This window comes from Xyrauchen texanus, chromosome 11, assembly GCF_025860055.1.
Source record: "Xyrauchen texanus isolate HMW12.3.18 chromosome 11, RBS_HiC_50CHRs, whole genome shotgun sequence".
Lineage (NCBI taxonomy): Eukaryota > Metazoa > Chordata > Actinopteri > Cypriniformes > Catostomidae > Xyrauchen > Xyrauchen texanus.
This window is the reverse complement of record NC_068286.1, coordinates 29,283,639-29,355,727: the sequence shown is the minus strand read 5'-3', so window position 1 is coordinate 29,355,727 and position 72,089 is coordinate 29,283,639. Positions and strand designations below refer to the sequence as shown.

General features: G+C 39.6%; 2 protein-coding genes across 2 annotated transcripts; one reads left to right on the top strand and one right to left on the bottom strand.

Annotated features, from left to right (window-relative positions):
• The first annotated feature begins 38,887 nt into the window (after positions 1–38,887).
• urp2 (urotensin II-related peptide) lies at positions 38,888–50,728 on the top strand. Its single transcript, XM_052137118.1, has 5 exons — positions 38,888–39,011; positions 40,564–41,121; positions 41,264–41,304; positions 41,747–41,903; positions 50,697–50,728. Exons 1-5 carry the CDS (start codon positions 38,888–38,890, stop codon positions 50,726–50,728), a joined length of 912 nt encoding a protein of 303 aa, XP_051993078.1.
• Positions 50,729–51,521: 793 nt separating this feature from the next.
• Positions 51,522–68,480, bottom strand: LOC127651379 (chloride intracellular channel protein 4-like). Its single transcript, XM_052137158.1, has 6 exons — positions 68,313–68,480; positions 67,408–67,517; positions 67,038–67,163; positions 65,610–65,716; positions 65,313–65,494; positions 51,522–52,442 (listed from the first exon to the last, which is right to left on the bottom strand). Exons 1-6 carry the CDS (start codon positions 68,376–68,378, stop codon positions 52,281–52,283), a joined length of 753 nt encoding a protein of 250 aa, XP_051993118.1. The 5' UTR covers positions 68,379–68,480; the 3' UTR covers positions 51,522–52,280.
• Positions 68,481–72,089: the final 3,609 nt, after the last annotated feature.

The following is a 72,089-nucleotide window of genomic DNA, read 5'->3' as shown; positions in this document are numbered from 1 at the left end:
CATACCTGCAAATGGGGGCCCGGTGCTGTAGAACCAGTGGCGCAGGTATCGGATCTCAGCGCTGGTCACATGACACCGCGCTGTATGCAGTAATGTATACTTTAATTATGGCTTCAGTGGAAGCAGTGCGGCTCAGGTGTCCGGTGACTTTGGGAATGTGTCAGTGGTCTGAGATAGAGAGCCGATGTCAGCTGTGAGGAGTGTTTGTGTGTGGATTAAATATTATGGACATATCTACAGTCATCGATTTTGGAGGAAGTCTTTTTTCTTTTCTTTTCTTTTGGAAAAAGTGCATTGAACTACCAAAGTCATGTACCATGGTAACAACATAGTTCCTCACAGTTGCAAAAATTCCGTAGATTATTTTCATTGTATACTTTCCATGACATTGTATGTGGTGGGTACTTTTTTATGAAGGGAAATGTTAATTATTTAGATTGTCACACCCTATTACAGATAGTCACACCCCCAACAGACATCATTGTTTGAGTCATGTTGATGTGTCGGGCTAGACGTGTTGCTCAAAACTAACGGGAATACTTATAGCACCACAGAAACACAGTGAAAACCATTTTTGAGAAAATCAACCTACGAATGGCTTACTTAGCAACCTGGTCTCATGGTGAAAGCGTGACATTTTTGTGAAACTTGTTATACGTGTCTCCAGGTACAATTACCTGCAGTATCCAGGTGAAATGAACACTAGATGCACTACAACAACAACAACTAGAAAAATTTTATTCACTTTCACTTAAATCAAGAATTGAATGGCTGAATAAATACTCTTCAACAACTTCCTTGCGGGTGCCAGATTATCCAGATGAAAATTTTGCTTGGGCCAAAGTTTTTCCATATTCATCTTAGCTAGTACTTTCATCTTAAGTAACATGTTTCTTAAAAAAAAAAACACCCTTAATATGGTGCATTCATTCATACTAAAATAGTCACAGGGTATACTGTATATTGAATTATTTTATTTTAAGGTCTGGCCATTAATTCCTTCATAAGATCTGGCTGAAGAACAAGTATGACTTATAAAGTACTCTTAACTGACAAATAAATTTTACTTTGGAAAAAAATAAAATAATAACATAATCATTTAAACATTTTAGGGCTATTATTTGCAAATTGAGAATTGAGAAACATTTAGATCTTCTAAAGCCCTCACACAATATCATTCCATTTTCTGTAGAAAGTATTCAGTATATTGTGAATTTGCACACAAAGCCAGTGCAGGAGCCAGATCTTTGTGCAGATAATCATTAGTAAAAGAAGAACAAACTGAGTTGATTTTGTTCGTGATTGAGAGTGCTGACTCACGGGTTCAGTTTTCATTATCGACTTCTCTTTTGTTGCCTAAGATGTGCATATCTTCCAACAACATTACTGTAACAACTGCAGTGATCATTTTTTATATCTGTAGATTTGACCACACTCCACACAACTAAGCAGTTTTTATAAATACATTTGATTAAAAAGATGTTATAATATGTTTATACCTAAAAGGTGCAATCCATGTTTAGCGAAGTACTATACTATAGCCAGAATTTTAAAACATGAATGGTTAGGTTTAGGTGTTGATTTGTTATACATGTCTTTTTTAAACGTCTCATTTATATTTTAATACACTATTGGTTAAGATCAGGCAAAAGTTTTATGTTAGGTAGGTATGCTTTAAAAATAATCATCTAAAATTAACCTTAAAATCTGGTCTGAATACAACACCATTTTACTAGCTTTTGGCGCCCCCCAAGCTGCACAATGCACTGGAAAACTGCAGCCAAACGTGTTATACAACATGACAATTTTGAATTGCAAAAATGTTGTCATGTTCAGGTAAATTTCATGAGACCAGGCTGATACTTATAGTTGTCACTGCATTTTAAGCTGGGATAGGAAAAAAATATTTTAACAAAAATGTAACATGCTTCAGCTTTAAATATGTCCAATATACATGGCTTTACCAAGGTACTTTTTGTTTGCATAAAAAAAAAAACAGGATCTAAAAAGAGAGAAAGAGGCCAAAAGACTTAAAGAGAAAAAAGAGAAAGGGCATGATCATTTTCTCTTTTTTTGTGTGTGCCTGTAATCTGTTTTAAAGCTGATTAAATATTTAGTGTGCCGAGGGAGTTTGCTCGCCGTGCAATAATGATTGATGGGTGGATGGGAGTGCAGAAGTTAGCACTAAAATACATGGGATCCGTTTACGGTCCTTATCAATGTCACACCCATTAGTATCTGCTAATACTAGTAACCAATCACGCACTCTGTCTTCTTCAATTTCCTTTAGGACACGTCCTCACAATCTCAGCCAATGGAAATGCTTATCACTGTCCTCTTCTATCTCATCCTGTTCTTTCAATCTTCTCTTCCTCTGTTACTCTCCCCTCTCATCTCCTCTTTGAACTGTCAAGCTTCAGTCTCAGTTGAAAGACAGTTTTCTGTCACATTGTGGTCTCTTTGAGGTTTATACTGTGGTATTACTAGAGCTGTAAGCTGTCATCCTGTGTTATTGAGTGAAAATTATTTCTAGTTGACATAAAGGTGAATGTATCAAGTGTAAGATTTGTAGTAAATAATGTAATTGCACTAATGGTTTCTCTAACAGTGGTTTTGTAGTTTGGTTTCAAACACATACGTAGTCGTAAATTAGGATACGAAACTAAAGTTCCAAATTCATATTTTTGTTATAGATGTTGGATAAACAAGTCAACGCAATAGAACTACACTGGCATACATAGTTAAGGCAAAAGTCAGCCACTTCATGAAGGCAGATTAAAACTGAAACACAGAAATATGTTTTCAGGGCAAGGATATTTTTCATAAATATCAGGTTGGGGCAAGTTATCACAATTTATTGTGGCTAGAATTGTCACATGTGTTTATTAAATTACAATTTCTTTTGGCCAAAACAATGTTTTGGTATATTTGCTGCTTATGACTTGTTTTGTTCAATAGATATTTAAAATATAAAATATAAATGAAAAGTATTAGCTTGCTTACTATTCACAAATACTGTATATTATATATTTTTTAATTAATTACAATTATTAAATATTTAATTTAAGATGTACAGAATATTTTTAATATAATTTACAATACTATATTTTAAATACAATTATATATAATAATAACAATATTATACACATTAACAATAATTACCTTTAATATATTTTCTGTTTCATTGTTTTACTATTTAAATTTAGGTGAAAAGCCTAAAATAGGCTGTAATGGTCAGTAATAATAGTCTGTAATGCTAATTTAATTAATTACCTTTTAAAATGAATTCATCTCTTCATAATAAAAACAATGTTAAACAGAGTAAATAAGTGTCAACTATTTAAATATGAAGAAATGTAATGATACAAAATCAATTTAATTTTTAAATACATATAATGTATTATTGTAAACATAATATATTGTAAATAATATTACATATTAAATATTAATAACATAAAGTATTATTCATCCAAATAATAATTACTCTGAAATGCACAAATTAAAAGTCATTAAAGTGTATACTAATAACTGTGTATTATTTCTCATCATAACATACTAGTATCTTCTACTGTAACTCAAAAACTTTTGTCTTTCAGCCCTCACTGTGTCACCTCTCCTCTGTGGCACAGCAGCAGGGTGGCATCAAAGCAGCATATATTGGCTCTCGTCCACACTCTGTCAGCGTGGGTGGCCGGTTGCTCCTGTGGTTTGAGGTTTCAGAAGTTTTCAAACCTTCTCTGAACCACACTGGCCTCTGGTGAGCCGCAGCGTCCACGAGGTGTAGAGTGACAGCAGGCGGGTGGCCCGTAGTCACCCAGAATTAAATATACTGAAACACAAACAAATCAGCTTCACACTGCTCATTAACATGTACAAACAGAAAATGGATTGGAAAAAAATACCAGAGAAAATGTATTCTGTGTCTGTAAGCTATAGTTGGTCTTTGCATTACACAGCAATACAGTACAGTATATACACCCACACAACAGCCACAAAATTAAAACCACCTGCCTAATATTGTGTAGGTCCCCCTTGTGCCGCCAAAATAGCACCAACCCACATTTCAAAATAGCATTCTGCGTGGTTATCTGAGTTACAGTAGATTTTGTCAGTTCAAATCAGTCTAGCCATTCTCTGTTGACCTCTCTCATCAACAAGGCATTTCCATCCACAGAACTGCCACTCACTGAATGTTTTTTAGTTTTTGGCACCATTCTGAGTAAATTCTAGAAACTTTTGTGTGTGAAAATCCCAGGAGATCAGCAGTTACATAAATACTCAGACCAGCTAATCTGGCACCAACAATCATCCATGCGATTATCTAGTCAGCCAATCATGTGGTAGCAGTGCAGAAAATCATGTAGATACGGGTCAGGGGCATCAGTTAATGTTAACATCAACATCAAAAAAATCGAATTTCAGTGATTTGGACCGTGGCATGATTGTTGGTGCCAGATGGGCTGGTTTGAGTATTTCTCAACCCCTAGCTCCGCCACTGGATGGCAGCCGATTCGTTTTACGCTTTTTGCTCTTGAATTACGTACATCACTTTAAGTGTGACTGCATTACTCAAGGCCAGCTAGAAGGCCTCGTATGGACATATACTAAAAATCACACGCACACACCAAGAAAAAATAAATCAATTTGATTGTTTGATGAATCTGATTATCTGACATTATTGTGCATTAATTTGCACTGTTGAGGGATTCTGAAGGCCTGAGGGGGTGAAGCTCAAACTCACCCGCTGCTTGGCTAAGGAGCATGGCTTGTAAGCATCAAGAAATAAATTCTGACTGGATAAACTTTTCGTTTTTCTCTATTTGTTTGTAGATTAATTAAGAGTAAAAAGTGTTTAATAAATACATGGGCAAAAATGTGATTGATAATGAAAGGATGAAAAATATTTATTTATTTGACATGTTAAGCCAGCAGAGAAGGCTTTGCTGGCCCTAAGAATTCACCACTGTGATAGTACAGTTATAATATCAGATGGTAGGCAAGGCAAGGCAAGGCAAGTTTATTTATATAGCACATTTCATACACAATGGTAATTTAAAGTGCTTTACATAGAAGAGATTAAAATAAGAATAAAAAAATAAGAATAATTGAAACAGTTTAGTATAAAATAAAATACAGTACAAACAGTCGGACACACAGTGGCACAGTGCTCATTCAGTAAATGCACAGCTAAACAGATGTGTTTTGAGGCTGGATTTGAATGTGACTACTGTAGGAGCACATCTGATCTCTTCTGGAAGCTGGTTCCAGCTGCGGCTGGCATAAAAGCTAAAAGCAGACTCTCCTTGCTTAGAGTGAACCGTTGGTATTTCTAGCTGATGTGATCCTAATGATCTGAGTGATCTGTTGGGTTTATATTCAGTGAGCATATCTGCAATATACTGAGGTCCTAGCCCATTGAGTGATTTATATACCAGTAATAATACTTTAAATCAATCCTAAATGTAACTGGGAGCCAGTGTAAAGACCTGAGGACTGGTGTGATATGTTCATATTTTCTGGTTCTGCTCAGAATCCTGGCAGCAGTGTTCTGTATGAGCTGCAACTGTCTTATGGTCTTTTTGGGAAGGCCAGTGAGGAGTCCATTACAATAATCCACCCTGCTGGTGATGAAAGCATGCACAAGTTTCTCTAGGTCTTGACTGGAAACAAAGCATCTAATTCTTGCAATATTTTTCAGATGATAGTATGCTGATTTAGTTATTGCTTTGACATGACTACTGAAACTAAGGTCTGACTGCAGAGACACACCAAGATTCCTGACTTGATTTTTAGTTGTTTGACCCCTAAGCGTCAAGGTATGCATTCACCTTGAGAACGTCATCTTTGTTTCCAAACACAATGACTTCAGTTTTGTCTTTGTTTAACTGAAGAAAGTTTTGGCGCATCCAACTGTTAACTTCATCAATGCATTGGCACAGGGAGTCAATGGGGCTGTAATCGTTAGGTGATAGGGCTAAGTAGATCTGTGTGTCGTCTGCATAGCTGTGGTAAGCAATTTGGTTCTTTCTCATTATTTGGCTCATTGGGAGCATATACAGGTTGAACAGGAGTGGCGCAAGAATTGAGCCTTGAGGGACTCTGCATGTCATGGACGTCCACTCAGACTTATGGTCTCCTATACTCACATAATAACCTCTCCCTTCTAAGTATGACCTGAACCATTTTAGAACCATCCCAGAAAGCCCCACCCAGTTTTCCAGCCTGTCAAGAAGTATGTTGTGATCAACAGTGTCAAATGCAGCACTGAGGTCGAGTAGTACCAGTACTGATAATTTGCCTGTATCAGTATTTAAGCGAATATCGTTTATTATCTTTATGAGCGCTGTCTCTGTGCTGTGATGCGATCGGAAACCAGATTGAAAATTGTCAAAGTATCCATTTGAGTTCAAGAATTTGTTCAGCTGATTGAAGACAACTTTTTCAATGATCTTGCCTATGAATGGAAGATTTGAGATCGGTCTATAGTTGCTTAATATGGTCTTATCCAGATTGCTCTTTTTCAAGAGGGGCTTGACAACTGCAGTTTTCAGGGAGTTTGGAACACTCCCAGAGAGAAGTGAGGAGTTTATCACTTCTAGGAGATCTGCTTTTAAACAGTTGAACACACTTTTGAAAAAAGATGTGGGAAGTGCATCAAGGGCGCAGGTTGATGTTTTAAGGTGCTGTACGGTTTCTTCCAAAATTTTGCCATCAAATTCTTTGAAATCAGACATAGTAACTACTTTCTCAGGCTGTGGTTTGATTTGTCTGACCCCAGCACAACTCAAGGATGTGCTGATCACCTTTCTGATATTATTGATTTTTTCAGAGAAGAAAGAAGCAAACTCATTGCACTTGCTGTCTGAGAGCAATTCACTGGGAATCTGGCTTGGGGGGTTTGTCAGTCTCTCTACAGTCGCAAAAAGAGTGTGTGTGTTGTTTAAGTTGCTGTTTATAATATTCGAGAAGAAAGTCTGTTTAGCTTTGCCTAGTTCCATATTAAAAGCATGGATGCTGTCTTTGTAGATGTTATAATGGTAGTTCTATGGAACTTTAATATTATATACCATGGTATTGACTGATTACCATGTTCTTGGACCATGGCATTAAAATGTATTTTAAGGTATTCAAAGAAGAAAAGTAATCCAACAGACTTAAATCATTTAAAAATAATTTATATTGACATTTGGTCATGGGCCTTGATTCGTCAAACCAACAAATAAATAAAAGCACAAACAAAATCACAATCTTACACACACACACACACACACACACACACACACACACACACACACACACACACACACACACACACACACACACGCTCACCTAAAAATTCTTAGGTCGTGCCCTTATTGTGTTGCATGGCTTTGGTTTCATCCTGACAAGTGGTAATTGATTCCGCTGTAGGTTGCGCCAGCGGTAAGTGAGGGTGAGCGCTCAAGTTTCACTGTAAACAAATCACTCTTTTCTGCGGCCTGACCTTCCCTTCCCTCCTCTCCCTCTCTCTCGACTTCATCTCCTCTCTGTTCACATGGCTCCTTCCTCTTCATTATGGGATTTAGGTGCTGAACTTAGGTGCAAATAATGGCCAGAATGTATTAATATTATGCTTGTTAATATTAATGTAAGTCTTTAAGTACACTGACAAAAAAAAAATTATGTGTTGGATTTGTTTAAATTATATACAGTATTCAGCATTTTTACATCACACTTTTTAAGTAAATTCAACTTATGGTGATTTTAAGTCAGTATAACTACATAAACTATGATATACATAAATGTAGGCTCAGTTTAATCAACTTTATTAACTTAAGAACGTACGTCACGTGAATAAGATTTAACAAATAATAGCATGTTGTCTCAAAGTAAAATTTATATAATTATTCAATTTAGGATTACTTCACCAAAAATGAAAATTCTCTCATTATTCACATACCCTGATGCCATCCCAGGTATGTATGATTGTCTAAGATTTTTTAGATCTTAAATATCTATGAAGTTGAATTATGGTCTGAGGACAGGTGATTTTAGGGGTTGCTAATGATAATGTAATGTCATACTTGTGCTCACATAAAGTGAAAATAACATAAAATAACATTTGTGTTAGGAACATTTCTGATTAATTTCAAAAACTTTATATTGCTATTTTAAAATTAATGGTAGGTTAAAAAAAAAACTCAAGGATAAGTGATTTGCATCACTTGTATCCATATTGTCTGTTTTAAGTAACATATACCATCAAAGCAAATGACAATATAGAGATATTTTGCATTCTGTTTGACAGAACTTTATAGTTTTGAAATATAAATTTGTCCAAACCTCATATAATTTCATAGTGAATCAAAAAACATTGGACATTGGACATTTACCTGTGTATATTACTAGAACCCATGTGTTTATATGTTCAGTAGCCTACAATACAGTATAACAGAGACATAATTTAATGAAACTTCCTGAAAATAGGTTATATGCTAAATATTAACATTAGTTTCTTGTTATCTTCTCCAACAAATTTATCAAACGCAAGATATCACGCTAAATGATATCCAATTCTGCCCTCTAGTGAATGATTCTGGAAATGTAGAGTTACAAAGAGAGGAGCTACAGTATATGCATAGCCCAACTGCAACATACTGTACTGCATCTTCATCGTCACGTATTTACACACCATTTCACACAAGCAGAAGTAAACAATCATTCTACTGCTGAAGGAACAAACGCAATAAACACTAAGACAATACACACAATGTGCATAATGTCAAAGACAAAACTTATTCACATGACACAACACTAGTTGAAGTTTCACAAAATTACCTTTCAAAAGAGCCTACTGTGACAATACCATGGTACAGTGATTATATCAGATAGTAATACCATGATACTTTGATATGGACAACCTACCAAAGTGCTGAATTATTACCATATTCATGTACCAAATTATTTACAGAGACTTAAATTTTTTATTGTACTTTTAACACATTACAAGGCATTACAACTAATCACACAAGACATAATGACAAGCACATACACACACACACACACAATGAAAGAATATAATTGACTGATACTTCAAAGAATACAATGGTACTACCATAGTACATGACTAACTTAAATAGTTCAGTTGTTACTTTTGTGAACTGTAAACAGTACAGTCGTGGCTAAAAGTATTGGCAGTGACATACATTTTTGTGTTTCGCAATTTTTTCTGCTTCAGTTTTTGTGGTGTCGATTCACATTGTTTCTAGATTATTGTGCATAGTGATCAGATACATTTTAAATAATTGAAAAAACTTAATTGGCAAAAAAAATTAGCTTTATCACAAAACCCAGATTTCACAGTTTTTTGTCCCTGGCACAAAATTAACAGCTAACATAATTTCAATAATCAGCAGCACCTGGGAAAGTGTGAACGAGTACTAGTCAGGTTAAATCACTCTATCATTCTGATTGGATTATAAGAGCAGACTGATTGCTATAAAAGGAGGAGAAAGTACTTCCAATCATTGTGTTCTTGTTAGCAATGGTTACCTCTATAGAAAGATGTACAGCCATCATCGATTTGCATAAAAATTGCCTCACATACAAGGAAATTGCTGCAAAGAATATTGCTCCTGAAAGAAACATTTACTGGATCATCAAGAACTTCAAGGAGAGTGGTTCAACTGCAGTGAAGAAATGCTTCAGGATGTCCAGAGTGTCCAGCAAGCGCCAGGACCGTCTCCTCCTCAGGAGTCAGCTATGGAATCATGTCACCACCAGTGCAGAGCTTGCTCAATATTGGCAGCAGGTTGGTGGAGTGCATCTGCATGCACAGTGAGGCGAAGACTTTTGGACAATGGCCTGGTGTCAAGAAGAGCAACAAAGAAGCCACTTCTCTCCAAGAAAAACATCAAGGACAGATTGAAATTCTGAAGGAAGTACAAGGATTGGACTGCAGAAGACTGGTGCAAAGTTATTTTCTATGATGAAGCCCCCTTCCAACTGTTTGGGACATATGGAAAATCGTTAGTCTGGAGAAGAAAAGGTGAACACTACCATGAGTCCTGTGTCGTGCCAACAGTGAAGCATCCTGAGATCATCCGTGTGTGGTTGCTTTTCATCCAAGGGAGTGGGCTCTCTCACACTTCTGTCCAAAAACACTGCTATGAATAAAGAATGGTATCAAAACGTCCTGCAGCTTCTCCCAACAATCCAGGAGCAATTTGTTGATAATCTGTGCATTTTCTAGCATGTTGGAGCACCATGTCCCAAGGCAACAGTAATAATGAAGTGGCTCGGAGATCATTACTTTGAAATTTTGGATCCATGGCCAGGAATAAGTCTGCTAGAGCGGTGCCATGGGACAATGCCCAAGAAGCCGCAACACCTCTGGTAGAATGGGCTTTAACTTTAATGGCCCGCAGAATATTTTCTTCCATGAATATATGAAGATGCTATATATCAAAATAAAGATCTGGGCCTCTGCTTTTAGGCAAAAAAAAGCAGAGGCCCAGAAAACGATTTTATTTTATCTTCATTTGTTCTTTTTTTATTGCGAATTGTACAGAGGTAGGTTTTGTCAAAAACAACATTTCAGACAAAAAGCTGAGAAAAAGGCATGTTTATGTCTGATATTTTGAGCTTCTCATACTCCACTTCTTCATGTTTGAGACGATCGCAGTCTGTTTCTTTGATCAAAGAGTTGCGTACTCTTTCAAAACATGTGCAGGGGTCTTCCTTACCGTATAACACCTAAAACACGGAAACACGGAAAATTCTGTGTTTGGCGGGGAAGCGTTTTTTCATAAAACATGGAAAATTCCGTGTTTGGCGGGGAAAGAGATAGTGATGGCATCGACGACCCAGTGGGCAATCCTCTATTTGGAGACAGCGCTTCCCTTCCGCTGTCCACCGAAGCAGACAAAGAGCTGCTTGGAGCTTCTAAAGCTCTGTGTGCGATCCAAGTATATGCGAAGAGCGCGAATCGGACACAGCAACGCCAAGGCTGGGTCTGCCTCCTCCTGGGGCAGCGCTTGCAGGTTCACCACCTGATCCCTGAAAGGGGTCGTGGGAACCTTGGGCACGTAGCCCGTCGGGGTCTCAGGATTACATGAGAGTAAGCCGGACCAAATTCTAGGCACAGTTCGCTGACAGAGAACGCCTGCAGGTCCCCTACCCTCTTGATGGAGGTGAGCGCCGTCAGCAGCGCGGTCTTCAGAGAGAGCGCCTTTAGCTCTGCTGACTCAAGGGGCTTGAAGGGAGCTCCCTGAAGTCCCCGAAGGACCACGGAGAGGTCCCACGAGGCTTGACCTGGGGGGTTTAACCTCTTCAGGCCTCTCAGGAACCTGATGATCAAATCATGCTTCCCTAAATACTTACTGTCCACTGCATCTTGATGTGCCGATATGGCGGCTACATACACTTTCAAGGTAGAGGGGGACAACCGTCAGGGGCAACCTTTTAGTGTGTTTTATATATATATATATATATTACATTTATGCATTTTATCCAAAGCGACTTACAATGCAATTATTACAGGGACAATCACCCCGGAGCAACCTGGAGTTAAGTACCTTGCTCAAGGACACAATGGTGGTGGCTGTGGGGATCAAACCAGCGACCTTCTGATTAACAGGTATGTGCTTTAGCCCACTCCCCGTCACGCCACCACCACTCCTCATATATATGTATATAGGTAGGTATATATAAATATATATATAAACGAAGTTATTCACTCCGTGATCTTTTTCTGCTGCTGAAGCTGGGGTGTGTGTTCAGCACAACGTAGTGTGCGAGGGGGAGAACCGCTGGAAAGCGCTGTAGATCCAACAGCGTGTAGAGATGAATGGAGGAGGCAGAGGAATTCAGCTCTGTGACTTGCTCGCTCGGCTCCGAAGATATCTGATGTGTGTTTGCAGCGTCACTCCTTTTATACCGTATGTCCGGGGGAGTGGCATGCAAATTCCGCACGGCAATTTCCATTGGCCTTTTCTCAAGATCAGAGATGTCTGGGCTCCGCAGGAGCGACCCCTAGTGTCAACTCATCGACACAATGTCAAGTGAGTGGCAGATAGGGAACTGTTAATTTCACATCAAAATGAATGTCCTATTGCCGAACTTCAGATCCAAAACATTGGTTTTAAGTTCGATATTCGTTGTATATTCCCCTATAGCGAGTTAGGAACCGTCTGAAAATTCCACACACTGAAATTCACAAAAAAAAAAAAAAAAAAAGAAAATATTTTCTCATTCTAAAGATTGTAGTAACTTCCCAGAGGATAGACAGACCTACTATAGGTGAGATTATTACAGTATTATCAATTATATGAGCACAATAATCAATTATTTAAGACAAGTATTCACATATTTTCTCATTCTAAAGGTGTACTACTGGATTTATTAGGTGAGGTTATTACAGTATGATCAATTATATTTGTACAGTAATCAATTATTTTAGGGAATAATAAAATATTTAAAATTCACCAAAAGTTTATTTTCTCATTTTAAAGGTTGTAGTAACTTCCCCTTTTTTTCAAATGTAAGTACTGGAAAACCCTTGAAAATAGCTGTTTTAACCAAGAGGTGCTTAAATAGTTCTTAAATTATAGAAAATCTTAAAATACGTTGATTAAATCATTTAATTATGGAAGCTCATAGAGGCCTTGCGTTATTATAATTTTTTTGTCTCGTTTTCTCGTGAACTCGACATAACAAAGGTTGTTTTCTCTTCATCAGAACTTAATTTTCTCGTGATCTCGGCATAACAAAAATTCGTTTTCTCGTGATCATGACTTAATTTTTTTCGTGATCTCGACATAACAAAAAGTTGTTTTCAATAAGGCTATCTGGTGGCAACAGCTAATCCTTGGCAGAAAAGTAAAATGTATAAAGTAATATGTAAATGTAATGTTATGTTAATTCATTACTTTGGTTATAAAATATTCACCTGCCCTATCCAAGAGTCTTCTAAACAGTCACGTTTCACATAGGCTAAATCAAACATATTAATAAATACCAGCATGTCACACACACTTAATAAACACTTTTTCATCAATATATTAAGACTCGCTTTCTTCTGCACTCAACAAGGGTCAAGAAGCACATCTGTGCTTTCCGTGAAGTACCATCATTACTACAATATGCGCGCAAAATAAATCGTGGCTGGCTTGACCGCAGTCATGCAGACATCCCGGTCCCTCAAGTTGGCTGGCAATGAAATTGACCAAACGTTCAGGGTCACTGTATTGTCTACGACAAAGGTGTAGACGTGATAGTCTTCTTCTAAGGTGTCTGACACTAATCTGGAAGTTGTCAATGACTGAGAGACAGACAGCTATTTCAGCTTGAGTGAGTCCTTGATCAAAGTAATGACGTATTCGGTCATCCATTATGCAACAGTGCGTTTAACTCTTGCCACCAGATAGCCTTATTGAAAATTAAGTCATGATCACGAGAAAACAACTTTTTGTTATGCCGAGATCACGAAAAAATTAAGACATAATCACGAGAAAACAACCTTTGTTATGTCGAGATAACGAGAAAACGAGACAAAAAAAATAATAAGGCAAGGCCTCTTTGAGCTTCTGTATTACGGAGCCCCCAAAGTGACCTGTGCAACAACAACAAAAAACACAGAGACTTTTGCTCGCACACGAGAAAGTATGGAACGCCAGGCAGTTCAAATATACGCAACTTTTAACACGTAGACAACGTCAACAACACGTTGTTAAAGGGTAACTAAACCCTAAACCAACTTTTTTTAGTTAATGATCTGTAAGCATGGGGCTTTATTAGTACTGGTCATTGATTCAAGTAATTTTTTTGACATTTGTGTATAAAGTGTTTTAATTCTACAATATATGGTGTAAAAACGTCTGAGTGCTGCCCTCTTCAGCCAATAGGAAAATTCAACTGGAGTAGCCACCGTTCAACCAACGGTGGCTACTGCAGTTGAATTTTCCTATTGGCTGTTGCGGTACTTCGTGACGTAAGCGGTGACAGCTGACGTAAGCAGGTTCCAGCTCACCACGCCAGATTCATGTACATGTCGTCTTGCGACCGTGTGAGGAATAATAATAACATAGAGTCTGACAGCAGCTGTCAATTAATCCGTCACTACGAGTCTCAGGTCGCCCCCGCTCAGCCCCGCACTCGGTTCGTTCCCTCTATCCCCGCCGGGGTCTGCCCACTTTTCCAGCATTTTCAAATATTTCTAGTGGGTGGAGTCAGACTCTGAGCAGGTGTTTAGTTACCCTTTAACGCGTTGTCTACGTGTTGATTTCATGTGATTCTGAGCCATTTGGCCACTTGTCCAGTTTGAAGGGGTGGGTGTTGTACTTTTCCATTGGCTGCTGAGTAGTAGGGTTAAACCATTTCTGTAAGCCTGGGGGGTTTGCCTGCCACTATTTAACATACTAAGGATCCTCTAATTTCTTGGTGCTTTTCTTTCTTGTGTGTAGCCTATAAAAATTTAATATTTTGATTGCAGTTTTAAGACTTAAAATAAATTGTAAAGTTATACATTATTTTCATAAAGATAAATTGCTTCCTTTTGCTCCACTACTGCCTCTTTTGATAAAAAAAAAAAACAAAAAACAAAAAACACACATTAGTGGATATTCTTGCTTTTTACACCATTCATGAATCTTTAGTTTTATATCATTACATCAACAATTGTGTGGCTGCAAAGTTACAACCGTGGTACTCACTAAATTTTGGTTTAGGATACAGACCATTGTAATAAATATGTATTTGGAAAACATGAAACTACTTTTTGAACATGTTTATTGAATGTAGGTTATGACCAGCAGGGGGGCATACTAGACTAGCCTATACCTTTAATCCCAATGAAATTGTAAAATAATGACAATGACCTGATTTTAACCAGGTGCTTGGGGTGGGAAACCCTGTTAACAATTTAAGATCGACTTCGTCTTAATTGATATATCATAAAGCAACAAGAATGCACAGTGTGAATACTGCTGAAGCTGCCTACTTAGCCATTTCATAGACAGAAAATGTCACAATCTGCATCTGACTCTACATCAAAAACACCCACAGAGTTAGACAATCATGAGAAAGGTTTTTTTATTTCATAAACATAACATTTTAAAGATACCCCATCAATTGCCCATCACCCAGTCATTGGCCCATGGATTTATAAAGAAATCCAATAAAACAACCAGAATAAATAACCAGAGATCAATGAAGATCTTCCTGACAAAATCTCAACAAAAATATATCATTATATCCTTCATAAACATAACATTTATTGCAGGGCAATACTGTGTTCATATTGTTAGGTCCAGACCCTGAAAATCACATCCCATAACCCTACAGCCATCCCATATGCCGTAGAGGGCTCAGTTGCAGGATTTAGCAAATTTTCTGATGTGTAGAGGACATGGTATGATATAAAGTCTGGAATTTCCCCACAATAGCGTATTGCAGCAGTGCATTTCAAGAAAGATGGATTTGCTTGAGAGGTGAAAGTAGAGAAGACATGGGCTTTGAACTCAACCTACTGTTAGGATGTCTGTACAGGTAACTGTTTACATGGTGCAGAAAGGCATTCAATAAATTAAACAAAAATACAAAGAAATATCATACTGAGATGATTATGACTGCAACAGATAGCAAAGAGAACGTGACAAGCGCTTTGTCTTCTCGCCGTGTTTGATGTAGGCGAGGAGAACCGAGGGATGACCGGTAGGTGTCTCAGAAGGACGATCTCTCCTGTTTGCGGCATCCATGGAGAGGGTGGATATTCTGATGGGGTCTGGCTGCTGCTGTCCTCTCCGTTTAAACTCTTCCTACACACTGGGAATGCTGTGTGGCCATAGAACAGAATATAGATTACATTAGCTTTGGGCAGTTTTCTCACAAGAGTTTTAACAAGTGGACTCCTTATTTTAGTCCTATTTCACACGATGCTCAGGCTGTTCTTTGACCATTGTCTGGTAAGTCAAATATACCTCAGCTGGTATAGTAGGGCGACTTCAGCATGTGTGATCTAATTCTGCATTTAGCATCTAATAATATATAGTTGATTGTAATTTGACATTCCTTTAAGGCAATTCTAAAGGTAAAGCTGGCACAATTCTATATAAGAGCTTATTGTTCTGTGCCATTAACCTCCATTCCTCTCCAAAAACTATTAACACATTAATTAGCCACATATTTGCACTGGGCAACACCGTTCCTTACAATAGGAAATGTTTATTTTGAGTCAACCTCACATAAATGTTTCTACCAGGTAGCCAAAGCATGTTCTAAATTCCTTTAGGTCATAATACCTGAATGAGCACTGTGAATAAAATATAAAGTATTAAATGTCATTAAGGATCTGTTTTGTGAGTTTATTTTACAAAAGCTCAACTCTTTGTTATGACTCACCATTTCCAGCCATGGTACTATACATTCTGAATGAAAGAAGTGGGTACAGGGTAGCTGTCTGACTGGATCTCCCACTGCGAAGTTCTCTGTGCACTGGACATTCCATACAGCAGTTTACAGGAGAAAAATAAATGTTTATCAATACCCCTGTGGTTAGTATGGGTGGGGGGGGAAATAAGTAAATAAATCGATACTTGGATGCATTGCGATGCAGAAGTGGATGATTCTGAATCGAATCACAAATCGATTTCCTAAATATTAATTAGTAACTTAATGTTGACAGAACAAAAGAGGCAGAACTCCGAAGCGCAGCACCAGACAGTTGGTGGCGTGCACATAACATAAACCAGTGTTCCCCCTATTCGGCACATCGCTGCTTCTGAATTATGACTGCCACTACAAAAATTTCACACGGTTATTATCAAAGTGCAACTAACAGACTGAATATATAAAAAAAAAACAACTAATGATTTTCACTCGCATACTGTGTGAGCACAGTAACATTGAACAATTGGCTAGCTCCCTCTCATTCTTCAAAGGACACCTATGTGACAGGCAGCAGAAAATGACTGTGAAAGCAAGAGGAGCAGAGGAAAATATGAGCAATAAGTTGTCAGTGTGGCAGTAAATGTACAGTGTAGGTCAGAGTGTCCCCCAAACATCTCCCCTGGGCTGCAGACTCGGGTCTGAATACTGAAATGGAAAGCTAACAGTACATCTTTGGCTACTAGTTCAAGTTTGTTTATTGTCATTAATCAATATACGGAGTACATAAATTAACGAAATCTTGTTTTTAGCACCATGGACCTTGAGAAACAACATCACAATAATCAACTTTCAAGACTCCACACAACACAACTACACTAGATGAGACAAAAAAAAAAAAAAAAGGTGGAGTGAACATGGTGTGGTTGGAGCATTGCAAAGTGCATAGTTCAACATGTATCTGCATCTACACTAATAATACCAGCATCAGCAGCCAAAGGAGTCACTAATAATGCTAGGTAACATTAGCTACATTTATAGGACGTAAAGTTAATAAGCTCCTTACTTTTGTCTCTAAACCTAGAGTTTCTCCCACCTGCAATCAGACACTTGCTGTCAGTTTAGTCAATTTGTCTTGCAGCCCAGTCACATTTCATACTGACAATGTAACTACATTGCAGTTCACAGGTGTAGGTGTGTTTTTGTCAAAGAAATTAAAAGGTGGCAGGGACATAAAGTTTGAGTTGAGTTCTATCAAGTTTGGTTTACCTGTGTTATCACGGCATCTAACCCTCCCTTTCCCCAGGGGATTCATTATCCCCTGGATTAGAGTGCAGCCCTGAGAGAGACACAGACACCACAAGTTAATTAGAAATAATGCTTACACGGACACTAGACCTTACTCTGTGAAGCTATTATAATGTTATCTTCCCTTTATTGTACAGCAGTCTCTTTGCCGAGACACAGAGAAATATACAATGGTTGATGTAATCACCAAAAATAAGAACGGTTAGGATTGTAAGAGCATAAATGCCACTGTTATTATAAATGGGAGTATGCGAGGCGGAGGAGAAAGCCAAGAGGATGGTAAAGACTGAAGCTGAACTGGTCAATTACAGCAGGCGAGCGGTCTGGTCTACTGTTGCCTTTTGGACCAGTATCTCCTCTAGCTGACACGGAGAGACTAACTGGTCCCTCCGGCGGGAGAGAGATACAAAGAAACAACAAGGGAACAATACAGTGGCATGGACAAAAAAAATACTGTTCCAAAATGTCAATTACACTTTGGAGTGTATCTATGGCTAGACTACCAGTTGGTCCTGCCAGAGTGTCCACATCCTAGAGTTGTTGCATCAGTGCATGTCTTGGACTGAAGTTAGCGGGACGGTTACTCTTTCTTGCCAATTCAGAGCAGGAACTGCAACAGCAGTGTTGGATCCAAAAATCTCTGCCATGGCTGTGAGTGGTTATGTTTGCCCCTGAAGACATCCTTGGACAAATATCTGATATGGTGTGTGGTGGCCAACAGTGCCACCAACAGTGCAAGCCATGGATGTTCCATTGTTCCCTGAAAACTTCCAGGCCCCGGTTAATCTGTTGCAGGTAAACATAATGTAGTGCCCACAAGTGCAGCTCATTGGTACAGTCAATGATTCTATCATTTTCAAGGAAGGTGAAAAGCTGGTGGTACACATTAGTCATACCTCTCCAGAGGTCTCCCCAAAGCCTCTAAATCCGCTGGTTATGGACACTTCTGCCCCCGGATGGCACTTCCTCTTTCTAATCCATGGTAAATGTTCATGAACAAGCAAACAGCATTGTTTTCTCCCCCATGGTCACACCTTATTCGAGATGGTACCCCATACCTAGCAGTGGCTTGAACAAACTGGTCAAACACTGTGCTAGTTCTGTTATTATCTGAAGCCTGCAAAAACACAACCAGCCTGCTGAAGCCACAGATTCCGCCATGGATCACTATTCTCCATAAAAAAATGAAACAAGAAGCTGTTATTTGTATTCTGTGTTAAGATTACATTAATACATTCAAGGTACTATGCTTAAACCTGCCAAAAATAAAGGGGTGCAGTCAAAGTGCAATTTTGTACATAATGCAGTGTTTTCCACAGAATGACAGCGTAACTGTGGCACGCAGGCCGGGGGGGGTGGGGGTTGGTGGCAGTCGATATTGTCTAGTAGCTACATATAGTGTGCTAACCTCAGCCACCCAGCTGTAGGATATTCTTAACATAACTATCCTTATTAACTAGGCTCCGTACATGCTTGCTAATAATTTAACTGAAGGTGGGTCTCAGAAATTGACAGCAATGTGTTGGACAAATTTGTGCAGCCGTGTTCATGATACCAACGTTAACCATTCAACTTCGGATTGATTCACTAATCTTCTCTGCGTGGAAAAGCCGGCAACAAACCTTCCTCCAGCGCATGATCATGTTTTGATTCAGACTGCACAAAGAGGGGCTGTTTACAGACGGGTCAGTTGTCAATGTGTTTGTGAGAGAGAGGGGGCGGTAACGAGCGTTCCATAGAGGAGGTGCTGAGCGAATATATGCGCTGTGCGCAACTCTATAGCCAAATACGAAGTATCAATTTTAAAATTGTAAAAATAACACACCACACACACCAGCGTTGATATTGTGGCGGACCACCACAAATAAATCAATGTATGGGAAACACTAATGTAACGTCAGTGCATCAAATATAATACAAAACAGACACACAGACAACATCTCATAATTAAGTAACATAACAAAGGACACCTCAATTTATAAAAACCTGTTGACAGTTCAATAGACTAGGAAAAACACTTTACAAAAAACCTGAATATTAACTTGTGTTCTAACAACATGCATCTGTACAGGATCTGCGCTTGTTTATTCTGATATCATCATAGTTAATCAGATCCACAAGTCATGCACACCAGTACGGCAAAAACAAATTCATATTTGCATGCAGAATATTCACTTATAAAAGTGAGTGAAATGCTTGCACTGTAGAGCCCTGTAAATTATTTTGTTAGTTGAGTGTTTAGTCTCACTGCAACTAATTTATCATTCGCCTATACCTGGTGAGCTTGTGGTTCCAATCTATGTGCCACAGCGAAACACTACAATGCATATGTAATTAAACATACCTTTTTGTGGGTGGAACATTTCCATATCAGGATGGAGGAGACAACCAACTCTGAAAGTTGCAAGTCTTGTTGGCTCCCTTCGCCATGGTCCTCTAATGAGAGTATTTTGTCTGAACATCCTCAGCCTGAAAAAGTGACAGAAAATGTGAGACGGGAAATGCAAAGCCAAAAGCCTAGATAGACAATGTCTCCGGAAAAAAATACATAACATATCCATAACTAATGGCAAGTGGTTAATTAATGTTAAGCTAGGCCTATTAAATATTATACACGCAAGGTGGCCATTTTAGGACATCCTCGGCTGCTTTAATCAATAAGATGTACTATGTTAAACTTAGAAGGCGCTTGTCTGCAGTGAGACAGAGTCCCAGCCTAATAAAGCCCTATTAATCCTTCATCACAGTGTGCTACAACCAAACTGAAAACCATTCTGACTGAATACAAAAGCCATGTAAAGCATCTCATATAAATCTGATTTATATGGAAAATCCATCTCCTTGCCACACAAATGGCTGCCTGACAAAGGACAACTAAACCTGTCAACTGACATCTAAACCTGATACAACATCACACAAATTTAACCAAATAGATCTACAACTGATGGGTGACAAACGACAGAATGACCACCATATAGCCACAGTTGGGGGCCTGGTGTCACGAATGTAGGTGAAGGCAGACAAGGAGCGAGGATCTGGATGCAGTGGAAAGCTTTTATTGAATAACAAAACAAACACGATGGGAAAAGGTAAAACAAAACACGGAGGGCATACAAGGGGTTAAACAGGAAGTAAATAAAGGCAGAGAGCAAAGGTAATAGGCGTCCACGAACATCAAAGACCGACAGGGGAATAGAGAAATAAACAGGGTTATATACACAGAGGTGATGGAACTAAACGATACGCAGGTGAAAACAATGATTGAGTGCTGGCAGGTGGTGAGGGCAAGGAGAGTTGGGAAGCGTAGTTTTCTAGACAATGACTGGTGAAAACACGGACCGGACCACAAGGAACGTGACATGGAATGTGACGTGCTGAGTGAAACAGAAAACACGGGGCAGATAACACAGGAACATGACACCTGGCCTGGGGGGAAAGCGATCCTTTCCCAAAGCATGGAAATACTTGAATAGCGCAGTTTTTAAACTCACGTGATGTCAACAAGGTGTCATATCTTCTACAGAGACCTTGCGTCACTTGATAAAGTATGCTACATTCAAAAATTAAACCGAATCAATAATAATGTTACTCAAAGGCAGGATCAAAGTTAGATAACGTTACTGCCGGACCATAATTTCACTGCCATCAATAAATATTTTAAACTGAGCTGCTGAAAAATTCGGCATCAGTTCAGTCCTCTATTTATTAAAACCTTTAACAGCAGAAATGTTTCTATCAAAAGGTGTCATTTCCACGCATAGCATATTTGCCAAGTTAGTGTGCTACATAGTTAGGCTAATGTTGGCAAACACTACAACACACACTTCAACCTGTCTCCCCAATGAAATTCACTGAGACAACATCACAGAATATTTTATTAACACTACTGATAATTCAGTATAATCAAAACTGAGTAGAAGCAGCCAAATATGGGCAGATCTAATCTAGGCAATGAGTGATTGCATGGGAGGGAGTCCTTCTGATAGGCCACAGCTTAACAATTCTATCATGCTGCCTGCAACAGTTGCTCTACTTGGTTGGTTAAACCCAAATGCCAACCTATTGTAGCCATCAATGATTGTCTACTAGAGCCATTATCTTTTAATTAACTATTTTTATAATTTTCAGAGGCTTCATCATATATTAAAGATTGATTTATTCACCAAGATATCAACATTAAAAAAGTTACCCAATGATGTTATTCTGGCCACCTTAGATGTGGAAAGCCTCTACACAAATATCTTCCTTGTAAGAGGTCTTGAGGCTGTTGAGTATTATTTAAGACTGCACCGAGGAAGTACTACCACCCTGTACATTTATTTGTTAGCTGATTTGGTCCTTAAACTGAACTACTTCTTCATTGGAGATTTCTTCCTACAATGTAAAGGAACATTGATGGGTTCTACTTTTGCACTGGAATATGCTAATTTATATGTTTTTGTTTTTACACGGTTATGTTTTTAGCACTGTAACCTCCTGACCTTACATTCTCAGTTGAATATAATCATAAAAGTTTGTCTTTTTTGGATATGTGGATCGAATTATGCAGTGGCAGCCTTATATCAAAAATAAACAGATAAGACTACAATCTGCCTAGCCAGCAGTGCTCATCGAGCTCTGGAATACGGTTTACCCAAGAGTAATTTAGGCTCAGATGTCATTCTAATGAGGAACTAATTAATAAAGCTGCTGCAATGAAAAAAAAAGCTTTCGGGACAGAGCCTACTCTTTACAGTGTATTGATGAGGCTTACCAAGGTGCATTTAAATTCTAGTTTGATCTTTTACAAAAAAGTGTCAAATAGGGTAAAAGTTACTCTGTCAGAACACTATTCTTAAACACTGGCCTATTTTGGCCTCTGATCTGGCATAAGCATTAGCATTCCCAGCATTTTAAGGATCCTCCCCTCTTTGTCTATAGAAGAGGTCCTAACTTATGCAACAAGCTGGTGCAGGGCTAACATTAAAGCAGGATCTAAACAGAATATTTTAGCTCCTCTAAAAGATGGGAATAATCCATCTGGCAATTGTGCCCAGTGCCAAACAACAAGGCAAAATCCTCAATGTGGATTTTGATATGTGTTGTGCTGTTATCCGAGATGTTTCTTTTCTTCATCTCTCATGTACAGTTTAGGGTCTATGGTTTGTGGTGCCCCTCACCTGATAACTCTCCATTAGCCCTTAGATGCTTTTTTCTTATAGATCTGGGGACTTCTGATTTATGATGGCTCAAGCCTGATCCCTTCCAAATCCCCATTTACTTTGTGATTAGATTGTATTGTACTATTATAAGGGGCAAGTAAGGCTTCTATTGGCATGCATCACAGTACGCCATTCAGTACTCAAAACCTCAATTCCCAGGAAGTGGAGCCTCTGTCATCAGGGTTTGCACATAGACTTACAGTCTATTGGCGTGCACAGATGTGTTGGTACTGCCAGTGACTGGAATGTGATTGGTTATTTCTGCCTGCCTATCCAATGTTGAGTTATGTATGCTCTGATGAAGGTCTGTTAGACCGGAAGCTTAATAAACTGATACACTGCATAGATTTAAGTGTGCTGATATCTCTTTTATCAGTTTGGACTCATTGATGCTTCCAGCACCTTAGCAAAAATTAAGCTGGGTGGAGCAGTGGTCATCCTGCTTTATTTCTGTCTCTGAAAATAAAACAGAATTACTAAAAAATAAAACAGAGTGAAAAGACATGGATTGATTTATTAAATTGCAATTTAAACTTTTTATTTTGTATTTATATAGTTATTTATGATTGATATAGTGTATGGATTTGATGGCTGTTGTCAAGGCTTTCAGGCTTGGAGACGCTTCAAGATGGATTTAGTTTCAACATGCTTAATACTCGGCATAGTTTCTGTCTTACAGGTTCTCACTAATATATAAGCTATAAAAAACATAAGACTTGATGCACCGGATTTTTCATTTCCCCAATATCTCCAATATGCCGCATTCGCAGCATAATCCCGCATCCATGCTTTCACATAGTGATGCGATTTTCCGGAACCAGCGGTGTGACAGAAAAAGACACAGCAGACACAACACCAGCATGCCGGCTGTGGCTTTTCACACATACATTGTTCCATCTCTGTTACTACCCATGTTCCTGGTGCAGAGGTGGATCAAATCAGACCCCCTTTCACGCTCCGTAACTTTCATACAGCGAGACAATACTCCCAGAATATAATGCAGTGTGAAAGCAGCTATGGATAGCCTGAATCATGATTTAATTGCCAAAAAATGAGATGAGAAGTCTGCTGATATTTAACAAGAGCCATCAGACCATTTGCACAATATTGGGCACAATTAAAACTGTTGAACCACATTAATATATATAATTTATTATGTATAATAGGCTGTAACTGGCTAAACACTTCTCAGGATTTAGGCTTTAAAAATAATTTTAAGGATGACCTAGGAGTTTGGCACAGTAGTGTACATCTGCTGTCAGGAGAGTCAAATCAGTTACTATCTGACCTAATTTCAAACTTTCATTCTAATCCTGACAGTCTTTGGAAGGCTGTACATTTCATCAAAAAGGGTAATATCACCTGTGTACATATGTCTAAGTGCTTAATATCTAAACAAAATGAGGTCTGTTTAGGTTTTAACAAGCTCCATAATTAGGCACAATGTGCCCTCTGCTGGTCAAAGCCCTAAATTAAATAAAAATGCTGAAAAAGTTCCATGTTGTTTTCCAAAGACATATACAGTATTTATTACAATGGTCTGTATACTACACCAACCACTGCTGTTAGTTTTTCCCCGCACAACTGTTTTTTAAGATATAAAACTAAAGTTGATGAATGGTGTAAAAAGCATCATTCATGATGTGTTTGTTGACCAAAATAGGCAGTAAAGGAGCAAAAGGAGGCAATTTATCTTGATGAAAATAATAATAATAATTTATTTTAAATCATAAAACTGCAATCAAAATATTACTTTTTTATAGGCTACACACAAAAGGAAGAAAAGGACCAAGAAATTAGAGGATCCTTAGTATGTTAAATAGTGGCAGTCAAACCCCCCAGGCTTACAGAAATGGTTTAAACCTACTACTCAGCAGCCAATGGAAAAGTACAACACTCACCCCTTCAAACTGGACAAGTGGCCAAATGGCTCAGAATCACATGAAATCAACACGTTGTTTACGTGTTGTTAACACGTTGTCAACGCGTTAACAACACGTTGTCAACGCGTTAACAACACGTAAACAACACGTTCCCAGATAGCAAAAAATATCCGCACGGCTTCTTTTTGCCGCCGTCCCTAAGCTGTCGGCTATAGGTGCGTCCCACTGGCGGGGATGAAACGTTTGCCGCCGAATTCGTCACTCCCATTTCTTGCGAGATGCCTCGGGCTGATCGACCGCGGGCGGCTGGCGGCAAGCCGCTTTGAAATACAAGGATTTCTACTCTCAAAATCGACCAGCCATGTTGGCTATTATTATTTTTTGCTCCAAAGCCATTAGGGTTTATAACAGAGTCTTGACTCTTGATTCCATGATAAGGTAAGGTTTAGGAAATGACATTTACAGGTGAAACTCGAAAAATTAGAATATCGTGCAAAAGTTCATTAATTTCAGTAATTCAACTTAAAAGGTGAACCTAATATATTATATAGACTCATTACAAGCAAAGTAAGATATTTCAAGCCTTTATTTGATATAATTTTGATGATTATGGCTTACAGCTTATGAAAACCCCAAATTCAGAATCTCAGAAAATTAGAATATTACATGAAATCAATAAAAAAAAAGGATTTTAAATACAGAAATGTCGGCCCTCTGAAAAGTATAATCATGCATATGTACTCAGTACTTGGTTTGGGCCCCTTTTGCATTAATTACTGCCTCAATGCGGCATGGCATGGATGCTATCAGCCTGTGGCACTGCTGAGGTGTTATGGAAGACCAAGATGCTTCAATAGAGGCCTTCAGCTCTTCTGCATTGTTTGGTCTCATCTTTCTCTTGGCAATGCCCCATAGATTCTCTATGGGGTTAAGGTCAGGCGAGTTTTCTGGCCAATCAAGCACAGTAATACCATGGTCATTGAACCAGGTTTTGGTACTTTTGGCAGTGTGGGCAGGTGCCAAGTCCTGCTGGAAAATGAAGTCAGCATCTCCATAAAGCTTGTCTGCTGAAGGAAGCATGAAGTGCTCTAAAATGTCCCGGTAGACGGCTGGGTTGACTCTGGACTTAATAAAGCACAGTGGACCAACACCAGCTGATGACATGGCTCCCCAAACCAACACAGACTGTGGAAACTTCACACTGGACTTCAAGCATCTTGGATTGTGTGCCTCTCCATTCTTCCTCCAGACTCTGGGACCTTGGTTTCCAAATGAGATGCAAAATTTGCTCTCATCAGTAAAGAGGACTTTGGACCACTGAGCAACAGACCAGTTCTTTTTTCTTTAGCCCAGGTAAGACGTTTGACATTTGAAGCCCATGTCCAGGACCCGTCTGTGTGTGGTGGCTCTTGATGCAGTAACTCCAGCCTCAGTCCACTCCTTGTGAAGCTCCCCACACATTTGAATGGCCTTTTCCTGACAATCCTCTCCAGGCTACGGTCATCCCTGCTGCTTGTGCACCTTTTTCTTCCACACTTTTCCCTTCCACTTAACTTTCTATTACTGTGCTTTGATACAGCACTTTGAGAACATCCAACTTCTTTTGCAATTACCTTTTGAGGCTTTCCCTCCTTGTGGAGGGTGTCAATGATGGTTTTCTGCACAACTGTCAGGTCAGCAGTCCTCCCCATGATTGTGAATTCAACTGAATCAGACTGAGAGACCATTTAAAGGCTCAGGAACCCTTTGCAGGTGTTAATTGATTAGAGTGTGACACTTTGAGCCTACAATACTGAACCTTTTCACAATATTCTAATTTTCTGAGATTCTGAATTTGGGATTTTCATAAGCTGTAAGCCATAATCATCAAAATTATATCAAATAAAGGCTTGAAATATCTTACTTTGCTTGTAATGAGTCTATATAATATATTAGTTTCACCTTTTAAGTTGAATTACTGAAATTAATGAACTTTTGCACGATATTCTAATTTTTCGAGTTTCACCTATAAATTACTTTGAAACTCTGAAGCGATTATACAGTAATATATGTAAAATATATTGAATTATTTTATGCACTTGAAAATTGTTTACATTTCTTTGATTGCTGCGCATTTGAGACATGCGCCAATAAACCAAAAAGAATTCCTTTTGTAAAACTTACTTGGCAATAGGGATGGGCGGATCGATCCTTAAGTATCGATATTTTCGATACTGCCTTTGTATCAAAAGGATCGATTCTCAAATAAAAGTATCGATACTATCTGTTTGTTTAGCCGCCTATTTCAAATACGTCAGAGCGTCCACAAATTGTCGATAGCGCTGTTGACAGGTTGGCCAGAGCAAATTGTGACGCGCTTGCGACAATTAGTACATGTTCTGTGAATTCCTACTGACCGCCAGAGGCAGTAGGCATATAAACACTCTGGCGATCATCACTAGGAATTAATGAAGCAGAACGTACGGTCAGTTAGCGCAGACAGGTGTTCGAGTGCATGACTGCAATGAGTGAACGAAAAAGAAGTGTTATTTGGAGCTATTTCACTCCAGTAAATACTGACGAAGCCTCGTGTGACATTTGTAAAAAAAACATGCGCCACTGTGGTAATACCACAAATCTGACCAAACATCTGAAAGCAAAACACCCTACAGAGCACGACGAGGTGCAGCTGAAACGAGCAGAGGAGTCAACACAGACACGACCCACATCTTCTAGCTCGAGGCAGAGTTCACTAGCAGAATGCTTTCAGAGAGGTCAAAAACGTTATCCAGGTTTTAAGTGGTGGTTAGATTATTTGAATACAAAAAGTCACATTATATATAGCTATTATTTGTACAATATATACTGTTTCAGATATGAAGCTATTACAGTATTTTATTTGGAGCAGAATATTAAACTGAATATTTTGCTTTAAACATTTTTTCATTATATATATCTATTTCTGTTACCTGATAGGCTATCTGATGGATATTTTGAGTTAAATCATTTATATATTATTTTTAACATTTAAAAAAAAAGTTTATTAAACAAATGACATAGTTTGTGTCAAGTAACACGGGAGAGATTTACTATCATTATAAATTCTTAATGCCTGTAACACAGCTTTAAGAACATAATATATGTATTATATTTTATAGATGACTCGCAGAGAGCATCAGAAATTACAAGAGGCATAGGAGAGATGATTGCAAGGGACCTCCAGCCAATCTCAGTTGTAGAAGACAGAGGATTTATTGCTCTTGTCAAGATTCTTGATTCACGTTACCAAATCCCTTCCCAGAAAAAGCTGATGGAGTGTACAATTAACGATATGTATGCTGAATGTAAAGGCAAAGTAATGACAACATTACAACATGCAAACCATGTCATTCTCACAACAGATATGTGGACCTCAAGGTCCACAGAGGCATATTTAACTGTGACCTGTCATTTTATTGACAACTGGCAAATGCAGGATTTTGTGCTAGAAACCTGCTGTTTCAGTGTACAGCACACAGCTGACAATATTAATATAGAAAAAACAGGCTCAAGAGGAAAATGTTAATGTCAACTTGTTTGGAAGAAATGTTGTAAAAGTTTTCAGTGCTTGTTAATAAATGTAAGCAAAACGTTGTCATGTCCATGTTATTTATTATTAATAATGTTGCAATCACAATACTCTATAAAATCACTTACATATAAATAATTCATAAAAGTATCGGTATCGGAATCGGCGATACTTGTCTTCAAAGTACTTGGTATCGGATCGAAAAGAAAATAACTGGTATCGCCCATCCCTACTTGGCAATAAATATCTTTATGATTCTGATTAGGTTTTAAAATAGATATTTAATTCATGGTATGAACAACTTAGCAGAATAAATTGATGAAGTTAGACTTTTCACAAATGCCTGACTATCAGTGAACAGTGAAAGACATCTGCAACATGGCCAAAATCTCGGGTATACTTTAATTTTTTTTATTAATTTGCAACCATGGTGATATCTATCATAAACATGAAAATCCCTGTTTTGACGTGAAGGATAAACTCAATGAAAAAGCGAAATTATCCTCTGGTTTCACAGTTGTGCAGAAATTTCATTTATGTCTACATTTTTTCCAACCTCGATTTTTTTTGTTATTTTACCTTTTACAGGTTTTGCAATTATGACCTGTACAAATGTTTAAGAAAGTGTTAAAGTCCCTGTGAAGGCAATAAAAAAAAATCTAAACGCATTATAAATGTTAAAAATGTATTGCTAAAACACATTACAAAGACTGAACTGTGAAGTTCCGCTGTCGCCATATCTGTTTCCGGTTTACTTGCGCGTCGCCCAAAATGTCTGTTTTTACTCGATGTCTCCAGAATCTTCCGAAAATACACGTCAGCGATGTTCATCGCATTGTTGATGCCTGGTCCCCTGCTCCGACAAGCAAGAAGGACAAGGGCTTTAAACTCTACATATTGAGTTATCTGCACAACTACAAGGGTAAGTATTTTAATCTAATGTGGAGTGCCGGCAGATAGCGGCTAAGCTAGTTCGCCACGTGTTAATTTTTTATGTAAGGTTAGTATAGAAGCTTGTTTTTTCTTAGTTTTAAAGCAGACTGTTTGTTAATTTTTGTGATAATTGTAATATAAATTATATTAACTTGCTCTCCTCTCAGTTTCTAATAAAGATCAGGGCACAGGTGAAGTCACTGTCAGGGCATTGTGCTACAGGTCCACGAGGAAAGCAGATAAACCTCACAGTTTGAGTGTATGGTGAAGCTAGAATTGATAAGACCGCAGTTATAGGCTTGTTACTTTAATAGCCCGATGTTCCTGGGGACTCGGCTAAGGTTATTCATGTTTAATGTAACTCAAATCAAATGAAAACAGTTATTGTAGGCAGGTAAGTTTCCCTAGCTGGTCCCCTCTATGTAAAATGCATTCTTATTCAAGTTTTCAACTCAGTCATTCGTTTAAGATGCAATCTTGTGTTATAAGTATTAGGCTATTCATGATTATACAGTGAGCAAGCTATATAAATAAGTATTTAATATAATAAAAGTGTAGAGCAACAACCGAGGGTGTAAGGTAAAGGCTGAATATTTTAGATTTATTACAATATGTTGCATGTTTGAATTAAAATACCTGTGGATATGCAACTTCCCACTCATGAAAGTGTTATTCAAAGGAGCACACACTCTACAAAGGCCTGACTGGAGATTTGCCTGATCTATCCGTCCTTCAAGTGAGTAGGGATATAACAATAGCAAATTTCACTGTACAGTATGATATATCAACCAAAATCTGTATACCAATATTTCATTATTTTCTTTTTCCTCCCCTTTTACAAACAAATATTCTGCTTCAAAGAAAAAAAATGAAATTGATGTTATCATAAGGGTTCTTCATTATGAACTTGTATGCCATGCATAACATACTGTGGATAGAAATTACAGGGAAAGTTACTGGTATGATAATTGTGGTTATATTATATTACTATTATATTTAGTGTATTGCTAATCAATATAGTGTTACTTCCCAGGTGACAGCGGCTCACTTCAAGAGCAGGTGAAGCAAGTTGGGACAATGTTGAAGACATTTGCTCGCACTGGGCAATCAGGTACAACTTGCAAACAACACCTGTGGTTGTTGGTTTAATTCCCACTGGGGCCACCTGTACATGTAGTAGACCTAGATATAAATGTCATAGTGTAGTAGTTGAAGGACCAGGACTGACTACTTTATTCTTTTATTCTGGGAACCCCTGTAGGTGCAGATCAAACCCTAATGCTGCGACGTCTTGGAGTTTGACGATGTTGTGCGTAGCATGGACAACAAAATGCTATGCTGCAGCATTTCAGTGCCAATGTGTCTGTTGGAGAGTTATCCCTGCCAGGGGATCTGTTACTCCCCCCTAGACACCCAGGAAGATTTGGCATTGCTTGACAACAGTTTGAGGCAGGATAAAGAGCTCCAGCAACGATTTGTAAGTGTGCCGATTTCGTTTATAATGCCATAGGGTAATCTAAAAAGTAAAATTAAGATCATACACTGCATATTCTACAGTCTGAATCCACAGCCTGTCACATTTTAAATTTATGAGAGGCTTCAGAGAAATGTAATTTGTAACATGTTTTTTTTGTATTTTCAGCTTCGGTTTTTGGCAATCAAATGTGGGAGGGACCTAAAGACAACCGTGTGGCGAATGCTTCAGAGTATCTTCTCTAATCACCTTTCCATCAATACAACCTGGACTGGTGTAGGGGATAAAGCATGTTTTAGAGACATGTTCCTGAAGACCATTGTTCAAAGTAAGTTGGATATTTTTTTTATATTTAAGTAGATGTGTATGACCTTATGCCATTCAAATGGAATGACAGATCTTTATTTTCTACAGGAGCCATCCGGAAGAACCCGGCAACCCAGGATGCCACTGATGAGGCGATCCAGGTTAACGTTACGCGTTACCTGAAAGGAGCATCTGAACATGAAGGTGGAAAAAGGCATCGCACAGCTGAGAGGGAACCACAGCCGACCCCTTAAACCTAGGCTGACTACTGGCCCCAGCATCACTGACAACTGGAACCCTTTCTTTATCCTACAGTCAGTAACATCAAGACCCCTAAAAAAGCCTGCTAAAAGTGTCAGACTACACTCACCCAATCCACACTGTTCACTGTGGAAATTATTTTTTTTTTTCTTTTCGCTCGTGACCCTGCTTTGAGGGCAGCTCCTTGGATGAATATGGGATGGTTTGTCCTTTTATACAGGCGCACGAAGAATCACTGAAGATATGCCAATTTGCACTGCCTCATTCTGGAGATCGGGGAAAACCGGTGATTCTTAGCCCACTACGCCACGCAGTCCCCAACCTCTCCAGACATTCTGATTGGCTGTGTTCTCTACAGCCAGATTTTCTGCTGTTAATTATATTTATTCCCACTTGTTGTGATGTGTAAGTTGAATGTCAAAATGTATATTATACCTGTTATCCTGCACATTCCTTGATACCAAAGATCTCAATTATTTCATATACAATTTGCTGCTAATTTCATTGTTACAGTGCTTAACTATTCTATTTTTAAATATAGCTTGTAAATCCTAGATTATACATCTAATACTTGATATTTGCACATTATCTGGTATCAAATATTGTACTTACCGTGACTTTAGTATTGGCGTATTTCATTCCGTCAGTGCTTAACAATTCTATTATAGTTTGTAAATCCCATTTCATACCTCTGATACTTGATATTGCACATTAACTAGTACCAAAAATTCTACTTTCATTCCGTCACAGTGCTTAACTGTTATTCTATTGTTAAATATAGCTTGTAAATCCTTGTGCCACAGGTCAGCATTGCAGTTATAATGGTATATTCTACTCCAGAGCTTTACTGTACTCTAAATTATTATGTTATAATATGATGTTATACCTCAATTTATTTGGTATCCTGCACTTTCTTTGGTACCAAATATCCTCATTGCTTATGTTTACTGGTATTTCTTTTCATCCCAGAGCTGACCTCTTTATATTATTAACAATTATTGTGTTACAATAGTGTTTTTAAAAAAAAAATTTTTTTTTTTACCAAAATTGAATTGGAAACCTGCATGTTCTTTAGTGTGTGTGTGTATATATAATGTTTGTATTTTTCTGTTATTTATATTTCAGTGATCTGACATCTTGTTTCAATGACAGTTACTGTACTTTGAAATGTGGAATTAAAACGCCAAATGGAAATTTGTCTGGTTTGATCAATCATTATTCTTGATAAACTGCATGCTATAAATATATATATATATAAAAAAATATATATATATATATATATATATATATATATATATATATATATATATATATATACAATAAGCGGCGGCAGATCGCTCGGAAAAAGCGTTTACCTCCGACGCTCTGCGGAAGGTCCGCCTTCGATATAACGGCGGCGGAACGGCGGATGGCCAGCGGGCCGGCCGCGGAACGAAGGCGGTAGGAAGGCGGCTGCCGCTCTTGAAAAGCTTATTTTGTTAACATATCTTTTGTGTGATGCCGAACCATCAGTGTTATTGTGTCACAATGACTTTTTGACAGTGACACCTCATCTGTTCATATCACTTACCTCTACACTTTATTATAGATCAGGGGTTCATATCCATTCCATTCTGTCTTTCTCTCTCTCACTTTGCTAGATCATTTCTCAGTGCTCTTCTATCGCTGTTGGCTGACTTTTATTTTCAAAATGGAGAGCATTGAGGTTGAGATTGTCCATAAATAACAACAACATGTAAGCTTGTCAGTCATTCGATTTATAGAACATACATATGCACATAAATACTATTCCTGATGGCATGCAGGTCAGTCATATTACTTGAAACACAGGGGGGCACTAGAACACAGAGAAAAATAAGACAGTCATGATATAGCTGATATTCCCTTACAAAAAGCTACACTTATGATGCTGCGCTTAGGGAACAACTTTAGTTGTGACCAGCTGTGAATATGTGTGCAACACGTCAATGAAAATTGACCGGAATTTATAGCCTCTGCCGGTGACATCATTGGATGCACCTGTAGCAGGGCTATAAATAGATGCGTCACAGGTGCGTCGTCAGATCTTTTGTCTTAAGATCACTCTGTGTGTGTGTGCTTCATGAGCCTGTCAGAAACTTTCTACTTTCCTCTGTTAGGAGTTAGAATTGTTAGAAACCTTTCTCTTTCTCTTTTCTTAAAAAAAAAGAAGGAAAAGAATGACTGATAAACAAAGCAAGTGGTGTGTGTTCTCATGTTTACGCTCTATGGCTGAAAAGGACAATGGCTGAAAAGGACACACACCAGTTTTGCTTTGTGTGTTTGGGGGAAGAGCATGCTGCTCTTGCGTTGCGGCAGAGTGGGTGCAGGCATTGCGATCTGTTTACAGTCAAAATGCTTCACACTCATCTCACTTACTTCCAAGAGCCAGCGCCCACTCTTTCATCGTGGGGCTCTTGCATAGATCTGGCTGAGGAGCGAGAGACGGGTCCGTCCCTATCGCTCGCTCTGTCTCAAGATCTAGCTGATCCTTCTTGTAAGCCTGAAGTGCGCCTCGGCGCCTCTTCGGTTCACGAGGGGGACGCTGAACCTCTGTACATTCCATGCATAATAATAAAGTGGCTGAGGAATTACTCGAGGTGGTTACTTGGTTACTATAGTTAGACTGGCCACACGAACAAGAGACCCCCCCCCCAAACGCTCCAAAATAGAAGACAGATTTCTGTCTGATGGCCAAAAATAAAAAAAGGGAAGGGAAGGGAACGCTATATCAGTCCCTTCCTTTCTTCTATGACCTCCATAACGAGCGTTCTCATTCATGGAGTAATCCTTATACTTCCCGTGTGTTTGTGCCCTCGACGTCAACATTTTCGACTATCATGGTTGCTGAGGCTCGGGGGTATTCGGTGATGCCGCCGGTAGAAGAGACAGTTGCCAGTTATCTCTCGCCTGGCTCGGCATCATCGCTAAGGAGACCCACTCTCCCCATAAAGCTGTGCAGGACCACCTCCACGCTTGTGGGGAAGGCTTATCAGGCAGCAGGTCAGGCTGGTGCTGCCCTGCACACTATGGCAGTGTTACAGCCGTACTAGGCTAATCTGTTGAAGGACCTGAATGCGAGCACCACGGTCGACGAAGAGGCTTTCTCTGAGCTTCGTCGAGCCACGGATCTGTCTCCCTGCATGACCAAGCAGACGGCCCGTGCCATTGGCCGGTCTATGTCTGCTTTAGTCAGCATGGAGAGAAACTTATGGCTTAACCTATCGGGCATCAGAGACAAGGACAAAACTTTCCTTCTCGATGCAACGGTTTCGCCTTCTGGCTTATTTGGTGACGCTATGAATATAATTATCACCAGGTTCCAGGAGCCAAAAATGAATGATACCCCAAATTGTGTGGTATTAGAGTACATTAGAGCACTCAGTAATTTTTTCCTCATTAAAATACTCTTAAAGACACGAATTGTAATTTTGCAATATATGTAGGAAATCATGGCCACTCACAATAAAACGAAGATCAGTAACCTTATAAAAGCTGTTTTATTCTACATGGAGAGGGTCCGCACATGAGGGCTACCATGTTAGACTAACACGACCAGCCGAATACTACTTGCTTAATCTCAGTATCCTTCCTGTTATTTGAAACTTTCAATCACTGATTAAAGTAAACATGGCAGAATATGAATGCTAAGGCTGGGTTCGGAACTGCACACTGCAATACTACTCATACTCAGAGGTGGGTAGTAACTCATTACATTTAATCCATTACATTTACTTGAGTAACGTTTTGGGGGAAATTTTACTTTTAGAGTAGGTAAAGTGGGTACTTCTTTGATGATTTTTTTTGTACCTTTTCTTCTTTACTATGTGTGGCGTTACTGTCATTACATTACTGGGTTTAATTTGAATTAATGTGTAATTTATTGAGAGATTATTGAATGGGACTTTTACGAGAGGGGATGTTCATAGCTGCACACGATGAGTTGCTCCCACTCAGTGCAGCAGCATCTAACTCTTCAAAGTGAAACACTTTCTTCGCTCCACACAGTGAAAAAAGAATAGTTTCGTCATGCAATGCCTTTATTTAACACCAAGATAAGCTGATATTTCAGTCACAGCTCCAACTTCAGGCAGCACGCTGAGGTAAGGTTTGGCTTTAATTCTAACGCTGGCTTTTCTGTGTAATGAGATGGTCATTTTCAGGGTGATTCTGTAACTGGGCTCTTATGACATAAGTTTTAAGTGTACATTTTTAAATCAGTGCAGCAATAATCAGTGTGCTTTGTCCCGCATATGTCATAAGCAGTATTTATGCATTTACTCCATGCCCTTGCGGGGGTACTGGAAACTATTGCAGTTACTTCAAGCAGATTAACTGTATAAATCCACGTAAACATCCAAGTTGAGCGTAAATCGCTGCCATTCGCATGATTGACAACTGGAGCGCGAAGAGACGGCATTTCTGCATGTGCACAGTGAAGTGCGCGGAGCGCATGTGTGTGATGTGCACAAGGCAATCTTCGTGACGAGAGTGGCTGTGTCTGCAATCATTCACTCATTCACTATTTCCTATATAGTAAATGGCAGTTAATGCACTATATCTCAGCAGTAAGCGAAAGAAACTGGTGCAGAAACGTCATATATGACATTTTTAAATACTTTTGAATCTTCATTCAAGAACAAAAGAAGGGAACAAGTGGCTCACACAGAATTCAGACACTCCTACAAAATAGAAAAAACACGAAATAGTGCACTATATAGTGGATGGGGGTGGTTTGAGGCACCGCGAGTGTTCCACGATCATGGTTGGTGCCCTACGTTGGTTGTGTACTCTGCATTTAGAAAGTGGCGGCACTGTTGTACAGAACTAACGATCTACATGCTTACGACACTAAAAACTGTAACTACACTGAAATAAGAATCCACACAGGATTTTAAAAGCTATGAAATAGTGAAAGAAGGTATTATATTTCATCATTATATATAATGTCCTTGTGGGACATTTTCAATGTAATAATTAGCCTACTAGGAATGTTTCCAAACCTTTCTTCTCATTGACGAATTCATCTAGATCTGAAAAGAGCCCTTAAAGATTTAGTTCACCCGAAAATTACAATTCTCATTATTTACTCACCCTCATGCAACCCCAGATGTGTAAGACTTTTTCTTCTGCTGAACTTAAATGAAGATATTTAGTAGAATTTCTCAGCTCTGTACAATTCAAGTGAATAGGTGGCAACCAGGGTATGTGAGCGGAGTGGGAGCGGAGCAGCATGATTTTGCCTGGAGCAAGGAGTGGGTTTTTAAAAAATTGGAGCGTCATTGTTTTCTCTCACTCAAAGAGTGCTCCACTAATGCTCCATCATGGTCAAAACACCTGTTAACGGACCTTAATGCAATAATGCACCACATATTAAGCAGTGTTAAACACTATTGTCATGAAGGAAAGATGAAATTTCTGATATAACTCCAGCGTGAAGGTTACTTTCGCTTTCTGTTTTCACCCTATCTCCCTATTATTGAGATAAGCTTGCGGTAAAGCTTGACTTAACTACATGCTTGCGTCTCCTATCTTTATTCCTGCATCAACTGCCGTTTATTGAAAATTAATGATGGGATGGTGAAGGAGAACAGGAGTGGGGAGGGTGATTGCCACGATCAAAGGTTTGTTGTGAAATCCTAAAAGACGTGTCCAGAAAACATGATGATAATCCAATCATATGTGGAGAGAAAATCTAAACGTCATCAATACACATCTACTGTATATCTCTCCCCTATAAAATGTATTGATTAATCATGTCAACATTCTAATCTAATGCATCATAATCTTAACCGTAGGCTATTATGTTCCGCATTAAATAGAATTTAACTTTTAATGACGTAAAACACCAAATTAACTAATCAACATACTAATAAGTAACATGTACATTATATTCATGATGTTAGCCAGAGGGGAACTGGCCCCCACAGTGAGTCTGGTTTCTCCCAAGGTTATTTTACTCCATTAATAAACATCTTATGGAGTTTTGTGTTCCTTGTCACAGTCGCCTTCAGCTTGCTCACTGGGGTTATTAATACAATTATTATTTAATTACTTATTTTTAAACACGATTAACAATTGTATTTTATCTAATTACACAATGATGATTCACTCACTACTTGATTACTCTTTTAATTGGATACTTTCTTACTCTTACTCAGGTAATTATTTATGTTAGTACTTCTACTTGAGTAATTATGTTTTTGGAGTAATTGTACTTTTACTTAAATACAGTTTCTGACTACTCTACCCACCTCTGCTCATACTATTTCTGCCATAGACTCATATGGTAGAAGTCGTAAGAGTAGTATGAGTAGCATGCCATTTCGAACTTAGCCTAAGATTCTACAAAGCATCTGAAACTGAAAATTTGATTTTAAATGATTCTGCATCCAAACCGCTAGGTGTCAGACAAAGACAAAAGTTATTGAGTGCACCTTTAAGGGAGATCATTGACCCAATTGTACAATAATTTTCTAAGTGATCAGTCTTTCTATTTTGGTTTGGCAGATGATCAGTTTTAAATGGGCCAAAAAAATGTAATAAATCCTGCTTACATTGAGAGAAATCTGAGCCATATCTAGAGACCAGAATATCACAGAGACTTGTATGGGCTCTTTTTTACAATAAGCACCTACCCATAAAAATACCATAGTAACCACATGACACAATGTGCTAAAAACCACTTAGAACACATGGAAGCACCCTGGCATCATAGCAGCTAGTTTGCACAGGCAGGTATGTAATTTAAATGATCAAAAAGACAGGAATTTATTGTCATTGGTACATAATGACAATGAGTCCACAACCCACAAATATAAAAAAAAGTGTGGCCATGTGTTTCTTGTAGATTTAGTATGTTTAAAGTTGCAGATAAAGCTATGTAAGACTCTAAACAAACTGTAATCGTACGGATGAGAGTGCGCCAATGCATTTATCTTCATTTTTGCTTTTGCTATTTGTCGCATCTTTGTCATTGAATGCATCCAGCACTTCACGCCTTGGTAATTTATTCTCATATGCATGAAGGCTATTTGCATTGGCGCACACATCAAACGTCGTTCATTTTGGCATGGCCCTTTTGACCCCATGGTGGACAAAGTCATTGGGTGCGCTGCTGTGTAAGCAGTGATAAGGCACTTCTTAATGTGTTTGCACAGGGGACCAAGTAGAAAGGGCCTCTGACGCAGAAGGGCCTGGTGCCTGATGCCGCCTTCACAATGGAGGACCCCGACACCAAACATAGCCCCAAATGTCACACAATGTGTGGACTTGGCAAGGAGGGGTTTGCAGTCAGATTGGTTGATGGTAATGTGGGTGTCCGTTCTACGGGCAAGTCGAACCAGGTTTAAAAGGCCCGGTGGATGTGGGGTGATGGTAGAAGCAGCACGGCGTAAAATAGGCAACACACTTGACAAGCCCTCTAATCCAAGAGGCGCATCTATGTAAAAGGTGAGGCAAGTGTATGTGTCCAGAGACAAAGAAAGACAAAGCAAGAGACAGTCACTTAGATTAGGCAGCTTGTTAAAACATCCCTAGACAAAGAATTTGCTCTCGTTTTGCCTCATTTTACCCAGATCGACACACCTTAGTGATGTATAAGGGAGACATGTTGAAAGTATTGTCCACAGTTGTTCTGTTGACTCTCACTCCAATCATGGATGCTGCCCCGCTGGCACCTGGAGAACCAGATGTTTTTGAGGAACCAACCGATGAAGGTAAGACATTGGTAAAATCTAGATGGTAACCCTCTTTCTGCAGAACTCTTATGCTAGTAAGTTTTGCAGCTCAAACGTTACATTCTAGACATGACTTAAGACATTTAAACACCAGCTTCAAACAATTAGCTTTGACTGAGTTTTATTTAACAATGCAAAGTGTTCCCTACAATCACAGCACAATGATTATAATCTTATAATCACTTCACATTGATCTAGGACTTATAAATTAAATTTCCAATTAGCATACAATTACTGTTTTTATGTATGTTTTTCTTTATTTTCTGAGCAATTGGTGACCTAATTCAAGGTTTACCTAGATTTCATTGTTCAGAGCTTGCTCTATAGTAGCTCAGGAGACTTAATGGAGACCTCAAATGTTTTGTTTAAAACATTGTCTTGGCTGTTTCTCCTAAAATTCCTTGGGAGAAGATTCTCTTGAGGTGAGATCTCTTCTGAAACTCTAAAAGAGACATGTGAGATAAATGGGGTCTTCTTCTTTGGAAAAGCATAAAAAGTCTCCTTATTCTTTCTGTTTAATTTCATTGCTGTCTAAGAGGAACAGCTGAGATATTAAAGAGCTCTCATTTGTGATTTCTCTTTGCTATTGGAAGTTCATTTCGCTGTTGTCAAGCCAAAAGACTCAAAGATGGCTCGGGACCAAGATAATCAGACCAGTAGCATCAGTTTCTTGTGAAGTTCTGTTGGCCTTGCTCTGTCCGCACTTCCACTGTGTGCAAACTTTAAATCTGTCATTCCACATTCAGGTTCTGGACTCTTCCTCCAGATAAAATTGGCTCAGTGGTGTAGAGTAGTGTTGCATAATGGCTTGAATTAGGGCATTAAGTCTCAGCGGCTCTTATTCAGGTTAATTCTGAGAGGTCTTGAACCACTTATGATGAACCACTTATGATGAACTATTAATGATATAATAATTTGTTTGCACCTTGCAACAATGAGAATCAAAGTATTATATGCACAATAAGTTATTGGCAAAGTATGAAATGCACAAGCCACTGTGGCTACTGTTTTATTATTCAGCACAGCTGGTGTATTATTGTTCTTTCCATTCCAACAATGCTTAATTTTGCCTCAGATTAGGCTTATGATACCACTATTATTGTGTGTGAACAAGCGATTTGTCAGTGTCTGCTTTAAAGTTTACAATGATGATTAAGAAAGGGTTAGAAAGATCCTTGGAAAAAAAAAAGCATTTCTCATCTGTTATGTAATATATATTTGTCCAAGCTGAGAAAAGCCTTTAAAAGAGATATTTTAAGTTCATAATGTTTTTGAAGGTGTTTCAATGCATTGGTATTCAACTTGAGGTGTTTCTATGGGTATGGGGGAACATTTCAGTGTAAAAACAACCTTGGGTTTAGATTCTGTACACACCTTAATTAGACAAACCCAGTCCTTTCAAGGACCAGAGCAGATGCACCATTTTAGAGACATGCAAACTATAAATTATTGAAATAGTCTAATAAATGAATGTTATGGTGTCTTATTTATATTTAAATGTTCATTAATATGAATTTACTTGCCTCTAAAGACAATGATGAACCTCCAGATCCATGGAGAACTGGAGCAGATATAGAGGAGATTACAGCACGAGCAACAAGGATTTTTGAAAATCTACTGAGGACCAGACCAAAGACGACATTTCCCAATGGAGATGGAAAGACTGCATCTATGAGGTCTTTAGATGAAATAAGTAGACCTACTAGCCGCCCAGATGTCAGAGACAAACCTTTGGGCACAGGTATCAATAACCCATCAAAGATAGTGACAATCCATTCTGATGGACAAGAGGAGATTCAGCCTTCAGCCGAAAGTCTTGATGGATCTTTGAGGATTGACCTCATGACCAATTCTCCTGATTCCCAGCTGCAAACTCTGACTGAGAGGAACAACCTGTTTAGGTTATCAAAGGTGATTGATTCAGAGGAGCAAGGTGACACTTCAACAGCAGCCAAACAATCCAAGTTAGATCCCAACACAGGTGTTGCAGTTACTCAAGAGGAGCTTGTGAAGATGTTGAGTGTACTTGAGAAGCTTCACAAGTTAATGAACAGTACGCTGAGCAATCGAATCACCATCATACACAGAGGTGTGTTTATAACCAAAATACCTTAATTTGGTCCAGTAGATTTTTTATAAACCACTTCCCCATTGTAGTGATGGAAAAACAACTAATGATATTATGAAACTAATGTTCATAATCTATTATTGTCTCGTTACTTTCATCAAAGGAAATGGCAACGGACGAAGTCCTGGGAAGAAGAACAAAATGGTGCGTTCCAATCCTGAAACCATAAAGCTGTTCATGTTTGTAGCCCTAAAACAGTCAGCATTTTCAACCCATGGATTCCCTCAGGAATTTCCAATAGGTTTTTTTTTACACAATAGGTGTAAAACAAGGTTTGTTGTTAACGTCAACAAGTCTTTCCTTAAACATGACTTTTGAAATTGCTGTGTTGTAGTTGTAGTAGGGTTACAACTAATACACGGATGCAATATTATGTGCTTGAGCAATCGGACAACCGTTGTAGTCCCTATGTAGCAACTTCAAGAGCAAAACATACATCTGAAACCCATGATGAGTTGGCCTTTTAGATTGGCCTACAACTTGATGCCATGACTGAACAGCTCTATTAGCAACATAAATGAAATATGTAATGTACTATATGTGCTACATGCTACAAAATATGTTTTCTAATTGCTATGATCCACAGGTACTGACAGATGGAACCCTGAAATCCACCACAGCAACTACTGTAGATGGTGGTGGGACCTCACCGAAGGCTAGCACTGACCAAATGGATCCAACACTCAATGGAAAAGGTTTTAAAAAGTCCCTTCAATCAACTCCTAAGAAACCCAACAAGAGAGGTATGATGCAACCAGTTGCCATAACTAACAAAATATACTGTATCAGCTGGTTTGCTGGTCTTAGCTGGTTTAAGCTAGTATCCCAGCCTGACCTGCAAGAAATGCCCAAAAATCTCAAACCAGGCAACAGACCAACTAAGACTAGCAAACCAATGTAGACTGGATGGCACTCTTAATAAAACTACTGTATGTAGTTTTATCTCATGAAAATTATGTGACTGTTGCAACATTTTTGCAAAATTACATTACATGATTTATTACACAGAGTGCTGCATTTCAGAGGTGAAATGTCCACTATGTGGTGCTAAAAGAGAGTTAAATGTTCTCCCAAACCGATGAGGTTGTAAGAGCTAATGCTCTATCGAGTTTTAATCAACATACCTACCTCCTAACCCTAAACCAGTGGTGTCAACCTGATTTTGGGTTGTGGGCCTGGTTGGACCAAGCGACATTGCTTGGGTGCCAAAGTTGTCTTTCGATACTGTGTGTGATATGTGTGTGTGTGTATATAGTGTATATATATATATATATATATATATATATATATATATATATACACTGTATATATTCTGTAACTTTGTTTAAATAACTTTTACAATTTCGCATTAACATTATTAACTAATTTTTAATTGAATTTAATTTTTAATTATTAATTTGTATCATATATTATCATATTTTATCAACATTGTATACAAAACATTTCGACATGACTGAGAGCAACTTGCGGAAAATCACATATTCATCCAGCAGTAATTCAGTTAGTTCATTAACTGAAGGATTAATTCAAAAGGAGAATCTATGAGCTGGTGAATCACTGTTTTAAAATTACCCACTCAAAAGAGTCATTTATTCATGAATCAGACTAAACCAGTCACCTTGTTTGTTGTTGAATACAGCCAGCGAACACAATAGAAAGGCACACTGTTTTGTTGCATGCTTTTTTATGTCACCACATTCAATTAAGACTTCAATCTCATAACTTGGGTAAAATATCATTTCTTCTTCTTCGTTGGTCTGGTTTCAGACTCAAGTATAATTCTGTCGAACCCTGGAGCTTTTATGTCTTCAACTTGCATCATCACAAATGTACACATGATGGAAAGCACAATGCGGGTCACTATACTTGTGTGTATGTTATTCATTTTGTTTCATTATGCACACAAGAGTGAACAACACTTGTGCCTCTGTGCATTACATGCTGTAATTTAGCAGTTGTACATATCCAGGCAAGGCCGTAACCATGTCTTGAACATTGGGGGCTCAAACCATTTTGGGTGTGGGGGTCACAGGTGTTGAGATCACAAATATAATGGTCCTCGGTCCTTTAAAATAGTAAAGGCTCTGAATGCAATAATTTTCTGAATAAAGGCTTTAAATACGATAAAGGCCCAAAATTGTAGAATTTTTGGTTTTAAAAGATAATTTGTTTTTGCACAGAAGTTCACACAGTACAAGACAACCACAGTGTCTACAATGCAATCAATTTCCCTGTTTTAGTAAGCTTTTCTTTCTTTTTTGTGCTGTATCAAAGAAAAGGCAAATATAATTTGAATTTCTTTTCATCACTGATGTATCTGTAAAATGAGATATCTGTGTCAGCTGACTAGCAAAAAGAAAATACACAAAATTATTTAATGCCATCAAGTTGTCCTTCATTGTGTTTTTTCCCCAGTAGAATCTTAACACAATCTTTTCTTTGAGAACCTGAACACTGCTCTTTTCCATACATAAACAGTTCATGTTGAGCACTACTGTCAAGGTCCAAAGAAAAAACAAATCATAATTAATATACCATAAAAGTAGTTCATACAACACAAACCTTTAATGCTTTATAGTATTTGTCCTGTATGACACTTGACATCTCCTGCTCACTATAAACTGTTATTCTATGGAATAGAGCTGCTTAAATATTTATATATTTTTTTATAAGGGTGAGTAAATGAGTAAATGTAAAAGTAAATTTTCCATTTTTAGGGCAAATACTCCTTTAACTGGTGGCTCATCTTCGAAATAAAAGGGTCTCTTTTAAAAGAAGACTCTTAAGGCGGGTGCACACTGTTCGATTTTGGCCACGATTCTGCCGTCTGAGACAAATTTCGGGAATCCTAAAGGATTTCTCTTGTCGCATGGCAAAATTGGCAATCTTACAACGTTCTGTGTGACATGTTCACAAACGGCCTATTAATAGCCTTTGAGATGATCTTCAGCCTCCGACGAATTACTGGCAGTGTCTGAAATTTAAAAACTTGGAAAGAAACCTGCTCCGCGTTTGCCCCACCTTAGCAACATTTGTGCCCATTTATCACTCTACTCAAGCACTTTCAATGTTTTTTCTTCTTTTCATTTTATATCAAATGTTTTAATAAATAAATAAGCAGAAAATACTTGGAGAAAAGTGTAATATGCAATATGAAAGCATTATTCTCTGAATTAAATAAATAACTTACAAAACGAAAATAAATAAATGATTGCATTTTCTCGTAATTTGTCTTACATTTATCATGCATTTTCTTTACAACATTATTATAATTACTATTTTACTTTTAATAAATTTACTTTAAACATATGTAAACATCTTTAGTTAAGATTCACACCATTCATAATAAAATAAAATAGAAAGATTGAACAATTTATACTGGTAAGTATTTATGGGACATTTTAATCCAAATCAGCAAATACAGTTGGATACAATTATAGAAATCTATGTCATGTTTATGCATCATCAGTAGGGAATTTGCAAGTATGATGTATTATCATCCTTTATGAATTTTCAAAATTTTGCATGGCCAATAGGTTACTAATCTAAAAGTGGAGAAAGACATTGTTTTCTCCAATGTGACCGGAGAAGTTTGTAATTTTTTGTGTTATAAGTCTTTTTATTTCCACAATGAATATTTGATTGTGGAAGTTCATTATTACTGTACGCTACCTCCCGCACTCACATTCATGCTCAACATCTGTAATTTTCTGTATTTGTGATCAAGCTGTCTTTTTATGGGCCTATTTGACAAAATCTATCTTTCTTGTAAAAAAAGCCTATGCTCATGTAAGGATCTCCCTTTTGGGGTGCTGTTCTCCTCCAGACCAACAGAGGGCGCTCGTCCTGGACCTTCTGTGCCATGTTCCTCTCCTCTCCTGCAGATGGCACTAACACCCCTAACCCAGTTCAACCATCCACTCATTAACCCTCATTCCCTTCCGAGATCCTGCATCTGATCTTGAATCCCTCATTGACATGGCCGTCCGGGTAGACCATCGCATAAGAGAACGCCAACAGGAGTGACGGCAGGAGGTCAGATTGCTGGAGTCTGCAAACCCTGTTAAACTGCCTTTGTCCCCTTGTGATCCCGAGGAACCCATGCAGCTGGGTAGAACCAGGATCTCTCAAACTGAGCGCAACCGATGGATTAAGGAAAGACGCTGTCTCTATTGTGGCGGGTTAGGCCATTTTCGCTCCACATGCCCTGAGTTGTTGGGAAAAGCCAACTCTGGTCCAGGAGGAGGGGAGCCAGGATGAGAGTAGGAACCGTCCCCTGCTCGGCGACCTCTGGTCTGTCCTTCCACGCCACCCTTACCAACAGTACTCAGCATCATCAGGTTTGTGCCTTTGTAAACTCTGGGGCTGACGGGAGCTTTATAGATTTTGAGTTTTCCAGGAGCCTCTCTATACAGTCTGTCACCCTACCTAGACCTTTTAATATTACGGCAGTGGATGGCAGCCCTCTGGGTTCTGGAAAGGTTACTCTATGCACCCTGCCTCTCCAGCTAAGGGAACTTTATAGTTCATCTGACGCAGTTACTCACCTCAATCCGGGTGGTGGAGGACAAGTCTCAGTTGCCTCTGCTTCTGAGACAGTCAATCCATGCATCTTATCATATGGCTCATTGTGCATGATACAGAGGAGCCTCACAGCAGGAGGAGGCTCATGCTACTCTCCAGGTTCCATGCACAACTTACCACGTGCCACATTGAGAGCGACAATCACTGTTCGTGACCACAAGGAGGTTACCCCATGTGACTCTACCCTCCCTAGCATCCGGGCCAATTTAGTTGCTTAGGAGAACTGGCTGGAGTCACTCAGCACACCCTGGATTCAAACTCATGACCCCAGGTGTTGTAGTCAGCATCAATACTCGCTGAGCTACCCAGGTCCCCTATGTGACACATTTTTGATTCAAAATGGCAAATTTCCCCAAATGGTGAATAGTTTGCAGCATTGGAAATAACTGTTGGTCTATACAACATTTCAATCATAAAATAGTGGGAAAATATTGCATGTTTAGTTACTGTATATACTGACATCTTACATGACAAACTCTTAACCTGCAATGCTGGGATAATCCACAAGGTTTCCGCTTAGTGTTTTAAACTTGGGTCCTGCCCAGGGTTGATCTTAGCACTAGGCAAAGGTGGGCAACCACCTGGGGCTCCTAAATAGCTGAGGGCCCTCTAAAATACAAATTATGTTTTTTATTATTATTAATGCAAAATAACATGTGCTGAAACTTTAAATATTGCTGTTATAACACCAATATGATTAATATTGCTGATACTTACAGCACCGTCAATGCAAGCATCTCACTCAGATCAAGTCTTAATGGATTATTCCAAGGTTTTACACATCTACGCAAGTTCGTGGTGGTAACAGGCAGGGAAATCTTGAGTGCTCCAACTTTAGCGCATGGATATGGAGTTGAGGTAATTTTACCACTGCGCACTGGTCACACGACCGCGCTCTAGATCCGTGAACCACAATTTTATGTATTGCACATAAAAAAGACTGACAGAAACTGAAAGAAAAGTGATCACCGCCGCCTCATGCCCACGCAAGCAGTCGCCCATGCCTAAATCTGCCACTGGTGGCCATGGAACTTGTGTCACCCTCAGACATGTGTGGCGTTCGCTGATACGCGTGACTCTGCAAGTGCTGAATATCCCAGGTAATTAAAATAAATGCCACCGATAATGAAAATTATAACATAGATGCAACACCACAAATGTAAATGTTTATCTGTTCTGCTGTACATCTTACCCAAGTTAATGGCTAAATCAATGTGAATATTTTCAAACATTACTTAATATTTTTTTTTATCCCTTGGGCCCACCACCCATTGGAGGAACCGCAGGAGTCGGGTGCGCTGCCATATGGGCGGCAGTGAAGGCCGTGGGCCTCGACGGACCAGACCCGGGCAGCAAAGGCTTGCTCTGGGGACGTGGAATGTCACCTCACTGGGGGGGAAGGAGCCGGAACTAGTGAGGGAGGTGGAGCGTTACCAGTTGGATCTGGTGGGGCTTACATCAACGCACAGTTTTGGCTCTGGATCCGTACTCCTGGATAGGGGATGGGCTCTATTCTTCTCTGGAGTTTCCCAGGGTGTGAGGCGACGGGCGGGTGTGGGGATACTCACGAGTCCCCGGCTGAGTGCCACTACGTTGGAGTTTACCCCGGTGGACCGAGAGGGTCAGCCTCCCTACGCCTACGGGTTGTGGGGAAAACTCTGACTGTTGTCTGTGCATATGCACCGAACAGCAGTTCAGAGTATTCGGCCTTCTTGGAGACCCTGAATGGAGTCCTGAATAGGGCCCCAGTAGGGGACTCCATAGTGATGCTGGGTGACTTCAATGCACACGTGGGAAATGACAGGGACACCTGGAAAGGCGTGATTGGGAGGAACGGCCTCCCTGATCTGAACTCAAGTGGATGTTTGTTATTGGATTTCTGTGCTAGTCATGGATTATCTATAACAAACACCATGTTCGAACATAAGGATGCTCATAAGTGTACGTGGTACCAGAGCACCCTAGGACGAAGGTCGATGATCGATTTTGTAATCGTGTCGTCGGATCTGAGGCCATATGTTTTGGACACTCGGGTAAAGAGAGGGGCAGAGCTGTCAACCGATCACCATCTGGTGGTGAGTTGGGTCAGGGGTGGGGAAAGACTCTGGACAGACCTGGGAAGCCCAAGCGAGTAGTGCGGGTGAACTGGGAACGTTTGGAGGAGGTCCCTGTCCGTGAGATCTTCAACTCACACCTCCGGCGGAGCTTTTCAGGCATCCCTGTGGAGGTTGGGGACATTGAACCGGAGTGGGCAATGTTCAAAGCTTCCATTGCCGAGCCGCGGTGGAGAGCTGCGGCCTCAAGGTTTTAGGTGCCGCAAGGGGTGGTAACCCTCGAACACCGTGGTGGACACTGGTGGTCAGGGAAGCCGTCCGACTGAAGAAAGAGGCCTTCCGGGATTTGTTGTCCCGGAGGTCTCCGGAGGCAGTTGCAAGGTACCGACAGGCCCGAAGGGCTGCGGCCTCGGCCGTGAGGGAGGCAAAGCAGTGGGTGTGGGAAAAGTTCGAGAAGCCATGGAGAAGGACTTTCGGTCCGCACCAAAGTGCTTCTGGAAAACCATCCGCCACCTTAGGAGGGAAGCGGGGAACCATTCAAGCTGTATACAGCAAAGATGGGACGCTGTTGACCTCAACCGAGGAGGTTATTGGGCGGTGGAAGGAACACTTTGAAGAACTCCTAAATCCCAACACGCCCTCTATGGTAGAGGCAGAGCCGGAGGATGATGGGGGATCAGATTCTATTTCCTGGGGAGGTCACTGAGGTAGTCAAACAACTCCGCAGTGGCAAAGCCCCAGGGATTGATGAGATCCGACCAGAAATGCTGAAAGCTCTGGATGTGGAGGGGGTGTCATGGATGACACGCCTCTTCAACATTGCGTGGAAATCTGGGACAGTGCCTAAGGAGTGGCAGAACGGGGTGGTGGTTCCCTCTTCAAAAGGGGGATCAGAGAGTGTGTGCCAACTACAGGGGTATCACACTTCTCAGCCTCCCTGGTAAAGTTTACTCCAAGGTGCTGGAGAGGAGGGTTCGGCCGATTGTCGAACCTCAGATTGAAGAGGAACAATGCGGTTTTCGGTCCTGGCCGTGGAACGACGGACCAGATCTTTACTCTGCAAGGATCCTGGAGGGGGCCTAGGAGTATGCCCATCCGGTCTACATGTGTTTTGTGGATCTGGAGAAGGCGTATGACCGGGTCCCCGGAAGAGACTGTGGGAGGTGCTGCGGAGTACGGGGTGGGGGGTCCGTTCTTAGGGCGATCCAATCCCTGTACGTCCAAAGTGAGGGCTGTGTCCGGTCCTCGGCACAAAGTCGAGTTCATTCCATGTGGGGTTGGTCTCCGCCAAGGCTGCGCTTTGTCACCAATCCTGTTTGTGATATTCATGGACAGGATATCGAGGCGTAGTCGGGGTGGGGAAGGTGTGCTGATTCGGTGGGCTGGGGATCTCATCGCTGCTTTTTGCAGATGATGTTGTCTTCATGTCATCATCAGTCCGTGACCTTCAGCTCTCACTGGATCAGCTTGGCAGTCGAGTGTGAAGCAGCTGGGATGAGGATTAGCACCTCTAAATCTGAGGCCATGGTTCTCAGCAGGAAACCGATGGAGTGCGTACTCCAGGTAGGGAATGAAGTTTTGCCCCAAGTGAAGGAGTTCAAGTACCTCGGGGTCTTGTTCACGAGTGAGGGACAATGGAGCGGGAGGTTGGCCGGAGAGTCGGGGCAGCAGGGGCGGTATTGCACTCAGCTCTATCGCGACGGTTGTCACGAAAAGAGAGCTGAGCCGAAGGCAAAGCTCTCGATCTACCGGTCAATTTTTGTTCCTACCCTCACCTATGGTCATGAAGGTTGGGTCATGACCGAAAGAACTAGGTCGCGAGTACAAGCGGCCGAAATGGGCTTCCTCAGAAGGGTGGCGGGCTTCTCCCTTAGAGATAGGGTGAGGAGCTCAGTCATCCATGAGGAGCTCGGAGTAGAGCCGCTGCTCCTTTGCGTTGAAAGGAGTCAGTTGAGGTGGTTTGGGCATCTGGTAAGGATGCCCCTGGCCGCCTCCCTAGGGAGGTGTTTCAGGCACGTCCAGCTGGGAGGAGGCCTCGGGAAGACCCAGGACTAGGTGGAGAGATTACATCTCCACACTGGCCTGGGAACGCCTCGGGGTCGCCCAGTCAGAGCTGGTTAATGTGGCTCAGGATAGGGAAGTTTGGGGCCCCCTGCTGGAGCAGCTGCCCCCGCGACCCGACTTCGGATAAGTGGTTGAAGATGGATGGATGGATGGATGGACTTAATAATTTTTTCCACAAATCATCCCGTGGGCTGGAGATTACTCTGTATGTTTGACACCCCTGCCCTAAACCTTAAACCTAAACCCCACCAATTGTGTCAAAAAATGCAAAGTGTGACATAAAAATCACAATAGCTGAAACAACTACTTAATTTTGTGGTGCTTCTATGTCACTTTCGGCTCACGTGTCGACTTGCTTGCTCTTCAGGTTATAGCATTTTATGAGGAACAGGACAAAACAAACATGTCCATCGGCAGTGTCCGTCAACAGTCGTGGGTCTGTCGTTACTTTGTACAGAATCTGCGAACGGCTTGTTCTGAGACGGTGCTTATGATTATTGGGGATTAAAAAAAAAAAGGACTGGGTGGATTTTTATCCTTATAGGGTGGTTGTGTACACACACTGCCAACACATATTTATGTTCAAACACCATGTAAAAGTTAATTTTGCATAATAGGACCCCTTTATGGGAACTATGCACAGGTTCTGGAATACATACGGTTTTATAAATCAGATTTCTTTTGTACTTTTTCAGACTTTTGTACTTACACACACTTTTAGGAAGAAATCTAAGCAGAGTCTTATACATGAGGCCCCTGGTGTTCTTAACTCAACTAGCCATTGTTAAAATAACACCTATGCATTAACAATTGCTTTTCTCTCTTCAAAAACAGTGTGCTTCTGGAAGTACTGCTCTCAAAACTGACCTGATGTCCGCAGTTTCTGTGCAACCTCTACTTGGGCTTTGGAAAGAAGAGCAACAAATTCCACCTCTATCGCCAACCTCTGAAACTCAGACACCTAGCAACACGGCTTGTTCTCAAACATAGATGCTTAATCTCCTCTCGTTGGCTCATTAATAACATCACTGACACCTCTTAGCTCTTTGACTTGTGTACCCTTGACTTGTGTATCTTGTTAACCTGATTTATTTAAATTGTTGTTGTTGTAAGCTCCAATAAAATTTATATGACATGCAAAAATACCCTGATAATAAAGAGAACTTTATTTTTCTATAGCTATTTCTCTCGGTGATCATTGTAAATGATTAAGAAGATGGCAAATATTGAAAGAAAAGCTGTGCATTGCTGAGCATGTTTTCTCTTGCTATCTGTACTTTGGGATTTTCTAAGTTGGTATAAGTTCTTAAAGTATTAGTTGGAGGTCACTATGGTGATGTTAGTATAGTGTATAGTGAGTTGACTAGAAGGTCATGCTGTTTATATTATGCCTTCTAAATTGACTTGATTGCTGAGAGAGCTGCAAACGCTGTTGCTAGGGCAGGATGAAACTTGGAGGAATGATTTTGGATCCTGCTTGTTCTGAAGAGCCTTTTTTCAGCTATGTTGAATATTTTTCACATCATTCTTTATTCTTGTTTCCATTTTGTTTGCAGTAATCGATGTGACTCGCAGTATCATGATCGAATTCTTCACACAATCTGCATTCATTACAGAAATAGGAAATGATAAACCATGAAGACTTAATGTTTCTGATTAGTTTAATTAAGGTCTGCTCATCAGAGTTTCATAAGGCATCCATGCATGGTTACATAGTTGTACAAAAAGCATGTTTTCGTGCATAGATATATAAGAAAATCGAATGTGCTACGTTTTAAATGTTAAAACAGCTAAATAAAAAATGTAATCAGTTTTAAAAAATATTTCAAACTGTGAAAATAGCTTCTCGTATTGATATAAAACAGTATTAAAGGAGAGTTTCATTAAGCATATAAGTGGCCTTGTAAAATAAACCCTTTTTTTAAATAGAAAATGTATGTGTAGATCAACTAGCTTGACCAGAAAAAATCTGAATTAAAATGTCTGAAAAGAGAATAAACATGCAAAATCAAAAAGTTGAATGAAACATTGATCAGAAATAAGCATCTATAGATTAATTTTTTTTTTATCATTATTATAAGATAAACTCTTGTAAGATAAACTCTTGAAGAATGGTCAAGGCCATTATGAACATTATGTTTATTACATGAATGTTAATTTACCAAAACTAGTTTATAATCCATGAAGAAAGTGTCGATACATATTATGGTGTCAAGAGGTAACATAAAAAAGAAAACTTCACTGTGTCTGGTCTTATACAATTTCCTGGTCCTGCCATTGATTAAAGAAAAACAGTAGACAATATACCGATTTATGATCAGTACATCACAACATTTGTGCAGCTCCACCAGTGAGTCCACACACACACACACACACACACACACACTAAACTACCACTACTTGTCTCTGTGTCTGGATCTATTTGATCTTTTTGGCGACGTTCAGATAAGCAAACTCGATCTCGCGGTCAGCTGGGCATGTGTTCATAAATTCTTCTCTCTGGTAAGTGTTATTCAAATATTGCCATATTCCAGTCATTTCAGTGGGAATTTCAAAACCTCTGTATTTCCGGGCAACAACCTAAAACAGAGCACAAATGTCAAAAAACTGGTTAAGAATGTAATATTGGTTTAAGTAATCTACTGAAAATATGTGAGCATAAATAAATTATTTACTTTGAAGTGTTAAATTCTCATTATATTATACAAATTCATTTATATTTTGAATTTAAATGTAAAAATTACATACAAGTACATATTATATAATATAGACACCTTAGCCAAATACAGTTTTCACAATTCCTGACATTTAAACATAGAAAACGTTCACTGTCCTAGGTCAGTTAGGATCACTACTTTATTTTAAGAATGTGAAATGTCAGAATAATAGTAGAGAGAATAATTTATTTCAGCTTTTATTTCTTTCATCACATTCCCAGTGGATCAGAAGATTACTTACACTTTGTTAGTATTTGGTAGCATTGCCTTTAAATTGTTTAACTTGGGTCAAAAGTTTTGGGTAGCCTTCCACAAGCTTCTCACAATAAGTTGTAGGCCTCCTTGCATGCACAAGCTTTTTCAGTTCTGGCCACAGTTCAGATTTAGGTCAGAGCTTTGTAATGGCCACTCCAATACCTTGACTTTGTTGTCCTAAAACCATTTTGCCACAACTTTGGAGGTATGCTTGGGGTCATTGTCCATTTGCAAGACCCATTTTTGACTGAGCTTTAACTTCATGGTAGATGTCTTAATATGTTGCTTCAATATATCCACATAATTTTTCTTCCTCATGATGCCATCTATTTAGTGAAGTGTACCAATCCCTCCCTCAGTGAAGCACCCGCACAACATGATGCTGCCACCCCCACTTCATGATTGGGATGGTGTTCTTCGGCTTGCAAGTCTCACCATTTTTCCTCCAAACATAACAATAGTCATTATGGCCCAAAAGGTCAATTTTTGTCAAGTCAAGTGGTTTTTATTGTCGTTTCAACCATATACAGTTAGTACAGTACACAGCAAAACGAGACAACGTTCCTCCAGGACCATGGTGCTACATAAGAACAACAAAGGACCAACATAGGACCACATGAGACTACACAACGAAATAAAATACCTGTATAAACTACCTATATATACCTATATAAAGTGCACGTGCAAACATGTGCAAAAAGTACAGGACAGTACAACAAATTACTGACAATGAACAGGACAATAGACAGTGCAGCGCCGACCAGTACTCAGTAGTGCAAAAAGATGACAGTTTCTAAAATGTAAACATAACATACTATGAGATAATGTTCTATGCACATAGCAGTTATTGAGGTAGCAGACAGTTATAAAGTGACAGTAATTAAAGTGCAACTCAGGACACGTGTGTGTCAAACCAGTCTCTGAGTATTGAGGAGTCTGATGGCTTGGGGAAGAAGCTGTTACACAGTCTGGCCGTGAGGGCCCGAATGCTTCGGTACCTCTTGCCAGACGGGAGGAGGGTAAAGAGTTTGTGTGTGGGGTCGACCACAATGCTGGTTGCTTTATGGATACAGTGTTTTTTGTAAATGTCTTTGATGGAGGGAAGAGAGACCCCAATGATCTTCTCAGCTGTCCTCACTATCCTCTGCAGGGCTTTGCGGTCCGAAACGGTGCAAGTCCCAAACCAGGCAGTGATGCAGCTGCTCAGGATGCTCTCAATAGTCCCTCTATAGAATGTAGTGAGGATGGGGGTTGGGAGATGTGCTTTCCTCAGCCTTCGAAGAAAGTAGAGACGCTGCTGGGCTTTCTTGGTGATAGAGCTGGTGTTGAGGGACCAGGTGAGGTTCTCCGCCAAGTGAACACCAAGGAATTTGGTGCTTTTGACGATCTCCACAGAGGAGCCGTCGATGTTCAGCGGAGTGTGTTCACCTTGTGCTCTCCTAAAGTCAACAACCATCTCTTTTGTTTTGTCGACATTCAGGGACAGGTTGTTGGCTCTACACCAGTTCGTCAGCCGCTGCACCTCCTCTCTGTATGCTGACTCGTTGTTCTTGCTGATGAGACCCACCACGGTCGTGTCATCGGTGAACTTGATGATGTGATTTGAGCTGTGCATTGCTGCACAGTCGTGAGTCAGCAGAGTGAACAGCAGTGGACTGAGCACACAGCCCTAGGGGGCCCCAGTGCTCAGTGTGGTGGTGGTGGAGATGCTGTTCCCGATCCAGACTGACTGAGGTCTCCCAGTCAGGAAGTCCAGGATCCAGTTGCAGAGGGAGGTGTCCAGGCCCAGCAGGTTCAGCTTTCCAATCAGGTGCTGGGGAATGATTGTGTTGAATGCTGAGCTGAAATCTATGAACAGCATTCGAACGTATGAGTCCTTATTGTCTAGGTGGGTGAGGGCCAGATGGAGGGTTGTGGTGATGGCATCGTCCGTTGAACGGTTTGAACGATACGCAAACTGCAGTGGGTCTAGTGAGGGGGCAGCTGGGTCTTAATCTGCCTCATGACGAGTCTCTCGAAGCACTTCATGATGATGGGTGTAAGTGCGACGGGACGGTAGTCGTTGAGGCAGGACACTGAAGACTTCTTTGGCATGGGGATGATGGTGGTGGCCTTGAAGCACGTTGGAACAACGGCGCTGCTCAGAGAGATGTTGAAGATGTCGGTAAGAACATCTGCTAGCTGGTCTGCACATCCTCTGAGCACTCTGCCAGGAATGTTGTCTGGTCCAGCAGCCTTCCGTGGGTTGACTCTACGTAGAGTTTTCCTCACATCTGCCGTGGTAAGACAGAGCACCTGGTCGTTGGGAGGAGGGGTGGACTTCCTCGCCATCACGTCGTTCTGCACTTCAAACCGAGCGTAGAAGTCGTTCAGCGCATCTGGAAGGGAGGCATCTTTGTCACAGGCAACTGTTGTCCTGTAGTTGGCGATGGCCTGGATGCCCTGCCACATGCGCCGCGTGTCACCGCTGTCCTGGAAGTGACTGTGGATTCTCTGGGCGTGTGTGCGCTTTGCCTCTCTGATTGCCCGTGACAGTTTGGCCCTAGCTGTTCTTAGGGCTGCCTTATCGCCTGCTCTGAAGGCGGAGTCTCGGGACCTCAGCAGTCATCCACGGCTTCTGGTTGGAGCGTGTGGTGATGGTCTTGGAGAAAGTGACATCATCAATGCACTTGCTGATGTAGCTGGTCACTGATGCTGTGTATTCCTCCAAGTTGGTAGAATCGCCATATGTTGCAGCCTCCCTGAACATGTGTCAGTCAGTACACTCAAAACAGTCCTGAACAGCAGAGATGGCTCCTGCTGGCCAGGTTTTCACCTGCTTCTGAAGCGGTTTTGTGTGTCTGACGAGCGGTCTGTATGCTGGAATTAACATAACAGAGATGTGGTCTGAGTAGCCGAGGTGGGGGCGGGGCTCCGCCCGGCACGCTTGGGATGTTTGTGTAAACAAGATCAAGCGTGTTCAGCCCTCTCGTTGCAAAGTCCACATACTGATGGAATTTAGGGAGCACTGTCTTGAGATTTGCATGGTTGAAATCTCCGGCGACAATAAACAGTCCGTCGGGGTGAGCGTTCTGCAGTTCGCTCATAGCCCCATACAGTTCACAGAGCTTCCTTAGCGTTAGCGCTGGGGGAATGTAAACTCTGGTTATGCAAACTGGTGAATTCCCGTGGTAGATAAAAAGGTGTGCATCTAACAGTCACAAGCTCCAACAGCGATGAACAGTAACTAGAGACTAGCATAGAGTTCTTGCACCATTCCGTGTTGATGTAAACACACAAGCCACCACCGCGAGTCTTACCGCAGAGAGCTGTATTTCTGTCGGCACGAAACGAGGCGAGCCCGTCTAGCTGAATGCCGGCATCCGGAACTCTGTCGCTGAGCCACGTCTCCATGAAAACAAAGACGCAGCAGTCTCTAAACTCACGCTGCATAGCCTGCTGGAGTCGGATATAGTCCAGTTTATTGTCCAGGGAGCAAACATTTGAGAGCAGGATAGACGGGAGAGCCGGCCGGCTAGGGTTTGTTTTTAGCCTAGCATGGACCCCCGCCCTCTTTCGCGCTTCCGCTCTCGCACACCGCTTACGACGTCCTCTCCCCCGGCCACCGGCATCAGGCGACGCCGAGGGCTGGAGGCCTGGTCTCCGCAGCAAGCCGAGTACGCGTAGCGCCTCCTGCAGGTCATCATGCAGCTTGGTTTTTGCATGAGTCTTATATTTCAGTAGTGTCTGGCGATGGTAGACACGAACACCAGTTGCTCCGATGTCCAAGTGTTGCAAAAGTCAGGCTTTTTTAACAAAAATAGCACCATTGTGGATCCGGAGTGGCCGCTGCGTGCTACCGCGCCGCCATCTTGGATCAATCCCAAGGATTCCCCTTGGAACAATCGCCATCTTGTTCCATCACACCAGAGTAAATTTCTCCAAAAAGTCAGATCTTTGTCCCCATGTGCACTTGCAAACTGTAGTCTAACTTTGTTATGGTGGTTTTGGAGCAGTGGCTTCTTCCTTGCTGAGCAGCCTTTCAGGCAGTGTAGTATAAAGTATTCATTTGTCATACTTGAATAAAAGTAAAGATACCTTCATGGAAATTGACTAAAGTAAATGTTAAAGTAGCTCATGAGAATAAAACTAAAGTTAATGTATTAAAGTAACGGAAATAAAATTTAAGCATCAAAAGTACAGGTAAATTACATAAATTACAGAACAGTTCATTAACCCTCTGGGGTAACCCTGCTGGATTTTTTTTGTATTACAGCGGAAATAACTTAAAATACTCCGTCATTTTGGAGCATACAGATAAGTATAAGAAATCATTAGAGACAATAAAGGGTCCACTTTTATTTGTGTACACTCACAATAACAACAAAACCTTGTGATTTTGTAAAATAAATAAAATAAAAAGGGTGAGCTTTCAGCCATCAATCAATTTGAATTTTTCCTGGCTCAGCTAATTATCCATAATGTGATCACACCCACGGGCAGAGTGCGCTATTCATACGGTAATGTGGTGAGACAATTAATGCAAATGGTAAATGTCCCCGACTGTGCCTTAAAAACATCAAGTTCATTCACTTTTCTGCGCATTTGGAAGATGGTACGATACACAGGTGAGGAAGCTCCTGGATACTGAAGAAGAGTTAACATTTTCCTCAGAAGAAGAGCGGGACTCTGATGAATGTTTGTATTTTGAAGAATGACTTGATCCAGCCGAGGATACAATTTCGGATGAGTAAGTCATTTAGTTTTACTTACATTAGTTGACATGCTATTTTATATAAACGTGCATATTTTACTAGTGGGACTGTTTCCAGACATGCTTGCCAGGATTCAGGGTATTGACATTGAAATATGACTCCTAATATGCAAGTTTTAGTTATATTTAAATGCTGTTTCGGCTAAAGCAGGTATTTAAATTGTATGCTTTATGATATACAGTGCATCCGGAAACTATTCACAGCGCTTCACTTTATCCACATTTTGTTATGTTACAGCCTTATTCCAAAATTGATTAAATAAATTATTTTCCTAAAAATACTACAAACAATACCCAATATATAATTTTGTTTGAAATAGTTGCAAATTAACTGGCGACCTGTCCAGGGTGTCCCCCGCCTTTCGCCCAATGTTAGCTGGGATAGGCTCCAGCCCCCCGCGACCCTGTACACAGGATAAGCGGTTGACGATGGATGGATGGATAGTTGCAAATTAATTAAAAATATAAAACGAAGAAAATCACATGTACATATGTATTCACAGCCTTTGCAATCAAAATTGAGCTCAGGTGATTCCTGTTTCCACTGATCATCCTTGAGATGTTTCTACAACTTGATTGGAGTCAATTTGTAGAAATTCAATTGATTGGACATGATTTGGAAAGGCACACACCTGTCTATATAAGGTCCCACAGTTAACAGTGTATGTCAGAGCATAAACCAAGCCATGAAGTCCAAGGAATTGTCCGTAGACCTCCGAGACAGGGTTGTGTCGAGGCACAGATCTGGGGAAGGGTACAGAAACATTTCTGCAGCACTGAAGGTCCAAATGATCACAGTGGCCTCCGTCATCCGTAAATGGAAGTTTGGAACCACCAGGACTCTTCCTAGAGCTGGCCGTTCGGACAAACTGAGCGATTGGGGGAGAAGGGCCTTAGTCAGGGACGTGACCAAGAACCTGATGGTCACACTGACAGAGCTCCAGCATTTCTCTGTGGAGAGAAGAGAACCTTCCAGAAGAACAACTTATCTCTGCAGCACTCCACCAATCAGGCTCTGGATCTCAGACTGGGGTGAAGGTTCATCTTCCAACAGGACATCGACCCTAAGCACACAGCCAAAATAACAAAGGAGTGGCTACGGGACAACTCTGTGATGTTCCCGATTGAATATCTCTGGAGAGATCTGAAAATGGCTGTGCACCGACGCTCCCCATCCAACCTGATGGAGCTTGAGAGGTCCTGCAAAGAAGAATGGGAAAAACTGCCCAAAAATAGGTGTGCCAAGCTTGTAGCATCATACTCAAAAAGACTTGAGGCTGCAATTGGTGCCAAAAGTGCTTCAACAAAGTATTGAGCAAAGGCTGTGAATACTTGTGATTTTTTTTTTTTCATTTTTTTATTTTTAATAAATTTGCAAAGAAATTTTTTTTCAAATTGTCATTATGGGATATTGTTTGTAGACTTTTGAGGAAAATAATGAATATAATCCATTTTGGAATAAGGCTGTAACATAACAAAATGTGGAAAAAGTGAAGCGCTGTGAATTCATTCCAGATGCACTGTAAATATGATATGTAATATAGTATAAAAATAATATAAATGTTTAGATTATATTTTAACTAGTGTTTATGCTGCCTCATTATCATCATCAAAGCTTGTGCTTGCAAATATCTGTTCAGGTGTAAATGAGTAAAATGCACTTTAAATATGCCCATATTAGAAAATCAGCATATCCTCTTCCCAATCCTGTAAAATTAGCCTAAAACGCCTAATCAAGGCATACCCAAAGTAAATTTAAAGCTGTTCTTGAACCTTTTGGAGTACATGCATGGTTTTGGTCACATTTGAAAGGGGACACACTGAAGTTTTTTCCCCAGCAGTCAGAATTACTGTAAGTGCTACTGATTTTGAGTAATAGAAGTTTGAACACAATGAAATAGAAGTTTGTTTTTCCACCTGAAATTTGTTTTTGCATACAGATGCCTGCAGATGACTATAACTTGTAGCTATTAGCTTGAGAACACAATGGGATCACAGCATGAAGCCTTACCTAGTCCAAGTTCAAATATTATAACAATACCATAAAAAATGAATATTTTACACATGTTTTTCTAAGGGTACACCCAGGCGTTTTACAAAAGTGCCTTTTGGATACTCCAAAAGGACCCTTTGGTAACCTAGGACAAAAAGGCTACTACTTTTGAACGCTTCAATGTACAGTCATAATTTTGGGCTCTAATGAAAGATGACACTTAGAGCTATCATATTCCATATCCAGATCCACTATTAGTTTTGCTGACACAGAGTAACTGATGCATAAACACATTAGAGTGCCTTTTCCTTCTTGAAACTAAATGTTGTGCATATAAAAGAGTCAAAACTAGTGCTATGGTGGACAATTTGTTTATATAAAAAATACACAACAAACTATTTACATGAATTTTTACACAAAGTATTTACAAACCATTATAACATTGTACATGTTTCTAGCAACATGCCAGTCATTGTAGCAGTCACATTTGGGTACAAAGCACAAAGGCACATCACAGGAGGAGTACTTCACTGGTGTCTTTGCATGACACTGCCTGCACTTCAGACGACCAGCGGTGCAAGATTTGGTGATGTGCAACGGCCTGTGATGTGCTCTTCGTGGAGCAGGAGATACGGGTCTGGCTGTGGAGTGAGACCCCAACTCTGCCAGCTCCTCAGCAAGGGTCTCTCTGAAAGCCTTCTGGTTCATAGGGACCTCTCCTTTTCTCCTCTCTTGATGAGGTGCTGTCCTGCTGCTCCACTTTATGTGGCCGCTTGCTGAGTGTGGGAGAAGTATCCGGCTCCCAATCGCTATCTGATTCAGTGAGAATAAATAAATGTAATTTACAAAGGTAGACACAACTTTTCCATCTTTTCTGTATTCTATATATATATATATATATATATATATATATATATATATATATTTATTTTTCTTTTCGACTGTGTAAATATGTATTATTGTATGTATATTTACTGTAAATACTGTATACTTTGCCAATGTACTATGGAACAAATAGATGGGCCTACACCTCGCCCCATGAATTCAGCATTGTAACAAATAGATGGGCCTACGCGTCCCCCATGATTTCAGCATTGTAACAAATAGACTCTCAAACACATCATATATTCTTATTTTCAACTTATATTTATTGACATCTATGTATCATGTCAATAGATCTGAAACAAACAATGAACTAAAACCTCACACACGCACAAACAAATACAAAAAACACGCACAAATGGTTCAAACACTCACTGAGGAAACACACGACAAAGGGTAATTACAAAATGTGTATTCATTATTCAAACTAAAGCTTATTTATGCGGAATACACAGTAATATATGTTATAAAACACAAGAAAACACTTACTTGTCCAGAGCAATGTCTCATCTCTCCATAAACATTTCCTCTGCCTCCGAATCATCCGTATTGTTTTCAGAAATTTCATCTCCAAACTCATTATTTTCACAAGGAATGCCTTCTTATATCACATCCTGGGGTGAAAATCCTGTTTTTCACGTCCGTTTCACCATATTTAAATCTCCAAATGTGTAAACAGTTCCAAAACAACACTTTTCGCTTTTACGCACGGACGCACAAAACACTCGGTAATGGCAAGGCAACTTTGCGCACACACATTACAGAACCGTGCTCTAATCGTCCCACTAAAGCAGCATATCACTGTTTTCAGAATTTCGTTGGCTATACGAATTGCCTGTCATTCACACTCTCGGATATAATTGGTTTGATCAGGAAACAAAGGAAAGGGGGGAGGCCCTTACATTCGACACAGACTGTCGTTGGCTTTTGAAGGCTTTGGACAGGACATGGAAGCTCCTATTGGGTCAAATGAGGTGTCAATCGAATGGTCAGAGTGCGTGCTTCCATTTTGATACCGGATATAGGAAATGTTTACATCTGAACTGAAGTTATTACCGATAATATGTGAAAGATTAGGTACAGCTGCCAGGTGCTTTGAAATGATGCAACAAGAGTCTGTGGATATTTATTGATGTAATAATGTGATTTGGACTAAACATTTTACTTGATTTGATCGTTTGGACATTTGACAATGAAACAACACCGTTTTTGTCGGGAAGTTATGGATCAGTGGACTACTATGAGGCTTCATGGGTGAGTTTCTTCCAGTTTGGGTTTCTTTATGTGGCTGTTGGTGGTCTGACAAAGAGACATATTGTACCCGCTGTGTTGATTGTATCTTAAAAAGGTTTACATCGTTCGAATCACAAGTATCTCAGCTTTCCAAATATATGTATTATGTTTACTTTTTTTTTTTGGAGTTTTATCTTTCAAAAACATAAACCTCTGAAACAGACCGTGGGTCGAGTGCGGCACATCGGACCGGGAAAGCGATATTATAATGATTTCTGAAGGATCATGTGACACTGAAGACTGCAGTAATGATGCTGAAAATAAAGCTTTGAATTGCATTTTACAATATATTCAAATAGAAAACTGTTCTTTTAAATTGTAAAATGAGTTCACAATATCACTGTTTTTACTGTATTTTGGATCAAATAAATGCAGCCTTGGTGAGCAGAAGAGACTTCTTCTAAAACTTTAAGTAGGTCTAAAATGTACAAATAAAGTCTATATGTAAAGTACATGTATAGTCAAGTTACTTCTTTTAACTTAAAACTTGATTTTGATCATTAAGTCTCCTCATATTCATTCTCTTTCCGTCACATTCCTCATTGATAGGCCCAGGGGAGGGGTCTTTGTCTCCTCAGGTGTGAATCACATCAATATTCATGATAATTCAGGCCTCCTCTCATGTGACCATTCTAACACTAAAAGTGTCTTACAAAAGTTCAATTACTATAGTGTTTTGTATGAATGAGTGATCAGGATGGTTTTCACATCATTTTGTAGCAAAAACTCTAGGCTACAAGATCCAGTTCCCAAAAGTATTGTGGACAAATGTTTATTATGCATTATATGGCCTTATTTCATTGACTTATTTTCTCAAAAATGCAAACATATACATATATGTTGCTCACATATTATTGTAGCCCAGTTTGTGCTGAATACAGTGTCATAGACATTAGTCATTAATATAGTTTTAAGCAACTGAAAAAAGCACAAATGTCAAGGCATGTCAAAACTTCTCCATGGCCCAAAACACCCTCAGACCCCTGAGGGTTAAACCCATGGCAACTTATTTGATTGGTGGTGCTCATTATCATTTACTCGCCCTCAACACAAACAAAGATTTAGAAGTATATTTCAGCACTATAAGTTAATTCAATGCAAGCGAATGGTGGCCAGACATTTCAAGCTACAAAAAGCACATTAAGGGAGCATAAAGTTTCTATATTACTACAGTGGTTATATTCATGTCTTCTGAAGCGATTCAGTTGGTTTGGGTGAAAACAAACCAAACTGTAACTAATTTTCACTGTATATCTTGCTATTGCAATCTCTAGGCAAGATCATGATTTCAAGCTTGATTTCACTTTCTAGTGCTTAACGCATGCTCAGAGCCCTAGGTGGTGCTATAGGAAGTGTAATCGAATTTGAAATCCTGATTGCCAAGAAGACTGCTAATGCCAAAATTTATAGTCGAAAAAGGAGTTATATTTTGTTCTATTCTCACCCAAAACCAATTAGATCCGTTCAGAAGACATTGATGAAACAACTGGAGTCTTAGGGATTATACTTATGCTGCATTTATGTGCTTTTAGGAGCTTTAAAGGTTTGGCCATTATTCACTTACATGTTGACCTACATAACAGCAATATTCTTCTGAAAATATTTTTTTGTTTGTGTTCTGCCGAAATATTAATACATATCTTGGATCAAATGAGGGTGAGAAAATTACGAGAGAATTTTCATTTTTAAACGAACCATCCCTTTAATGGTACATTCAAGTAACATCAGAATGATAATATTTATAGGATTATGAGGCCAATAAGTAACCACTCAGAACACCCTGGCAACTGCATAGCAATGTGCTGAAACCCAGTTAAAACAACTTAACAGCATAGCAACAATCTGAAAACCACCAAGAACACCCTGTCAAGTGCAAAGCTATGTGCAAAAAACAAAGAAAACAGCTTAACAACAGCATAGTAACAACCTGGCAACCACATGCTGTAGCAATGCACCAAAACACAGCAGAGATCACCTTGATAACTAAATAGTTAACACATACAGTAGCATAAATGTACTACAAGAAAATGTAGCACTATAACAACCACCAGAAATCTAGTTTTGCTCCGGCAAAGACCATTCACAGCTTCATAAAATATAAAAATAAATATTGTTGGACATTTTCATGAGTGCTGGTATTTATTCATACATGTCATACCTTGTTTAAATATAAAATGCAAATGCTTGTGATTGACATTTATTTGAACAGGTCTCCTGGAAAGGCCTGAGCTTTCATAATGTTTAAGCCTAAACTTATAAATGTAATAAGTCTAAAAAACTTAAATAAGTCTTCCCCAGATGAGACAGATGACGGAACACGTAATCTGGAATGCTTCACTTGTGATTTTGATTCAGATTCATGATTCACAAAATGAATCATTCAGACCGCTTTTTTAATCTTTTTGTTCAGTTCAAAGGAATCGAATTTAAAAGATTTGACCAAAATTATTCTTTCAACGAATCACACATCACAATTGCAGTTATTTTGTTTATTTTTTTAGGTGTTCAGTCGCAAAGTTAACAAAAGGGTCTAGAGAAATTTATCGGAGTAGAAGTATCAATTTTCTCTTCAATATGTAGTAAAGTCAAAGAAAAGTCCAAAGAAATATTTATACTCAAGTGAATTACAAATATTAAAAATCTGTACTTTTGTACTCTGTTTTCAAGTTATGTTGATATAGGACTCATTTTACTGTGGATATAGATCCTTGTCTACCTGTTACCTTCAGCATTTTCACAAAATCATTTGCTGTTGTTCTGGGACTGCTTTGCACTATTCACACCAAACTATGTTAATCTCTAGGAGACAGAATGCATCTCCTTCCTGATTGGGAAGATGGCTGCGTGGTCCCATGGTATTAATATTTGCATACTATTGTTTGTACAGATGAACGTGATACCTTCAGACATTTGGAAATTGCAACCAAGGATGAACCAGACTTGTGGGGGTCCACAGCGGTTTTTTTTTCTAAGGTCTTTGCTGATTTCTTTTGCTTTTCCCATGATGTCAAGCAAAGAAGCACTGAGTTTGAATGTAGGCCTTATAATACATCCACAGGTACACCTTCAATTCAGTACACCTATCAGAGGCTAATTGTCAAAATGCTTGACATCATTTTATGGAATTTTACAAGCTGCTTAAAGGCACAGTTAACTTAGTGTATGTAAACTTCTGACCGACTGGAATTGTGATATAATCAATTAAAAATGAAACAATCTGTCTGTAAATAATTGCTGGAAACATTACTGGTGTCTACAGAAAGTAGATGTCCTGAATGATTTGCTAAAACTATAGTTTGCTAATATTAAATATGTGAAGTGGTTAAATAATTAGCTTTAATGACTTGAACCTAAGTCTATGTACATTTCTGACTTCAAATGTATATGTATTAATACAAATATATATTAATAATAATACAACACTGAAAAAGTTTTGTATAAAAAGTCATTTTTAACCTTTTAAACACCGAATCTGGGAGATCTTGGGCTTTCAGAAACTAGGTAATAGATATTTTAAAGAAACAAGAGAGAGAGAATATGAGAGGCAAATTAAACACCTTCATGATGTGTAGTTTGGGAAGCAGGTTACAGTCGGCCAGCGTGAGATCCTGTCCATCCAGAAAACTGCGTGTAGATGGACCAGGATTGTCTTTGCTGTTGCCGTCTATTTCCTCTGGCAGCGGCGTCTGCAAATACTCATCCAATCTCTTCAGGGACTTCAAAAGAGCTTTCTCCAGACCTTAATATAATAATAATAATCAACACCATTTCTAAACAAAATAATACATTTATAATCATTCATTTCATGAGTCTAATTTCACAACCAGATATTCAATAAAACCAATTAAACTCACCTTCATTCGTTTCTTTGCAAGGGTTCTTGATATAGGCAGAAAATTTGGCAAATACATCTATTCCTGCTGTGTTGGATTCTGGGTGCTTTGCTGCCAACTTTGGATATCTAAAACATTGCACAGAGGTCAATACAATTAAGTAAAATACAATTAAAAAAAGGCTTTAAATGATATATCAAGTATCTACACTCACCTAAAGGATTATTAGGAACACCATAATAATACTGTGTTTGACCCCCTTTCGCCTTCAGAACTGCCTTAATTCTACGTGGCATTGATTCAACAAGGTGCTGAAAGCATTCTTTAGAAATGTTGGCCCATATTGATAGGATAGCATCTTGCAGTTGATGGAGATTTGTGGGATGCACATCCAGGGCACGAAGCTCCCGTTCCACCACATCCCAAAGATGCTCTATTGGGTTGAGATCTGGTGACTGTGGGGGCCATTTTAGTACAGTGAACTCATTGTCATGTTCAAGAAACCAATTTGAAATGATTCGAGCTTTGTGACATGGTGCATTATCCTGCTGGAAGTAGCCATCAGAGGATGGGTACATGGTGGCCATAAAGGGATGGACATGGTCAAAAACAATGCTCAGGTAGGCCGTGGCATTTAAACGATGCCCAATTGGCACTAAGGGGCCTAAAGTGTGCCAAGAAAACATCCCCCACACCATTACACCACCACCACCAGCCTGCACAGTGGTAACAAGGCATGATGGATCCATGTTCTCATTCTGTTTACGCCAAATTCTGACTCTACCATCTGAATGTCTCAACAGAAATCGAGACCCATCAGACCAGGCAACATTTTTCCAGTCTTCAACTGTCCAATTTTGGTGAGCTCTTGCAAATTGTAGCCTCTTTTTCCTATTTGTAGTGGAGATGAGTGGTACCCGTGGGGTCTTCTGCTGTTGTAGCCCATCTGCCTCAAGGATGTGTGTGTTGTGGCTTTACAAATGCTTTGCTGCATACCTAAGTTGTAACGAGTGGTTATTTCAGACAAAGTTGCTCTTCTATCAGCTTGAATCAGTCGGCCGATTCTCCTCTGACCTCTAGCATCAACAAGGCATTTTTGCCCACAGGACTGCCGCATACTGGATGTTTTTCCTTTTTCACACCATTCTTTGTAAACCCTAGAAATGGTTGTGCGTGAAAATCCCAGTAACTGAGCAGATTGTGAAATACTCAGACTGGCCCGTCTGGCACCAACAACCATGCCACGCTCAAAATTGCTTAAATCACCTTTCTTTCCCATTCTGACATTCAGTTTGGAGTTCAGGAGACTGTCTTGACCAGGACCACACCCCTAAATGCATTGAAGCAACTGCCATGTGATTGGTTGATTAGATAATTGCATTAATGAGAAATTGAACAGGTGTTCCTAATAATCCTTTAGGTGAGTGTATATGCACATCTAGGACGTACCGTGGTGGCACCAGTCTCGCCTCAAGGAACTCTTCAATCTTGTTGACGTCCACCAGAACTTCTCCATTGAAGGTCATGAATGGTGGGTTTGTACCTGGAGCGAGATCCTGCAAATCTGCTGGTTTCCTGTGAGACACAACCAAACATATCAGCCCCTCATCAATACCTTTTTGCAAAATCTTTTTGTTTTGTTTAGAAAAATGTGTCAAATATCTAGACATTTTGACAATGTAACTGTGATTTTGCATGGTAGGACATGGTTCCTTAAAGGGATAGACCATAGCACAAATCCTACATAGAAAAATCAGCTTTTTGGGGAAAACACAGAGGTAAAACTACATGATATGTTGTTGTCAATAGTGTGCTTCACCGCTTGAGGTCCACAGTTGTGACATTGAAGATGACACCCTTCAGCCATAGAATCATGAAAAGCCTTTGAGAGAAGGGACAGTTTCCAATGCTCTCTCCATCACTGCCAGCCTAGAGACACACAACATTCAAAGCACATATTAGCATACCATTCATGTGATTATATGCCACAAACTTCAATTGCTGTTAAATTGTACAATGGATTGCTGTTGAGAAAAACTATGCAAATAAACTCCCTTTTTTACCTATAAACTGAAAACAGCATTGTATGTATCAGGGATTCTGTGTACACAATGTTTAAGATGAGCAAGGTCAGCCAGTGTTTACGGTAAATGAAAGGTTACTTACGTTATAAGCCAATAATATTTGCTAATGAATAAATATTTGTCTGGGGGAAAATTATGTAGTCAATGGTCTAATAAAAACATTTAAACACAAAGCGCTTTAATCTAAATGAAAAAGGCTTCCATTGTTGATAATAACATCCATAAAACAAAAACAAATAAAGACAAATAAATGTATTTTCAAAAAGTGGTAATATTTCAATCTGATTTCAATTTAATATTTGTTTTGGCTTTTAATCATTAAACAGAGTACATACTATACATTTAAAAATAAATGCTAAATATTAAATTTAATGAGAATAATTACCTTTCAGTAAACTGTAGTTAAAAATATTTTGGTAAATGGCAAAACAACTTCATTAGCTTTGTCAGTAATTGTAATCTTTATCTTTTACTTTTGCCAGAAAAAAAAAATAAAAATAAATATATATATATATATATTTGGGCATGTGTGTGTGTGTGAGAGAGAGTGCTCAATGATCTATTTCACTCAAAACAATACTTTAATTCCGACAACAGTTGCCCTATTTCTCTGCAGATTGCAAGTGAAATGATCTCTTACCTTCACAAACAGTTCAATGCAAGGAAAGCCCAATTTCTTTGCTGCTACATCAAACCAAGCCATCATTAAATATTTAGATTTTTACATGTCTAACATTCAATTCTGAAACAATATTAAATTCAAAGACTGCAAAGAAAAAAATTGTCTGGATCTACCGTTTCTACTCAGTTCTTTGCTTTTAACATACAAAATATTGGCTGATTTTAATTTTGTAAGAATGTGTCTTCATGTTCTGTGGGTGTTTGGGGAGGAGAACACCGACCGAGATACGCAGAACGAGACACTTGTTCTTTGTTATACAGACACAATCAGCAATAGAGAAGCCGTTTATGAGACGTGTGTTATGAATAAGAATATAAGAATGTCCTTTAAGCCTTCATGATGATGGGAATTCCTTTTATGATGAGCAATATTAGACAGAAATAAAAACAAGAACATACAGGAGTAGATGCTTAAATATAAAATATTAGCAGGCATGCATTTCTAGTGTCTGTGTAGGTTCTGATCCTAAACTGATTTTGTATGTGCTTTTGTTTGGGGGGTGGTGTTATGGATTGAGTGAGTTTACTACTATGCTACTATGTTTATGCAGTCTGGAGGTTGTGGGAATGATTTTGTGATGTCTGGAGCAACCTCATGGCAATAATCAAAGAATCATTTAAAACACCCTATCAACCGCATAACAAAGAGTTTAGAATGCATTAGCAACCACATAATTAGCTAAAAACACTCAGAACACCTTAGCAACCGCATAGCAATGTGCTAAAAACTGCTTAAAACACCTAAGCAACCACTTTGGAATTTGCTAAAAACACTAAGATGATCAAAGTGTTTTTTGCAATGCGCTAAAACCACTTATTACACCTTAGCGACCACACAGCAATGTTCTAAAAACTACTTAGAACACCTTAGCGTCCACATAGAAATTTGCTAAAAACCATTAAGACCTTACCAACAGCAAAGCGATATGCTAAAAGACACCTAGAACACCTTAGCATCCGTAAAGCAATGTGCTAAAAACCACTAAGAACACCTTAGCATCAGCATATCAATGTGCTAAAAACTGTTTACAACACCTTTGCTACCATACAGCAATGTACTAAAAACTGATTAGAATACCTTAGCATACGCATAGCAATGCGCTAAAAACTGTCCAACCGATATATCGGTCGGCCGATATTATACTTTTGCCGATATATTGATATCGGCGTGTATTTTACCGATATGCGCAGATATGAAAACTTTTTTTCAGAACATTTAATGTAGAAAATAATGCTTTAGAATTGGTGTCATTACATAGTTTGTCCAGCAGATCGTGCTCTAACTCCATTGTTTACAGAGCTTACTTTGATCTGATGGTGGCTCTGCAGACAGGGCAGAGTTGAGTGGTGTCTTCGTAGTAAACTGCTAACTAGTTTGTGAAATACATACTGGAAAGTTAATGTGGTATAATGTTATAAGCATTTATGGTGTAATTGCATATTAACTCCGATAGAGGGCCACCGTGGTTTTACAAGTGTGGTTACCGGGAGTGAGTGAGTGATATACATGCACAAGCTGGTTAGCAGCACGAGCTGCTAGTGTTCTCCAATAAACAAGTGGTTCTGAGATAAACCTATCCGTGTGAGTAGTTTGTCAAATACACTACACGAGGAGGAACACTACATGGTGTCAGAAGAGAGTCGTTTCATGAACTCGAACCTGCACTTCACAGCACTGAGACGCGACCGAGTAAGTCGGCACATTAGTCCTGTCTGGGAATACAGGCGAAAACTGGAGGAGATGGATACAGCTGTTCAACATTTACATGACTGCTACAGGATCAGACTCAAAAAGTGAGAAGGTAAAAATAGCCATTCTACTTCATGCAATAAGAGAGGAGGCCTTAGAAGTGTACAACTCGCTGTCTGTTGAGCCAGAAGAGGAAGATGTAACAATGCAAGATATAATAACTGCACTGGAGAAGTATTGCTTACCGAGAAAGAATGTTGTTTTTGAAAGACATCAGTTCTGGGCTTACCCCATGCCTGATTCAATTACCATTGATAAGTACATCACAGATTTAAATCAAAAGAGTAAGGACTGTGAGTTCGGTTCAACGGAATCTGACATGATAAGAGACAAAATCGTGTTCAGCGTTTAAAGGAGAGGCTCTTAAGATAAATAAATCTGACCCTTGAAAAAACAGTGGACATTTGTAGAGCAGCTCAGAGGCAGCAAAAACACAGATTCAAGCAATGGGAGAGCAGAATAAAACTGTTCACGCAATTAAAAGGAAGACAAAAGATGCAAAGCAGATCAAGAGATACGAAAGAACACCATCTCAACAGCAAAGGGCAAATGTGGAGTCATTCATCTGCAAAAAGTGTGGAAAATCTCACCCTCCACGACAATGTCCAGCCTTTGGAGCTACATGTCATGCCTGTGGAAAATGCAATCATTTTGCTTCAGTGTGCATGTCTGGAAAAAAAAGACACTCTGCCTAAACACAATAGAAATGTCACTGTTGATACATTATTCATAGGGACAGTGGAACTAAAAGAGACCCCCAGCTCTGTATAAAAAGCATGGTACACAGATGTAGACATTGGAAATGTGACAGTGAAGTTCAAATTGGACTCCGGGGCTGAAGCCAATATTATACCCCTAGACATTTATCAATCTCTGCACGAAACAGCGTTCCTGCAACCGACTTCGACTATGTTGGTGGCGTATGGTGGAACAAAATTAAAGCCAGAAGGAGTGGCCAAGCTGCAGTGCGTCATACCTAAAGTGTACCAGACACTCGTCCATTCCAATACTTGACAAGGAAGCATGTGAACGGATGCAACTGCTGAAAAGAGTTGAGACCATTGTAATCAAGCGTCCTACCTCCAAAGAGGAGCTGATAACACAACATTCTACAGTTTTTGAAGGACTTGGTCAGTTTCCAGGTGAACATCATATACATGTCGATCCGAAAGCAGTCCCAGTCATACATGGCTGTAGAAAAATTCCCTTAGCAGTGCTGGGCAAATTGAAGGACACACTGGATCAGCTGTTGCAAGCAGATTCTATAGCACCAGTCACCCAGCCCACTCCATGGGTTAACAGCCTTGTTGTCACTGAAAAAAAAAATGGGTCAATACGAGTATGCCTTGATCCTCGTGACCTAAATAAAGCCATTCTTCGCCAACACTTCTCTATCCCAACTACCGAAGATGTACTTTGTAGGCTTGCTGGAAAGAACATTTTCTCCATCTTCGAAGAAAAGGATGGTTATTGGCAAATCAAACTTGACACAGACTCCTCCTTGCTATGCACATTCAACACACCATGGGGTAGATATAGATTCAAACGTCTGCCATTTGGTGTCAAGTCTGCAAGTGAAGTCTTTCAGCAGTACAATAATGAAGTGTTCAGTGACATAGAAGGTCTACATATCATAGCTGATGACATGATTGTCACAAGAACATGATGTCATTGTTGCTAAAATTATGGAGAGAGCGGAAAAACACAATGTGAAATTCAACCCTGAAAAGATTCAGTACAAGGTGAACAAAGTACATTTTATGGGACATGTGATCACTCCACAGGGCGTGAGCGCAGATGGTTGCAAGATACAGGCAGTAGTGAGCATGCCAACACCCACAGATAGACAATCACTACAGCGTATTTTAGGCATGATCAGATATCTTGCTCCATTTATCCCAGGCGAGGCATCACTTACAGCGCCTCTCAGACAGGTGCTGAGAAAAGACATTGCATTCCAGTGGCAACCTGAACATGACACGGCAT

Excerpts from the sequence above, each read along its gene's own strand:
- LOC127651379 (XM_052137158.1), bottom strand. The coding sequence starts at position 68,378 with ATGATGGCTTGGTTTGATGTAGCAGCAAAGAAATTGGGCTTTCCTTGC. Across the intron at positions 67,518-68,312 it reads GCATTGAACTGTTTGTGAAG|GCTGGCAGTGATGGAGAGAG; the intron begins GTAAGAGATCAT and ends GTGTGTCTCTAG. Across the intron at positions 65,717-67,037 it reads GCGAGACTGGTGCCACCACG|ATATCCAAAGTTGGCAGCAA; the intron begins GTACGTCCTAGA and ends GCAATGTTTTAG.
- urp2 (XM_052137118.1), top strand. The coding sequence starts at position 38,888 with ATGTATAAGGGAGACATGTTGAAAGTATTGTCCACAGTTGTTCTGTTG. Across the intron at positions 39,012-40,563 it reads TGAGGAACCAACCGATGAAG|ACAATGATGAACCTCCAGAT; the intron begins GTAAGACATTGG and ends TTGCCTCTAAAG. Across the intron at positions 41,305-41,746 it reads CTGGGAAGAAGAACAAAATG|GTACTGACAGATGGAACCCT; the intron begins GTGCGTTCCAAT and ends TATGATCCACAG.